Genomic DNA, 72,089 nt, shown 5'->3' on the forward strand with positions numbered 1-72,089 from the left:
ACAAAGAGAGCTGCTATAAATACTTTGGAGCATATAGGTTCTTTCTTTTTTTCCTGATGACCTTAGGATATAAAATAGGAAGCTTCACCCATAAGTCAAATGGAAAGGTCCCATAGTCCTTAGAATAGAGTGGGAAAACATGGAGTGAATCTTCTTTTTCTAGTCATTTCCATTGATTAAAAACATTATCCACTACTGAAGTTGAACTGTATGATTTTCCCAAAGGCTTTAGTGACAAGAACTTCCTCCACCCTCCCCATAGGTCTTCAGTAGCTATGGCTATTGAAAAGGGGCCAGGAGCAAGGGTGAAAGGAACAGGAGGAAGAGAAGGCTAAAGCACCTAGAGAAGAAGTTGTCAGATGCCATATCTCCATAGTGTTTGCTTCCTACAAAAGACTTGAAAGAGTAGGACTGGTAATAGGACCTTTGGCAGGGGGAAGTACTGCTATTTCTGGAGCTCTTAGGTTTAGTTGTCTACTAGTGGCAATTATTCCATAATTGTTATTGATGGTGTCCAGGATAGTTTCCCTCAATGATTGGCTCAATTAAGATGGAGATCCCTAATAATAGTTTCAAGGACCACAGTAAGATCAGTGATCTGGAAAATGCTCCTACTCTAGAAGTTCTAACATTCAGGGTCTTGGGCTATCTCCAGGGAAACCTGGGTATGGGTGACAATGCCATTCCCAAACCAAAGGGAACATAATTCTCTTTTGGTACATAACCTATGGAAATAGCAGATGGTATAAACTATTGGCAGGCATTTAAGATCTACTATTGCCTCAGAAATGAAAATCATTATGTGGAAAGGAAACTAGAATAAGTTCCGGACTTTTTGCCACAGTGTTGGAACAAGTAACAGTGGGAATATTAGAGAGAGAAGAAATGAACAAGACTGACAGTTGGTGGGGGAAGGTGCAACTGGGAATGGCAGTTGGTTTTGTGACTTGAGAACTTCCTTCCTGAATTTGGAAGGGGGAGAAGCATGTCCTTCCCAGTCTGGATAGGAGTGCCTCTATTTTCTTCAGCCCAAAGAGAAAGGCCCAACCAGTTCTGAAGGTCACAACTTTTCTTTTTGCTTGCTGTCTACTGCTATGATTTTGAAATTAAGAAAACTAGTACAGATATAGTATATACAGGAATAAGAGAAGCCTCCACCAGCCTGTGAGGCCTGGCCTCAGCTCCAAAGCTGAGAAAGACTCCAACCTTATTTAGGGACATCCCTCTTCCCTTTTCCTTGATACCTCTCCAATCCAAACTGGTTATTAAAATTTATCTTATCTGAATATCACAGTCAAATAAGTGGACTATCTTTTATGGGGCATAGAGGGAACTGAACCTCAGTTCAGTCATCCAATTACAAACATTCCTTATCGAACCCCTGCTGGGTGACAAAAGAATGACAAGTCTGAAAGGGGCAGATCTAGTATTATATAGAACTGATTGCATTGTGTTCCCTGTGTTTTCATTGAAGGGGAAGGCTGTGGGGATGGAGAGGAGTGAGAAGGGAGTAGTAATGTTGCTAAAGGCCAATTTCACCTTCATATTTCTGCCTAGGGCTGGAGACAAAACAATAAATGACTTGAACATAGCAATAGAATATAAAATAAACAGAGCAGCAAGAGAATGAAAAATCTGAAAGGGGCAGATCTAGTATTACATAGAACTGATTGCATTGTGTTCCCTGTGTTTCCATTGAAGGGGAAGGCTATGGGGATGGAGAGGAGTGTCAAGGGGGTAGTAATGTTCCTTAAGACCAACTTCACCTTCATATTTCTGCCTAGGGCTGGAGACAAAACAATAAATGACTTGAACATAGCAACAGAATATAAAATAAACCTGTATAAATCATCAGTCTTTCTATATACCATTATTAAAGGGAAGAGGAAAAGTTTGAAAGAGAAATCATATTCAAATTTTCTAAAGAATGTATAAAATATTTGGAAGTACATCTACCCAGACACCCAGAGACAATATGTGAGTACAAATATAAGACACTTTTTAAAGGAAAGATAGACTTAATAATGAGAGACATATGAATTGCTCATGAGTAGGTTGTATCAGTGTAATGAAAATGATAATACTAATTACTATAGAATTTTATAAGATTCAGAAAAACTTGAAAAGACTTTTATGAGCTAATGAAACTTGAGATGAGTTCATAAAACAAATGCAAATTTGTGCCAAAAAAAAAAAACCCTGAAGACCTAAGAATTATGATCAAGTGCACATACATAAGCTATAATATAAAATAGAATAAATAGAATAGATATAAAGCCTTAATAAAAAATGGACAAGAAATAGTGTAAGCTGTCTGGATGGAGAATTCATAGTATAGAGCGGAAAGAATCAGGGACTAATGTTAGAGATCTGTGATTTCATTTTTCTAGGAGATTCTTTTTAAAGAAACTCTGTTTTCCAATATAGACCAATTCAATTTCAATTTAATTCAGTAACCATTTATTAAGGACCAACTATGTGCCAGGCACTTTGATAAGTTCTGAGGATACAAATAAGAAAAAAAGAGATAGTTTCTGCCCTAAAGGAGCTTGCAATCTAATGATGGAAAACAGTGCACAGTAGGAAGCTGAAAGGGGGGAAGACATGGTCACTAGAGGATATGTTGTTCCTTAGTATGGAAATCAAGCAGAAATGCTAATGGGGAAAATCAATAACTATTTTGCAATGTGTAGGTTTAGAGAGTTGTCGAGAGCTCTGGGGTAAATTAATTGTTTGGTGTTATATTGCTAGTGTGTAACAGAAACAGTATTTGAACATGAATGTTGAGGATGACTTTCTATCCCTTATGCCATCCTTAATAGAGGAAATGAAAACTATGTAGTCTACTATTGTAAATCTTGAAATTTCTCAGACTTGTGAATGTTAAAAATTTCCACATTGAGGAATTCTCCATTGGAACAAATTCCCTACTGGAAACATTCCCCATTTAGATGTGAGAACTTGCCAGGTTCAGAAATGGGAGGACCTCTACTCCACCCATACTTAAGACTGCTTTAGGGGAGAAAACTCCTTGCTAAACAATGAAAGTACTTGGACCCATGCTTATGATGAGGCAGGGAGTTCTTTGAGCCATGCCTGTTTTTAGAATTGATACAATGGGATTGTAGGTACCTCTAAAGGTCGGGCAGGTTTTCTCTTGATGGGATTAGTCAACTCAACTGTGTTTTCTCTGGTTCAGACTTACTGAGGGGATTAGTTGACTTAGCTGGAATTCAGATGGGCTGTCTTTTAGAAAACATCTACAGTGATTGGTAGATGGAAGAACTTAGGGGAGGTGACATAGAAAAAAACACTATATAATAAAAGGAATCTCTTGAGCAAGAGAGGCTTGGAGATCCTTGGAGATAGATCATTGGAAATAGATCCTTTTGGAGGAGGCCCTTTGAAAATCTCTTGAGAAGAAGTCCCTTGGGAGGCTGACTCTGGCTGGAACTCCCTCTGGGGAGACTCTGTTCCCCAGACAGCCTTGCTTAAGACAAATCTTGTGGTGAGTGATAAAAAACTGACTGATTCTCTCTCTCTTAAGACTCAGGTCTAGGCCATGTTGACTTAAGGCCTTTCATACTTCTCTCTCTCTCTCTCTCTCTCTCTCTCTCTCTCTCTCTCTCTCTCTCTTTCTTTGATTCCTCATTGTATTATTAATTAAAATTCTCTATAAAACCCAGTTGACTTGGGCATATTCATAATTTGGGAATATATTCCCTGGCAACCAACTTATATTTGATTTAAAAACCAAGACACGGTAGTGAAACATATTTTCAGTGGTCAAATTTACTCATCCTCTCTTATATCTATTATAATTTATATCTTCCACCATTTTAACTCACTTCAGTTTACAACATCAACCATTTTAATTATTACAGTTTATGGCAAACAACTATTTTAAATCTTACACTATGCAGAGCAGGGAGAATAATATGAAGGAGAGTAATGTGAGATGAGTTCAGAAAGGTAGATTAGCATCAGATTTGGGAGGACCTTGTGTTCAGGGGTAAGGAACTTGTTCTTTACTTAGAAGTCAATGGTGAGCTTTTTAAAGATTTATAGGAGCAGTACAATAACAAACTTAGACCTCTAATTTGGAAAGATTACAATGACTTCCAATTCCAAAGATGCTCTGGAAAAAAGAAGAAACTAGAAGCAGAGAAAACAGTGAGAAATATGTTGTAGTGTTCTAGGAAAAAGGTTGTTAGGACCTGAACAAAATATAGTGGTACTGTTATAGAAGGGATGATCTAGTTGGGAAAGAGGTGACATATGTGTCCAGGCATGGGGCTGCTCCGTTCCCTCTCTCTGTGGTGCCTGAGGACATTTTTTGAATGCTCTGCCTCTCTGCCCAGCTGCTCAATTCAAGTACTTCCTCCCTCCGCTGTCTGCAGTAATGGAGGTGGGAAGGAGCTGGAGATTCACAGGCAGTTTGAAGGTTCAATTTAGGCACACAATCTCTAAAAGGTGTGCCAATGCTGGAACTCTGCTCATATTTATCAATTAACTTCTTGAATTTCAATCTTTGAATAAGAACCATGATCTAGCTGGCATAATGCCTACTCTTTTCATGAATGCAGGTCCAACCTCCCACCTCCTCATTAGATTCAGGAATTTTGCATTTGGAGAGACAATAAGGGTAATCTCATTTGTGGTGTGGTATGGGTTACAGGTCTTAAGGCAGCTCACCACTATTAATTCTCAATGAAATTAAATTCAATAAGCATTTATTAAGTACCTTAGTATAAGGAAAATACTGTAGTCAGTGAAGTGACTACAAAGATAAAATGAAAATCAACCCCTATCTTCAAGAATCTTAAACTCTCTTGAAAGAAGATAGTCAAATAGTTATGAATGAAGCATATACTCATCAGTTCTCTGGGTACCATTCATAGCCTTTTACCAAGTGTGGGTCTCTGAGATAGAATCGATATCTTACAGGCTTCTCTTCTTCCCCAACAACATAGATTAAGCTAAATGGTTCCTAAAAGCTGATGAAGCCAATACTTGATTGACCTGAAGCGGGTCAAGGCTCAAGCCCTGTTTCCTTGAAGTAGCTTCTTGATAACTGTTGGTTCTGTTAACAGCTTCCTTATCATCAATGGGAATAAAAAAGCCTCTCCACATAGAGCTGTACCCTTCAGACTTGGTGGACATGTCAAGACCCTGTTAAGGGTATTGATATATTGAAATATTATCCTGAAATTATATATATATATATATATATATATATATATATATAACTAAAATAATAGTTTATTTTAAGGTAAGAGAAGGAAGGGAAGGGAATTGGACTGATCTATCAAAAAACTATAAATAATCTTTCCCCTCCAAATCAAGTTGATAACCTACACTATTTAATATTGCTGTACCTACAAATCTAATTCCTACAGTCTCCCCACCTCTGTATCCTAGGGGTAGCCCAGAGGGACAGAGAAGTTCTAATGCTATTGACTAGAGTTGCTGCTCTATCATGTTCACTGGAATATATCATCACCAGTGTTTCAGTGTTAGTGTACTAATGAACACATCCTTGATAAACAACTGTGATCAATTAGTTTTTACAAAGGGATGTGTCCTAAAATGGAATACTATGAACAAAATGACAAATATATTCCCCCAAAGACATGAACTCCCTTATTCTGACTTGGTCCCCTCAAGAATGAACTTAAATTTAAACTGATTACTACTAAAGATTTGGCTCACCATTTTCCCTTGTGGGTACAGCATAATCATTGAATAAGTAGTTCCCTTGTTATAGGCCATGGTATCTCCGCAGCTATGTCATCTATTGCTGGACTAGATGTGGCATTTGTGAATTTCAAAACTACTCCACCCTATTCAGACCATTCTTTAGAAGATAGGATTTATCTGTTTCCTGATCAATAAGAATAGAAATACTTGGAATAACAAAATCAGGTCTTGGAAACTACAATCTCCACCCTACTCAGGGTAACAAGATTAGGAAGGGCTGCAGCAAAACTCAAGATTTAATTATTTGAGAATATGGCCTTCAACAGATATGTGCAAAAAAAGGACAGACCTCTGGGTGGTCCTAAGTCAAGCTAGAGCCACCATTAGCACATGTGAGATGCAGGAAGTGAGGTAGGGAACAGCCTCTGGAGTTCTCGGGGAATTCCTGTGAGGAGGGAAAGAGTTGGTTGGAGGCTGGTGCTTGGAGTTGGAGGAGCCCATGGACTATTTTTCTCCAGTTTGGTCACGTGAGTGATAGAGACCTATTTCTTTCCTTGCCTTGGCTATCCAGGGCCTTGGGCCAGCTTTGGCTCAGCCTGAGCAGAGTGGGTATTTAAGCCCTCTTTCCTTCTCTCCCCTTTTCCCTCTCTCTCTCTCTCTCTCTCTCTCTCTCTCTCTCTCTCTCTCTCTCTCTCTCTCTCTCTCTCTAATATTTTCTTCCTCCTATTTGTAATTAAAACACCATAAAAAAAAATTGGCAGCTGACTTGAGTATTTCATTTAGGAATTACATAGCTGAATTCCTTGGTGACCTTAAATTAATATATATCAGTCTTTTAAAGTGATTTCAATATCACACATTTCGATTGTAGGGGCTGCACCCTTCCTGAGATTAGCTTCCAGCAAACTCCAATATGGACTTCTGTTCCTGGACCACCAGTAACTCGTCTGACCTTTAGACCCTTTTTCTTTCTTTCTATTTTTTTTTAATAATCTTACTTTTGGTAGCCTTTTCCATTCATTACATTCACTTACCTTAGAGCAGAAAAGAATGAAACATATTAGAATGGAAAAATCCAACATCACTATGTGTACAAGGCCACATGTAGCATCCTGGAAAGGAAAATGAAGGAAGCTACACATAAAACAGAAAAGTGATTAAAATATATGCCTTCTTGATTTTGGACTAGCTAGTCTTTATCACTATCTGTGTCATCTGAGATATGAAAACATAAGGTTGGGATATATTTTTGAACATGGTTGGAAGCATGGTACAGAGGAAAATGTGCTGCATTTGGAATCAGAGAACCTGAGTTCAATTCCCATCTCTATCATTTGTTACCTATGTGACTATGGAAAAGTCATTTAATCTCCCTGAGCCTCAGCCTGCTCACCTATAAATGAGGCTTCTAAGGACTTATGATGAAAAATGCCATCTGATGGAGTCTGAGCATAGACTGAAATAAACCATATTTAATTTTCTTTTTCCATTTGTTTAGGGTTTTTGTTTTTAGATTTTTTATTCAAGTTCTCTTCCACAAAATTACTAATATGGATTGCACATGTTAAATTTATGTCACATTGCTCAAATTGCTCATCATCTCAGGGAGGGGAGGGAGAAAAGGAGACAATTGGAATTTAAAAAAATTTTAATGTTATTTGTTTTGATGTGTAATTATAGGAGGATATAATTTTTTAAATTTTAAATGAGGGGGTTGAAGGATATGTCTCAGAAGTTCCTTCCTATATTAGATCTATAATCTTCCCTTGACCTTACATTCTTCATCCATAGAGGTAAAATGTTAGTTTCTTAAAAACGGGGAATCATTCTTTTTTTTTTTTTTTTGCATTTGTGCCCCTCAAGCTTAGAAGAATTCCTGGTAAATCAGAGGAGCTTAATGATTGTTGGTTGATTGATTGATATGAAATTAAGGAGTTAGATTAGGTGACCCCTGAGGTGGTCACTTCCTGCTCTAAATCTCTGATCTAATATTTACTTGTGGAACTGGCCTCACTCCATATAATTTACAATCAAATCTTTGCATTTCTAAATTGTTTCTAATGTTTTGAGCAACAAAGTTAAATATGTATCTCTCCAATACTTCCTTTTAAATAATCTTTCATGACCTCTAAGATTGTTTTAACTATCAAATTTATCCCTGACAAAACTGGTTAAGTGCTCCAATTCATTATTTTGTGAAGTCTGTCTTCTCTCCCACACATTCATATAGATGGTGCATGGTACAGTCTTTTATTTTTGTTTTTGAATTTTTTTTCAAGAGAGGGGAAGATGAACAGAATGGAGAAACTGTAAAAAAATTTTTATATATTGTATTCCCTCCATTTGAGAGAGAGCTAAATAAAAGGTCATTTTTCAACTAATTTTTAAGAGCATCACTTTTCCTTTGGGGACATTTTCTTGGGGGGTATTTATAAATATGCAGAGCCATAACTTGAAGCTATTTATTTTCTGATAATAACCACTCTCCATGGGAAGCTTGGTAGCCTATTTGAGGAATTATTTTAATACCATAAAAGCCACAATCTAATAAACAAGCTTTATAAGGTCAAGTGGGTACCCCCCATCTTTCAGAGAAAGAAAGGCATCTGAATTATTCTGGGTGACCTACTGTGCCATTATTTTCTGGAACATTATCTTTTCTTTCAAGGAAGGAATAGTACTGTTTGGCATTAGTTTAGAGAGGATCCACATGGTGTCCAGAGATCAGCAAATGTAATTAATTACAATCTGCATTTCATTCTCAGCTGCAAACTTGGGATTTGAGGAATCTATGTATCATGCTAGTAATGTACCTTTTAAGAGAGTCTCTTTATCTCTCTCTCTGTCTCTAGTCTCTTTTTTCTTGACTGTTTTCAGAATTTAGACCAGAATAATCTTTTAAAGGAGGACAGAGAGACAATGCACTGGGCCCAAAGTTGGAAAGGGTCCAGTTCAAATGCAGCCTCAGACACTTAATAGCTGTGTAATCCTGGGCAAATCACTTAATCTCTATTTGCCTCAGTTTCTCACCTATAAACCAGGGACACACTGGAGAAGGAAATGGCAAACCAGTCCAGAAAAAGTCCCATGAAAATGTCCATGGTATCACATAAAATCAGACATCATTGAATAACTGAACAACAATAATCTTTCTAAGACATAAATACAAACATATCTAGAGCCCTTCAAAACTCTTCATTGACTCCCAGATAAAATCTAGATTCTTTAGGTCCAAACTGAAGGTCCTTTACGATATGACCCTAACCTACCTTTCTAGCCTTATCTCACAGTATTTCTCTTTAATATTATTCCTTTTTTTCAATAAAAATTGAATTATCTATTTTTCCATCCTCTGAACATACCTCCCCATTTTTTGCCTCCATCTTTGCATATGGATTTCCTTTATAAAAAAAAAAAACAGTGTGCAAGAGGGGAAAGGATGCTAAGACTCACCAAGTTAAGGTTGCCTTATGGAAACCTTATCCTGTAGTGATGCAGTTCTCTCCAAAAGGGAAATGATTCACCTTGCCCCAGTGTCACTGTACTTCTTCAGAGGTTCAATGAGATCTCCTGTCAGGATATTATAGAGGAGATTCTTCTTTAACTACAGATTAAACTCAATCAAAAGTTATTAACCTTTCCAATGTTATGGACCACTCAGGTAATCTCATAAAACCTATGAACCCCTTCTTAGAATCATGTTCTAAAATCCATAAAATAAAATGTACAAAATTTAAAAGAAAACAAATTAGACTGAAATTCAATTATCAGTAGATATATATAGATGTAGATATGTGTGTGTGTATATATATATATGAATGTGTGCATATTTGAATTTTTTTATTTAGAATATTTTTCCATGGTTACATGATTCATGGTCTCCCCTCACCCCGCACCACTCTTTCCTTCCCCCTCCCAGAGCTGACAAGCAGTTCCACTGGGCTCTACATATATCTTTGTTCAAAACCTATTTCCACATCATTCATATTTGCAGTAGAGTGATCTTTTAACATCAAAACCCTAATCATACCTCTATCAAACTACATGACTATGTTTTTCTTCTGGACTTCTGTTTCCACAGTTCTTTCTCTGGCTATGGATAGCATTCTTTCTCATAAGTCCCTCAGAATTGTCTGAATGTATGAATTTAAAGTTCATGGACTGTAGGTTAATTATCCTTCACACTTTCTGGACTCTGAGACCCTTTGACAACTCTGAGATATTTTAATTCTATATAACTCAGAATGAATGGAGTTTAGCGAGGAAAGTTAAGGTCAACAAAAAAAGGTCCATTTTTAAAAAAACTATATTGGGGAAAAAAGAAGAATCAAGGGATCACTTGCTCAGGGGAGATTATACCAGGCAATGAAGGAAAGCCAATTATCAACTCATATTTGCTTGTGTTTTCTCTGCTAAAGAGGATGGTTTTTGGTCTGTGAAGAAATTTCTCAAAAAAAAAAAAGTGAATTGGGAGCTGATCCAGGTACTGGTGAATGTTTACCAGTCAGATGTCCAGAGAGAGAAATGTACCAATGACACATTTTCAGGTTTACTCTACATTATTAATATTTTCTCCATCACTTTCTAAGTCAAGATAATAACCAAAACAGCAAATCAAGTCCTGAAATTTGTAGGATTTATCCACTTGCAAATATTCAAACTGCAACCATTAAGAGTCAGTTTAAGCCCCTACTCCTACCCAATATATGGAACAAGATAGTTACGAGAGCACTGGTCTACACTCTATGAATCACCTACCTCAGATGATCTGAGTACCAAAAGAACACAGAAAAAGGGCATCTGGGTGTTTCAGTGGATTGAGACGTGGGAGGTCCTGGGTTTAAATCTGGCCCCAGACACTTCATAGCTGCGTGACCTTGGGCAAGTCATTTAACCCCACCTGCTTAGCCCCTACCATTCTTCTGCCTTGGAATTAAGACTTAATGACAATTAACAAACATAAGGTAGGGGTTTAAAAAAAAGATTTACCTATATTTTAGTGAAACATTTGACAAAGTTTATTATGATATGGAAAAGGTGTAAACACATGGGCTAGATGATAGCAAATTTAGAGGAATAGTAATTGTTGAATAGCTGGCTATGCAAACTAGTCATTAATGGCTCAATTTCAACTTAAATGGAAGTCATCACTAGAGTTCTCCAGGAATATGATCCTACCCTGTACCATGTTGCTATTCAATCAGTTTTTTAAGTTGTGATTGAATGACTATGACTCCATTTGGGGTTTTCTTGGCAAAGATACTGGAGTGGTTTACCATTTCCTTCTCCAGCTTATTTTATAGTTGAGGAAATTGAAGCAAATAGGGTTAAGTGACTTTTGCTGGGTCACACAGCTAGTATGTATCTGTGGCTGGATTTGAAATCAGGTCTTCCTGAGTTCAGGACCAGAATTCTATCCACTCTGCCTCCTAGCTGCCCTGCCCTGTACCACAATATGAATGAAGGCAGAGATGGCAAACTTACCAAAATAGGTGACATAAAGCTGGAAGAACGGGTTTCCAAAACTTGGATGGGAGTCAGGATTCAGAACATTTGACAAACTGTATTAAGAATAATTGTAAAGTCTTACACTTGGCTTCAAAAATTGAACTTCTCAACTGCAAGGTAGGGAGACCAATCAGATAGCAGTTTATCTGACAAAGAACAGGGGCTTTAGTGGATTTCATGTTTAACATGTATCAACAGTGTGATAGGATAGCTAAAAATAAACCTAATGCAATCTCAGAATATATTAAGAAAAGTTTAGTTTGCAGCATATGGATGTGGTAGATCTTTTGTAATCAGCCCTGTTCATATAGTATCTAAAGTATTGTTTTCAGTTCCAGGAGCCCAAAGTGAGGATGTCTTTATAAAGCTGGGTACTTTCCTGAGAAGGAAAAAACAGGATAGTGAAGTACTTTGAATTCACTCCATATGAAAAATGGTTGCGAGAAATGGGGATGCTTTTCCTAGAGAAGAGAAGATTCAGGGAGAATTTCGGTCTTTTAAATATTTGAAGGACTATATCTGTAGGAGTTGCTAGATAAACCTTCTTGGCCAAGAGAGGAAACCTAAAGTTAATGAATGGAAGTTATAAAATAGGAAATTTTGGCCTGAGATAAAAGAAAGCTTCCTAAAAATTAGAGTCATCCAAAGGGGCTATTTGAAAACTAGCTAAAAGGAGGAGGAAGAGGAGAAGGAGGAGGAGGAGGAGATCCAATGTATGCCTCAGAAGAAACTCTTTCCACAACATATAAGGCAAGAATATAAAGACATTGAGGCCAAGATATGTTAAATAGTATGCCAAGGTTATATAGAGTAAGTAGCAGAGAAAATAATGAGTCATCTGACAGTCTGATACTCTTTTCACTAAGCCTCACCACCTTCAATTATTTACAGAGTACTTTGATCTGTCTTGGCTGAGTATGAGTCTGAAATTTTCAGTTCTTGGTTCATTGTGTTCCATACATACATACATGTGTGTGTGTATGTTCATTGTGTATCCAGTCATTTATGTTGGCATTTGATTAACCAAGAAGAACCCTCTTTGACTAATGACTATCAATATGTTTTCTGTCCTGGGGAAGAGGGGTAGTGATGGAATTGGAGATACAGGAATGATTGGCACATGGTCTCTGCCCTCATGGAACTTACACTGTATGACACATATGCAAGAACTACATAATTAATAACATGTAGAAAAGAATATAAAGCAAAAGCCTAAAGTGTCCTGCAAGTTTTAAGGAAGGAAATCTCCCCAGTGTTGCAATAACAGTCCTTTGTTCAGAACCTACCTTTACTCAGGAAATCCCAGTATTCATTTATAATAGTTGAACCATAGGATTATAGATTTAAAGCCATAATGATAATAATAACAGTAATATAATATTTACTAAGTACCAAGTTCTAGGTAGTTAGGTGGTACAGTGGGTAGAGTATTAGATCTAGATTCAGGAAGTCTCATCTTCCTGAATTCAAATCCAGCCTCAGACACTTATTAGCTGTATGATCCTGGGCAAATCACTTAATCCTTTTTGCCTCAGTTCCTCATCTGTAAAATGAACTGGAGAAGGAAATGGCAAACCACTCCAGTATCTTTGCCAAGAAACCCCAAATAGGATCACAAAAGGATGAACCTAACTGGAAAACAACTGAACAACCAGCACCAAGCACTGTGCTAAATGTTTTACATTCATTATGTCTTTAGATCTTCACAACAACCCTGGGGGTAGGTACTATTTTTATCCTCATTTTATATAAGGGACCTTAGAGGTCTAACCTTCTTCATTTAATAGATGAGGAGACTGAAATTCAGAGAGCTTAAAAGATGTGCCCATAGCCACAGAGGCTGAGAGTGTCTGAGTCTGGGTTTCAAACTCAGAACCTCTGACTCAAAATCTATGGTGCTATTTTCATAACACCATAGAAGATGGGAAAATTAATATTTTATATCTTAAAAACTTAATAAATACTAAAATGAAAAGCCCATCTGTGATATCACTTAAATCAGTTGCTTTGTAATTTCCCTCTGCCCAGGATTACTATGATTTCCAGCCAATTTTATATAGACTTTCAACTTTTAACATTTAATATTTCTCACCTCTCCCATGGCACAGTCAATATTTTTTTATTTTAGCAGTAAGAATAATAGCATTACAGATTCTTTCCCCTCTGATCCCTTTCCACAAGGCTGGACTAATTCCACCAGACAGACTGGGCAAATTCCCATGTTGTCAGCCCACCACTAGGCAGAGCTTCAAGGGCCCCAGGGCATAACAAAGGCAATTTACTACAGGCTGCTGGAGGGACTCTAAAAGAATAATCATTGGTTTGCCCTTCTACACAGGGGTAACTCAAATCCACCAAATTATCCAAAAGAATTTGGCATTTCTCCTTTCCCTAGCAATATCCTCTCCAGATTGCTATCCTGGCCAATACTTTCTACTTTAGTTCATGATATATCCCTAATCTCCATCTGTATTCAAACATGAAGATATCTGGATAAAGTACAGCAACCAGAAGCATGTATTGAGCGTCTATAATGGATGGAGCTCTATGCCAGGTGCTGAGGGAGAAACAGAATTGAGATGAGGTACCCGGTCTTAAGGAATTTATGATATAACAAGAGACTGGACATCAATATAGGCGTCTATGATATAGAATACTTGAAATTTTATTTTATTTATTAAGCATCTATTATCTCTCCCTCCCACTGCTCTACTATTGGACAATTAAAATGAAACAAAAATAAAATTCCCATAATGTATATATGTAACCAAGGAAAATAAATCCATATATTTGTTGATGTCCAAATGTAAATTTCATTCTTCATCTTAAGTCTTTCCCTTTTCAGGAAAGAGAAGGTGCCATTTTTCCTCTTCAGTCTTCCAGATTCATGTTTTATCATGACATTAACCAGTCTTTGAAATTGTTCTTCACAATGTTGTTATCATCGTATAAATTGTAATTCTCCAGGTTCTGCTCCTGTCATGCTGCATCTGTTCTGAACATTCTCGTGATTATGATGTATAATACTATATGTCTTTAAAAAGAGCATTAGAGAATCATAAAATAAATTTGTGGCCTGAGTAGAAAGTTATTGTGGCCAACCATGGAGAAGCAAGGAGCATTTAATTCTTGCCTTAAAGATATAATATAGATATAGTAGTTCAGCCAGGGAAGATGAAGAGGAATCACATTCCAGACATAGAAGACAGCCTAGGCAAAGGTATAAAGACATGAGAGCACAGTTCATATTCAGGGAATAGAGATTTGGCCAGTATAGCTATGTTGTTCAGTAATTTTCAGTCATATTGTGAATCCATTTGGGATTTTCTTGACAGAGATACTTAAGTGGTTTGCCATTTCTTCTCCCGCTCATTTTACAAATGAGGAACTGAGGCAAATAGAGGGTTAAGTGACATGCCCAGGGTCATATAGCTTATAAGTGTCTGAAGCCAGATTTAAACTGAGAGAGATGAGTCTTCCTGACTCCAGACCTGATACTCTATCCATTGTATGACAGAGGAAAATAACATGAAATAAAGGAGGTAAGGAAGGAAGGAGAGGAAGGAGGGAGGAAAAGAAGGAGGGAGCAAGGGGGAGAAGAAAGAAGAAAGAGGGAGAAGAGAGAAGAAGGGAGGGATTTGCAATTATTATCTCATTGGATCTTCACTATAACACTGGAAGGTAAATGCTATTATTATCTGCATTTTGAAATTTAGGAAACTTAGGCAGATAATGGTTTAGTGACTCACTCAGGGTCACACAGCCAGAAAGTATCAAAGGTGAGACTGAACTCAATTTTTAATGACTTTAGGCTTAGCACACTACCCATTAGAAAAATAGGGAAGTAACAGTGCAGTGGAAAGAATGCTTGGTGTAAGTCAGAGGACTTATGCTCAAATCCTAGCTTTGTGACCCTGAACAAGTCCTTTGAACTCTCTAAGCCTCAGAGTTGGACTAGAAGACCTCTAAATTCTTTTCTAGTCCTAGAATCACATAACAAGCTATAGAGAATCCTTCAAGCCAGGGCAGGAATGGAACTTTCTTTGAGCAGCACTAAAGCACCCTTGAGCAAAGAAAAATCATGATTAGAGCTACATTTAAGAGAAGTTGCTGTGGCCAGAGTACTGCAAAAAGCTTTGAGAAGGAAAGAGAATGGAGGCAGGAAAGGAAGACTTATTAAAAAGTTATACTAATTCAGTTGGTTAATAATTATTACATTTATTCCTTTTTCCCCAGAATCTTTGAGAAAATTGGGTCATCTCATGTAGTCTTGTATTGATTATATATACTCCATTTAACCAACGACTCTACAGAAACCTCCTAAATGAAGTCATCAAATGCCTTTTGGCAAGTACTAGACCAGCCAATTGCTTGGGCAAACATATATTCAAGTATAGCAATTCCTATACTCAAGAAGTTTACATTCTAATTGAGAATGACCCATCTAGGAAAGTGTGGCCAGGAAGGGTGGCCTAAATGAGAGTGAGTGGACAAATAAAAATGGAGACTAGGTGACATAATAGAGTTAGAGGTCAGAAAATGGCATTCTGTAGATGCTATACTCAATGGCAAATGTAACACCAACAGTTCAGACCCTCAGTTAAAAAATGTATTAAACATCCCCTATGTTGCATATATTATGGTAGAGATACAAATTAAAAAAAAAAAAAAGAAAGACAGTTTCTACCCTCAAAGAGTAAACAATCTAATGGGGAAGATAATACAAAAGGAAGCTGAAAAGGAGGGACGGGACATGATGAAGAAATCTAAAGGAGTATAGAAGGGTAAGAAATGAACAGATAGCTTCCCTGGCACCATTCTGAAATGAAGGTTTGGGAAGGAGTTTATCATTCCACCCTCCAGGTAGACAAGGGGGACTGATGAGGTGTGAGTATCAAAGCTGATTCAGTCTTTCGGGATAATGAGATTCCCAGTAATGATATTCTTGGTGGCATGATGGAGGATTCCAGAGAATTGTAGCCAGGTGAGAAAGAGTTATGTCTGACTTTGTGATAAATCCCAAAAAAGTGGGTATGGGAAGGTGGAAAGAGGGGAATAAAAGCTAGGAAGGTCATAGCACTGTTGTGAGTTATGCTCAAGAAAGATCATTTGAATTCAAATTATAAAGAAGTATGTTCTCTCTCTCTCTCTCTCTCTCTCTCTCTCTCTCTCTCTCTCTCTCTCTCTCTCTCTCTCTCTCTCTCTCTCTCTCCTGAGAACTATGTGCCTTGACATTTGTCATTATTTACCAAAAATATTGACAAATGAATAAGGATAGTAACAAGATGATCTTTCATTGCCTTCAGTCTGCTTGCAAATCAAGTTAAGAAGACATCTACCAAAAGTTAAGTGTGCAGTTTTCAAAATAAAATTTTATCTTTCAATTCCTTCCTCAGCCCACCCTCCTTCATTCTGTCTTACAAGTTATGGTCCTATAGAATTATCTAAAAGATTGTATATTTTTTTCATCATAGTAGATTAGAAGAAGCTAGTTATCTGTTCTCAAAAGCAAGCACTGAATATTCCTAAAGATCTTATACCAAAGGAAAACATTAGACTTCTAAAGCTTTACTCGTACTGCCTCCCTAGCCCCACAAAAGTAGGATGTGACTTGAAAGCATTGGTTATAAATTCAAAAGGTTTGGTTCTGTATGTTCTTTCTGTGTTGAGCTGTTTACATAATTGCATTTAAGTTACCCAACTAAACACCCATAATCATAAACATGTGTCCTGGATGGCATTCTAGGTTTCTTGTTAGCAGTGGTTCCCAATTATAAAAGTACACAACGAGCATGACTAACCTGTCTCTGTATATTTGCATGTGAAAAATACCAGTCTTCAGTGAATGCCAGATGCTTGAACAGTCTGAATTGGGAACTTCTTCCTCATTTCAGCCTGTCTGCCTGCCTGCGAATCAAATCAAGTCAAGAAATTAAATTGCAGATAGCTTAAATCATGCACAAGTATTTTTAAATACAAGCTTCATTTTGCATTTTCTTGTCAGTCCATACTCCTCACCCCCTCCTATCTTGCAAGTTAATGTGGGAGATCATATTCTTTAAAATGTTTTCTTCTACCCATTAGAAATTAAAACCCCCACAACTAGCAAAAATTCCATTTCCCTTGGTGGTTGTCCTCTGAACTTGAAAAGAACCAAAATGAGATTGATGGTGATGTCTTCTGAGTCTTACATAATTGAATTTTAGTGAGACAGAGATGCCTGAGTCTCTCTTCCAGAGTTATCAAAGTTCAGGTTCAAGCCAAAAGTCAAAATGACTCAGGACTCATTGGATGACCTTCACTTCTTCAATATCAAACCAAGCTTGAAGAGCTCCAGAGCACCCTTTTCCACTACCTTCATGGTTGTTGGAACAACTTGTTCTCATTCACCCATTCTCCCAAAAGAAGTCTTGATAAGTAACACATCAACACACCCCTAGTTCCCTGACAGGTTTGAAGTCTATCAATTTCCCTCAACCTGATTTTGCCTGCCTGCCAAGGCAATTTACTCGGGCATAGCCACTATGCATGCTACAGTTTCTTAGAGCCACAGGTGAAAGCTGGGTAGTGGGGGTGGGGGGCCACCAAATGAGGAAAGAAGACCTGGAAAGGACTTGGAAGCCTTTGTTACCAGAGTCACTAGTCTTCCCTGAAAATTTCCCCTTTCCCCCATTAATCCTCCTTTTCAGTAGTGTTTGTAGCAAGAAACACTTGGAAAAAAAACACACTAATATATAGAGAAAGATTATATTTATAGAATTCATTTGTCCAAGGAATAACACATGACAACATCTTCCAAATTGTATCATGCTCCCAGATCCCAGATAAGACTATCACAGGTCAAAGGTTCTCCATGGACTTGATTCAATTCAATACCCTAATCAATGTACCCCCACCAAATAATCATCCAAAAGCAGTTAGTGAAAAGGCATAATATCAAATGATAATATTTGGAAAGCACTTAGCCTAGTGCCTGACACATAATAATAGTAGGTGATATATAAATGGTAGTTATTATTAAATACTTGAGACATACTTGCCTATATATACAAGTACCATCACTTTGGAGAGTGGAAAAACAGGAAATATACATGGAGCAGGACACTCATGGAGGTTAAGTGTGACCAGAGTACTCACATGTCTGGCAACCTATTCCTCTAATGCTACATGATAATCAATGCCTCCTAATTATGTTATCTATCACACTACTCCTACTAGGCTTACTGCCCAAAGGTCTCATGGGGCATGCAGTCTCTGATGGCATGTAATTTCTGCCTAATGTCTAGGAATATTATATAATATCTGCTAGGCATTGCTGGCTGATTGCTTTGGGTGGCCATGATCAATGGCCACTAAGAAGAAGTGTGGGATCTAATATCCCTTTTAGCTAAAATCCAAGAGCTTAAAATTCTACTCTTTTAGAATGACAAAGTCCCAGCACATCCAGTCATTTGCACAGGAAAAAATTCTACTCTTGAGCACATAAAGATTCTTCACCCTATTCCAAGTTCTTTGGAAAACCAAACAACCCCAGCTGTCTCATGTCTACAAATTTACACATAAATAATACATGCATATAGAAACAAACCCAAAACTCAACAGGCAAAAGTATTTTCTTCTTCCTATGAACTGGATTCTTGGACTCATTCTTGCCTCTGCCATATATATGTCACTTTATAGGAGATTATGCCAAAAACTAAGAATTCTTCTTTGCACAGGAAGTCAAACATTAGTGAACTCTCTCACCAAACACTAAATCATTAAAGAGAAAAAAAGAGTAGTATCATAGTCACCAAATAATATTTTTGTTTCCCCCTTTTCACCTCTAAACTTAACTATATGCTGATAGTGATAACATTTTCCCCTTCTTAATACAAAATTTGTTTATTCAAACAAATGCATTCCTTCAGATATTATAGCAAAAGAAATATTATGAGACTTTTTTTTTGTCTTATAGAAAACTTGGATATTTTTATTTCCTGGGCCAAATTTTCTTAATCTGTAATCCCAATTAAATTAGCCATAATATCTCCAATATATTTAAACCAAGTATATCAGTTAGACTTACACCTGTTTTCAATGGCTTCATATTGTAAATGGCCTCATTGAGAACAAGTCTCCTAGATCTTCTCTTACCTTGGATTGCATCTTTTTTTTTTTCTGAAGACATACAGTTTATAATTCACTACAGGGTAATGATGTCATCAATGAGAAGGTTGTTTTGTTTTTTTTTTTTGTTGTTGTTTTTTGAAGTAGCATATCAGGGGCAGCTAGGTAGCTCAGTGGATTGAGAGCCAAGCTAGGAGATGGGAAGTCCTGATTTTATATCTAGTCTCAGACACTTCCTAACTGTGAGACCCTGGGCAAGTCACTTAACCCCTATTGTCTAGCTTGTACTACTCTTCCGCCTTCAAATGAATACATCGTATTGATTCTAAGATGGAAGGTAAGGGTTTAACAAAACAAGCATGATAATAAACATATATAACCTCTTAGATGGAGCCCACTTATTAAGAACATTATTATTAAGACTGAAGAACATCCAGTAAAAAAATACTGGGAGTAAAAGTTAAACAAATTTAGAAGCAAAAATCCTAAGTAAAATACTGAGAGGGTGACAACCAGTTTCCAAATATATAAAGAATAGAGGAGGACCACAAGTCACCAAACACAAAGGAAGAAAAGGAATAAAAATAAAAGTTCAATCAACAGTCCAACTAATGAGTGTCAGTACTATTTAATTTTGATATTTAAAACCACATTGGGCAAAGTGTTTTCCAAAGGAAACCCCTAAATTTGCAAATTCCCACATCTAAGGATTGGCTAAAAGGAAGATTTTTTTTTGTACTTTCAGAGAACATCATGAGCCCAATCTCGGATTTTGAAGTTGACTTTTTCTGGGAAAGGAGCAAGAAGGAAACTTTTAGCTATTTTACTTTTCTTCCAGACTTTCAAAAAAATCAGTGTTTTATTCATACTACTCAACAGGTATGGAGCTTTAGAGTTAGAGGCAATTATCTTGATTGTCTAGACCAATTACTCTATAAATTAGGAATCTTGAACCAAGTCTGGTCCTTCTACTTCTTTTTGTACAGCTTCTGAGCTACGAATGGTTTTTACACAGTGATTCGTTGACCCATATTCTAGATCCTATACCCAAAGTCAGCTTTAACTAACTCAAGCCAATTTTTAAATTTTCAACATGTGATTTTATATCTCAGAAATTGAAACTGGTACTGATTTCTTGGCTTGTTGAATGTATAGAATTTTAAAAGTACTAATTATGCAAATTAAACTTTAAAAGTATATACATTCATTCCCTCCCTCCCCAGTTAGGTTGTTTAAACATTTACCAGCACATAGGTGGACCACTCAATAATAAACATTGCTTGAGCTCAGCAGAAATATAGTAGAAGGCTCATGGAGTGAAGTGTTGGATAATAATGATGACGATAATGATATTGATAATGGTAATTGGCATGAATATATTTTAAGTTTTGCAATGTGCTTTATAACCATTATCTATTTGAGCCTGATAACATCCCTGCCAGAATGTTACAAAAGAAAAAATAAGCTTAGCGGAGTTAAGTGACATGCCAGAGGTCACACAGATTATTATTCTTTGAACACCGAGTTAATGTATTTTAACTAATGTTATCCTGTTATCAATATAAAAATAACACTAGGAACAAAGAAAACTGCAGGAAGAAAGATATAACTTAGATAAAAGTTCCTCGATATGGTGAATAGTTTTGCTTTTAATTTTGGCTTGCAATTTCAATTCAATTTCTTCTTATTTACTGAAAGTAATGTTCCTTTACTTTTCGTTCCCAGCACATAGCAACCATTTAATAAATAATTTTAATTTATTGATTGATTGAAGTCCAGAAATGATACTTCCACTGGAAAAAAATTTGGGTAAGGATAGGAAAGAGCAGTTGTCAATTTAAAGCAAGGACAAATAACAATTTAAAATACTGTTACTTTAACAATACTCAAAAATGTAATACCAAGTCAGACAGGAAATATTTTCAATAAACAACAGGTAACATACTCCAAGATCAAAAGCCCTGAGTAGCAATTATTTCTCCATAAAAGTCATATAAAATATTTAAAAAACAATTTGGGTCACATTGGAATATAGACATGTAACATATCAAAAATAAATTGATTGTTGAAACTAATTGAGATAATTGATCATTTTAGCATAGTTTCAGGCTCCAAAAAATTTCCCACAAAAGCCTATATATCTGTATATAAGACCAAAAGTCACTCAAAATATCTATAAAGCATATAAAATATTTTAGACTCTCTACCAAAGCACACTTAATACTTGTAGAGATTTAATTACAAAGTAGACTTTGAATAGAAAACAAAGAGCTGGAGGAATATTCAGTGTTCATGTCTGGGCCATGCCAAATAATAAAAATAATGCTACAATCAAAGTTAATTTATGAGTTCAGTGCTATAGCAATTAAAATGCCAAAGGAGTACTTTACAGAACTCAATAAAAATACCAATAAAGTTTATTTGAAGGGAAAAATAGAATATCAAGAGAAATAACAAGAAAAGCATTAAACAAAAGGGAATATTATTTATAAACCTCAAACTACATTATGAAGCAGGAATGAACAAAACCATTTGTTATTGTTTTAAAAGGAAAAAAGTAGATCAGTGGAACAGACTAAACAAAAGAGAACATGAAGTAATGAAACTCAATTACTGTGTTCAATTAACCTGAAAACACTAATTATTTAGGAAAAAATAAAAATTATTTTCCTAATTACTTAGGTAAAACAAAGATTTCTGGAAAGAATCAAAAGAAATCTGGTAGAAATTAGATTTATATCAATAATTTTAACATAGTCTCCAAAAAATTCAAGAAGAACAAGTGACCTGAAAAACACTTATCACAATCAGTACCTGGTAACTTGTTAACTTGAATACTATGGTCCATACTATTTTTTTAATAGAGGAGAAGCAGATTATATATCTTGCACAGTTATATGTAGGAGATGAATACATATGCAAAAGGTAGAAACAATTCCAAAAATTAAGAAATTTAATTTTGATTACACAATATTGAAAAACTTTTCCACAAACAAAAGTACTAAAATTAGCTTGAGAAGAAAAGTAGGTTGACTACAAAGAAAAATCTTTGTATCAAATATTTAGGACAAGGGTTTGGTGTCCAAGATATATAGATAATTAACAGAAATATATGTCTAGAATCCATTCCCTAATAGATCAAAACCACTTCAGAGCAGATAGGTCAAAACATAGGAACAAACAGTTCTCAAAAGGAGAACTGTAAATCTTTGATTTATAAAAGAATGCTTGAAATCACTAATAATAAGAGAAAAGCAAATCAAAACAAGATGGGAATAATCATTTCAAGAGGTCTTGTGGAAGGACAGGAATACTAATAATTGTTATTGAAGCCCTAAATTAGTATAAGCAATGCAGAAAGTAATTTGAAATTATGCACATAAAGTGATGAAAATTCCCAAATCCTTTGAACCACAGATTTCATTACAGAGCTTACATCCCAAAGAAAGCCATTGGTAAAAAGAAAATGCACATGTAGATCAAAAATTTCATAAAAACATTTTTTGTGAGAATAAAGAATTGGAAGTAGATGGCCACCAATTTGGGAATGGCTAATTTGAAATATGCCTTTCTATGATTTTTCACCCATTTGTCTTTGTTTTGTGTCGAAACCAAGTCCATTTATATTGTGATACAAGTCAAGTTATGTTGAGATATTGTGATAGATGCTGGCACTAGGGGAAAAGTGCCAGACTGAAGAATATGTGAAATTGATCACCTCGACCAGGGAAGGGTCCCAGGAGTGAATTACAGAGGAGAGAAAACTGTCAGAAGAGCAGTGAGGGTCTCTCAGGCTTGAGACTTCAAAGGAAGAAGGTGGGAAAAAGACTTTCTCCTGAGGGTTATCCACTTTTCCTGCTGGTGACTGGAAATCTCTCCTCCCAACACTTTGCAATTGAAGGGACTTTCTGAAGAGAAACCTGAACAGACTTTACCTCAGCTCCTGTTGCCCAGGGGTGAGTCAGCTTGACTTTCTCTCAGGGGGCTCAGGCTGCCAAGGCCTGAGTTCCCCCTAAACTGGAGGAGGATGGGGAAAGGGTTTAGATAGAGACAGGGACCCCTTCTCCCCACTTTCCTTTTCCCATTCTTCCCTGCTCATTATTCCTTTTGTATTATCTGATTGAGTTAACATTAAAAGTTATCTGTTTCCCAAGCTGAGTGTGAGTGAACAGATCAAGGGGAGACCTTTTGGTCTTGAGTAGTGGAGGGGGGACAAGAGGGACAAGAGTGAATTGGGGAGAGCAGCTTTAGCTAAGGAGGGAAGGCAGAAGGGGGGAAATCTTCAAACCCCCTCTCCTCTCTCTGAGCCAACCCGTTACATGTGCTGTCTCCCCTGAAACCCACTTTGAGAAGGGGGTTCTCCTCTCTTTCCCGCTCTCCATATCAAAAGTACAAGCTTCCCTTGGGGTACAAAAACTTCCCCTCTTTTTTATTTTTTAAGACAATATATGAGTAATATATTGTGATAGATGAGTGAAATGATGAATGTAATAAAGAAAATAATTTTGCATTTTTCTCATTCCCACATTTGCAGTAGATGAACTGGGGGCATGCAGCATAATAAAAATGGAAAACAAAGGGTGTGTAGCTATTTTAGGCATAAATCTACTGGAGTCACTGTATAAGGACATGTGTTAGAATTTTAACTTTGTAAACTAAATGAAAAATGAATGAAAAAACATCTGTTAAGTGCTTACTATTTGCCAGGCACTGTGTGAAGTTCTGAGTGTGGGAGGTAGGGACAAGGGAGAAGTATGTGAAGCATTGTTGGTTGTTCAGTAATTTTTCAGTCATATCTGACTCTTCATGAAATTGGAATTTTCTTGATAAATACTGAAGTGGTTTGCCATTTCCTTCTCCCGCTCATTTTAAAAATGAGGAAACTGAGGCAAGCAGAGTTAAGTGACTTGTCCATGGTTACACAGCTAATAAATGTCTGAGGCCAGATTTGAACTCAGGAAGATGAGTCTTCCTAACTCCAGGTCCAGCATTGCACCATCTGGCTCTCTTATTTGGGAAGTACTTAACAAAATAAATAAAAATAAAACAAAGCCTAGTTAATATATTTCAAAAATAAGTCAAGATGTTAACTTGCAGGGATCCTTATGTACAAATTAGTGACTCCTGATCTCAATTTATACTTATTTAAGTATTTAAATGTATCTCTCCTATAGAATATAAATTCCTAAATGGTGAGGATTACTTTTCATTTTATCTTTCAGTCTTTAGATCCCTATGCAGTAGAAAATAGAAAGTACTTTGTTTGAATTGAATTAATGGAGAACTCATTATTTCCCTTTATTACTTTTGGATAGTTCTAATTGTTCAGAAGTAGTTTGAGAATTGGGTGATAATGTTAAGTTGAAATCCATTTGTCCTTGTTTTGCCTTCTAATGTCAAGAACACGTCCAACCCCTCTGGTATGAATAACCTTTAAATATTTGAAGATTGTTATTCTATCCTACCGCCCCTTGCCCCTTCCCCATGAACCTTCTCTTCTGGGCCAAATATTTCCATTTACCTCAGTTGATACTTTTAAGAAAGAGTTCCAAGCTGCCTCATTATACTTGTCACCCTCCCACGAGTATAGTATGACTTGTCAATCTTTCCTAAAATGTGGTGCCCAGAACTGGCCTCAGAGCTCCAAACGCAATATGATGAGGGGAGAGAACATAGGACTCTGGTGTCTTTCAATCTGGCAACAAGCTCACTATTAGTGTAGCCTAAGAGAGAGTTAGCTTTTTTAATTATTTGCCATATCATGCTTTTTCCACTAGAAACCTCTAGTTTCCTGGCATAGCTTTTTTTTTTTTAATTTAAGTGAAGACTTTACATTTATCCCTATTATATGCTATTTTTTGAGATTCATCCCAATGTTCTACCCTGTGAAATTGTGGAACCCCAGTCTTCCAGATGACATACTAACTATCCTATTAAGTTTGTGTCATCTACACACTGTTGGACAATGGAAAGAATACTGCTCTGGAGTCAGAGGACCAAACTTCAGATGCTCATATTGATAACCTATGTGACTTTGGGTAAATTATTTAACCTCCTTGAGCCTCAGTTTCATTATGTGTAAAATAAAAGGGCTAGACCTCTCAGGTCCCTTCTAGCTCTGAATTGTGTTTCTGTAATGTACATACATTTTATTTCTTCATCCAAAATGTTGAATAAAGATTTTAGGCAGAGGCATTGGAGACTTCTCTTGAGAATGATATCTACTAGACAATACTCTCTAGGTCCAGTCAGTCAACAGTTTCTAGGTGCACTTAAAGGTACTATGATTCAGCTTACATTTCCATACCTTGTGTACTAGGATATCAAAAAAGACAAAGTACCTTTAGGATATCCAGGCATATGTTCATGCTCTTTCACAATCTGATAACCCAATAAAAAAATAAAATAAAATGAAGTTCGTCTATTATAGCTTATTCTTAATTAGTCCACGTTGGATCGTAATGAAAGGCTTCTGTTTAAATACTCAATAAATGACTCCAAATCACACATTTTAGGAAAATAATTGTCTCTAAATTTAGAGAATATGAGTTTAAATACTCCCTCTGATATAATCTTTGTTTGATAAAGTCAGTTCCCTCATCTGGTTAAATTAGAGCTCTGGCTCTACGATTATACGATCTATAAAGGGGTGTAAAAATATTACCGTCTTCCATGCTCTGAAAATTAGAACACAATTTGTCTCTCTTCAATGCTACAGAACCTCTCCCATTCTCCAGGAGTAGTCAAAGAAGAATTCAGCTATGGAATTTCAGATGCCATCAGATCTGCTTCCAGTTAATCCCTGACTTGATCAATTAAATTCTGTTCAAAACATGCTGGAGATTTCTTAATCTCAAATTTTTGTGGGCTTCTTTGAGGTCTTCATGAAGTCCATCCATCATCAGTTTTGCTTTTTCTTCTTGATAATGAGGATATGTGGGAGGAGCACAATCTACAAAAGTTAGGATGGAGGTTTTGTTCTTCTGTACAGAGAGATGCATTGAGCCAAATTTCCATCTGCTAACAATTATCAGAGGATTTTCCACCACAATGCAATAAAACATGACAGTTGTCACATGCCCACGGCTATGACACACAAACTTATCCTGGTATTAGAGAACTTAATGGACTTCAAAATTTGAAGCTCTCAAAGTTGACATATTTGCATGGTTTTCAAGTGTGATAAGTCCCTGAGAAGCACAAAAGGAGGAGGAAAAAAACACCACGTAAACACAGACAGTGCCAGATTTCACAGTATGGGCCTACCTTACAGCATTGCTCAGAGGAAAAGATTTTGTCAGTTTTTAAGTGTTATGTAAATCTGAGTTAACATTGCAATTATTGTTCTTGTCACCTTCATCTTATCCTGAAGATCAGTCAGTCAAGAAAGCATTTATTAAGCACTTACTATGTATGTGCCAGGAACAAGGCTATCAGTTAGTCAGAAATTAGTTGGTAGCTAATTATTTAAATTAGGCTAATTCAGAAAAAAATAAAAAGACAAAAAGCAGACTCTGCCTTCAAGGAGCATATATTCTACTAAGAAAGACAGCATGAAAATGATGAGGCACAAACTGGACATAAACAGAATAGAATCGGGGTACCCTCAGGGGGAGAAGCACTCGTAACTGGAGGAGGAGAATCTGGAAGGTTTTCCTGCAGAAACTGAGACTAGAATTGAATTTTGAAGGAAGCTAGGGAACTAAGAGCCTGGGTATGCAGTCATATAGAGCAGCCATTACAAAGACACAGAGATTTCAGATGGATTGCAAGTCACTATAAGGGGATCTCAGAGTTCATGACAAAACATGAGGTGTAAGAATAATGAGAAACTAAGAAAGGGATGAGTTCTGGAGAGCATTAAATGTTAGAAGGCTCTACATTTCATTTTGAAGGCAATTAAAAGGCACTGAAGCAGGGAAAGATAATGGGGTCACATCTACACTTTTAAAATATTTCCTTGGCAGCCAGGTAAAAGAAAGATTGGATTGAAAAGAGACCTGAATCAGGGAGACCAGTTACAAGACAATTGCAACAGTTAGAGAGAGAGAACTGATTCTGGAAGAGGTTGTTGCCCTACTATTGTTCTTTTCCATTCAAATATTGGGGAGGTTATTGCACAAGTGGCTGAAATAATTGCTTTTCAGACAATTATTGTTTGATGACAGAGACACTGATAATGATGGTGCTGGTATCTGAGAAGCATCAGGGTCTAGTAGAAAAGAATTTGAAGCTTGGGGTCAAGAAATATGGGTCCAAATTCCTGTTCTGCCACATACCAGATTTTAGTGTTTCAGAAGCCATTCTTTTATGAAGTATCTCACAGATTTGTGAGGGAAGTAACATGTATATATCTGAGTATTATATATATATATATTTACATATATAAAAATGATATGTTTACTTAGTACATAGTGAATATCTCCATGATCATATTTCAGGGGCATGTGTCAAGGGCTTGATAAATATTTATTGAACTGAGTTGAAATAGCTTTCCTACTTATCTTGCTGGCGGATTAAAGAAGGGGAAATGTTTATCTGACTATCAAAATGAGAACAAGGCAAAGGATAAAAAATTTTGGCAAGAGACAATGATTTTAATTTCTAGTAATATTCTCAAATGTAATAAAAATAATTTGGGAATTCCTAGAATAGGAGACAGTTCCTCTCCAAGCTATATTGCAGACTTAATCTACAATGCCCCAGAAACATCTTTTCCTGGAAGCTGAACCCAGCTCTGAAATTCATACAATGGAACTACCCCCTTTCTCTGTACATAGCCTCTTCTCATTAGAAAACTTCTCTTGGAGCCTTCATTCTTCTGTAGGCTCCATCTACAAGTTCTTCTGCCTTCTTTCCCCCTAACTCTCAGCTTTTCAGCTTTCTTGTATATGATGTCTTAGTCTCATTAGAAGACAAGCTCTCTGAGGGCAGAGACCCTCTTTCTACTTGTTGTCAACATAGTGCTTGGTATGTGGTAAGTGTTATATAAATGCTAGGTGACTAGCTGGCTAACAGTGATCATTAAGAATCAGTATGGTTTTCTTTAGAATAGATTATATGAGATAAATTTCTTTTCCTTTTTTGATATAATAACTACATTAATAGATCAGAGTGATGCCAAGGAGACCTACAGCTTTCATGTTGTCCTTTTGGACAAGGCAGAAAGATATGGGCATGATGAAAGTACAACTAGCTATATCCAAATATTAGCCATTAGCAGCTTGATAAGATGGAGGGATATTACTAATGGCATTTCCTCAGGGGTCAATTCTTTATTCTGAGTTTTCCAACACTATTTTTACTCTTTTTATTTTAATTTTGAATAAATGTTATTTTTGTTTCAGTTCCAAATTATCTCTTTCCTCCCCTCTCCTAATCCATTGAGAAAGCAAAGACCCCCAAAACAAAGACTATGTAAAGTCATGAAAAAGCAAAGGAAAGAAGGAAGGAAGAAAGGAAGGAAGGAAGGAAGGAAGGAAGGAACGAACGAAGGAACGAAGGATGGAAGAAAGGAAGGAAGGAAGGAAGGAAGGAAGGAAGGAAGGAAAGAAGGAAGGAAGGAAGGAAGGAAGGAAGGAAGGAAGGAAGGAGGGAGGGAGGGAGGAAGAGAGGATGAGAAAGTCTGCTTGATAATTTTAAAAGAAGTATATTTTACAAGTTAGACCCTGATAGGTTTTTTATTTTTTTTCCATTTGAATAAGTTTATTTAGTCAATTTAGAACATTATTCCTTGGTTACAATAATCACATTATTTCCCTCCCTCCCCTCCACCCACTCTTCCCTCAGCCAATGCCCAATTTCATTGGGTATTACTTGTGTCCTTGATCAGAACCTATTTCCATGTTGTTGTTTACACTAGGATGTTAATTTAGAGTCTACACCCCCAACCATATCCCCTCGACCCATGTATTCAAGCAGTTGTTTTTCTTCTGTTTTTACTCCCACTGTGTTTCCTCTAGATGTGGATAGTGGTTTTTCTCGTAGGTTCCTCCAAGTTGTTCAGGGTCATTGCATTGCCACTAATGGAGAAGTCCATTACATTCAATTGTACCACAGTGTATCAGTCTCTGTGTACAATGTTTTCCTGGTTCTGCTCCTTTCTCTCTGCATCACTTCCTGGAGGTTGTTCCAGTCCCCATGGAATTCCTCCACTTTGTTATTCCTTTGAGCACAATAGTATTCCATCACCAACATATACCACAATATGTTCAGCAATTCCCCAATTGAAGGACATCCCCTCATTTTCCAATTTTTTGCCACCACAAAAAGCACTGCTATGAATATTTTTGTACATGTCTGTTTTCTTATTATCTCTTTGGGATACAAACCCAGCAGTGCTATGGCTGGATCAAAGGGCAGAGAGTCTTTTATTGCCCTTTGGGCATAGTTCCAAATTGCCCTCCAGAATGGTTGGATCAATTTACAACTCCACCAGCAATGAATTAATGTCCCTACTTTGCCACATCCCCTCCAACATTCATCACTTTCCTTTGCTGTCATGTTAGCCAATCTGCTAGGTGTGAGGTGATACCTCAGAGTTATTTTGATTTGCATTTCTCGGATTATAAGAGATTTAGAACACTTTTTTCATGTGCTTATTAATGTTTTGATTTCTTTAACTGAAAATTGCCTATTCATGACCCTTGCCCATTTATCAATTGGAGAATGGATTGATTTTTTGTACAACTGGTTTAGCTCTTCATAAATTTGAGTAATTAGACCTTTGTCAGAGGTTTTGGTAATGAAGATTGTTTCCCAATTTGTTTCTTCCCTTCTAATTTTGGTTGCATTGGTTTTGTTTGTACAAAAACTTTAATTTGATGTCATCAAAATTATTGATTTTACATTTTGTGATTTTTTTCCTGCTCTTGCTTGGTTTTTAAGTCTTTCCTTTCCCAAAAATCTGACAAGTATACTATTCTGTGTTCACCTAATTTGCTTATAGTTTCCTTCTTTGTATTCAGGTCATTCACCCATTCTTAGTTTATCTTGGTATAGGGTGTAAGGTATTGATCCAAACCTAATCTCTCCCATACTGTCTTCCAATTTTCCCAGCAGTTTTTATCAAATAGTGGATTTTGGTCTCAAAATCTGGAATCGTTGGGTTTGTCATAGACTGTTGTGCTGAGTTCACTTACCCCAAGTCTATTACACTGATCCTCCTTTCTGTCTCTTAGACAGTACCAAATTGTTTTGATAACCACTGCTTTATAGTATAGTTTGAGATCTGGGACTGCAAGACCACCTTCCTTTGCATTTTTTTCCCATTATTTCCCTGGATATCCTTGATCTTTTGTTATTCCAAATGAATTTTGTTATGTTTTTTTTCTAATTAAGTAAAAAAGTTTTTTGGTAGTTCCATGGGTATGGCACTAAATAAGTAAATAAGTTTGGGTAGGATTGTCATTTTTATTATGTTAGTTCGTCCCACTCATGAGCAATCAATGTTTTTCCAATTGTTTGGATCTAGTTTTAATTGTGTGGAGAGTTTTTTGTAGTTGTGTTCATCTAGTTCCTGTGTTTGTCTCTGCAGATAGATTCCTAAGTATTTTATATTGTCTCGGGTGATTTTAAATGGGATTTCTCTTTCTAATTCTTGCTGCTGAAATGGGTTGGAGATATATAGAAATGGTGATGACTTATGCGGGTTTATTTTGAATCCTTCAACTTTTCTAAAATTGTTGATTGTTTCAACTAGCTTTTTGGTTGATTCTCTAGGATTCTTTACCTGATGGGTTTTTTAAAGATTCCTATATCAGAGTCAGAGTTTAAGTAAAGATAGAAACAGCAGGTAGTATATTTAAAAAACTGAAATTCCTTTAAGTTGAAGTTTTGGAAAAACAAGTTAAAGAGATTGCATTAAAGTATATTAAGTCTTCTTACTAACAGAATTATCTAGGAACCTCTACAAGTGATTTGGAAGCAGAGAAGTAGAGACTCCTTCAGACTTGCCCTAAGAAAAAGGCCTAATCCAGAATGTGTAGTAGAAGATATCTAGAAACCAGATGACTCCAAAAGACATCTTGATACTCAAAATATGTTAATTAAATGGGTTTTTGGAATGGGTTACTAGAATATAAGGAGATTTGATGTTAGGTATTGATTATCATTATTGTATTGCTTCGCCTTTTTTGTTTCAGAATGTTTTAACATTTTATTTTCTCAATGATGTTGGTGACATGTAAATTTCCTTTATCGGAATTAGATCATTGTGAATCTTTAAGCAGTTTGATCTATAGCTTGACTTGTGCAATTTGGAATATGAATATATGAAAAACTTTATGTATTGGCTTATAGATAACTTATCCATGGGAAGAATAGCTGCTGACTCCCCCATTAATCAAAAGAGGGAAATTGAGGGAATTGAGGAGATTAGGGCAACAGAAGTTAATTGTGGGAAACAAGTGAACCACACTGACTCCATCTTGTGACTCAATTTTGGAGCTAGTTCCTTTCTATTCAACTATGAGTCTAGTCCAACTTCTATCTTGTGAGAAAACCTTATTCAATTGTGGCAATTAGGAGAAAAATTTATTGTATTGATTGGACTTAGCCCTGTATGACTGAGAAGTTGGCGGACCTAGGTCATGCTAACCAGATACTTGGTCAGATTCTAAGACTGAGGTGAGAAGTTTTTTCACAATTATACATCTCAAGCAACTCATATGTCTTATCTAAAAATTGGCCCCATAATGGTCAGTAAGTTCATGTTGCCAGGTTCCTTTGAGTGTTTAAAAATACTTTGGGGGAGTGGGATACCTCTTTTTATGATTTCAGGGTATTGCACCTATTCATTCTCTCCCTCCCAACTTGGAAAGTCCCTAGTCTTTACTTCAATTAGAAATCAGATTACTTATTTCCTTTTCATTAATTGGTCTTATTTGATTGTTTCTAATGTATAAAAGTCTATCTCTTCCTACATTTGGGGTCCAACCCTAAGGCTAGTCATGATTGTTAAGTAATTGGCAGGCATTGCTTAATAAACTGAAATGCTCAGAAGTTCAAACCTTTGTTTCCTCAGTCATTTAATCTTTCATCCATCAAAAATTATAAAGATAAAGAGGAGAAAATATGCTTTCATTTGCACTCTCATTTCACTATCTCTATATTTGGAAGTCAGGAGAACATTTCATCATCATTTCTATGGAATTATGATTGATAATTATGTTGATTAGAGTTCTTAAGTCTTTCATAGTTAATCATCTTTACAGCATCGCCTTGTTGCAACATTCTTCAGAAACAAAACTCCAGGCCTTTGCACCCATAGTCTCTCAATCCAAGAGTATACTCCTCACTTCTTGGCTTCCCTGGTTTCCTTTTAGACTCAGCTGAGATACCACTTTCTTCATAAGACTACTCCTCCTGCTACTACATCAGCCCCACACCACTCCAGGATTACTTTGTATTTGTTTTGCACATGTTTTGAATTTAACTACATTTATTCTCTGATGTTTCTCTCTAGAATGTAAGCTCTTCAAGGGCAAGGATTGTTTCATTTTTGTCATTTTATCCCTAGCATCCAGCATGGTGGCAGGAACATAGAAACACTAGAAAATACTGTAAGGGTTAAAAACTAAGGTTGGACTATATATATGAGAATGTGGTCATTGAAATTAATATATCTCAAATCAGATGACTTTTTTAGTAGCTTTTTTTTTATGAAATAGAGGGAAAGAGTGAAAGTAGAGATGCTAGATAATTACTCTGACCAAGTTTGAACCAGGCAGGGGTCATTAACTCCCCACCAGAGGACCATGAGTCAGAGGGACTGGTGGTGAATAAAGCAAAGGTTCTAGCCACGAGGCCTCCTCCAAGATAGGGAGCCTCTCTGGGAGCTAGTCCCTTCAAGAAGCAGGAAAGGAGTCAGCCTTTTCACTCACCCACATGATAGTCCAAAGAGAAGATTCAAAAGCAATCTTACAAGAAGCAGTCCAAGGTCCCAAGTCAGAGCTCCTCCAAGGCCAAGTTTGAAGGAGAAAAGAGCTCATCAAAGGAAGTTACAACTACTTTAAAAAACCCTTTTTTGCATCACTTCCTGTGCCTTCCTTCCGCTTTACATGGACCAATCACAGTTTTAGAATTTTCTTAGCACTGCCCAGTTAGTTATTTCTGAATTGTCACCCAGTTTAGCATGTGGATTGTGGACCTCTCCTTACTTAAGGAAATATGGAGATGCATATGCTTCTAGTGATTAAATCTAAAAGTGGGCGAGAGGAGAGTTAATCCCATCTTCAAAATACATAGAAAAAGGCACTTGAAAACATTTGATTGATTGTGTTGGGTGGAAATTCTATTTATTATTCTATTTATTCTTTTTCAGGTGATCTCTTTAGTACAGACTTAGAAGCCCCATTGTCCAATATACAGTAGTACAAACTATTTCTTACTTTAAGAGTAACATGAAGCTCAGTGTTGTTCCTTGGAAAGTGGACTGGAATAACAGGTGTTGGATCAGGAAAACTATTCTCTTCTTCCAGTCCTTTACTCTCTACATTACTTATTTTAATTTCTCAGTATTCCAAATTTTCTTCTCCTATATTCCCATTTGCAATAAATTCAGTTCCACTCCCCTTAGAAAATCTTCATAACTGACTACTGGCCCCCTGTGCTCCCTTCTGAGAATGATATTTTTGGGTGCTGCCACTAGCCACTTGAGAGTACTTGGGTCTGGCACCATTATTTATATGGATTTGCATTGTTTCCATATCTGGAGCCTGGGAAGTCCCTTGATAATATCTGTCATTGTATGCATTGGGGTACCTATGTCTCCTGTCTTGATACTCATAGCCATAACCATTGCCAAAGCCATAACCTCTAAAACTATTATCTCTGAACCCATTATAATTCCTGTCTCAGTTCCCCTGAAATTTCCTGAATTGCTTCTGAAATTATTTGGGAAAAATCTGCCATGCTGCCTAAATATTTGTCCCCATGACTCTCAATCACACATCAAATGGCACTGTCTCCCATACATGTAGCATCTTGGGGCTTGGTTGTTAAAGTCTCTCTGTTCGTTATAGACATGTCTTGGTGGTCTATACTCCATTACTAGTGCTACAGTCTGGTCTTGGTTTGTAGTTTTGCTTAATTATAACTTAAAGTGTTTTATTTCCCTTCTCAAATACACAATTATTTAATTTGTCTCTTCTTCTTGCTTATCTTTGTCACTTTGGTATATATAAGTAACTCTCCTCAATTCATCTAGTTCCATCTGATCCCATTCTGGACACTGGCCCCTAAAATAATTGTGTACTACAGCACAGGCACCCAATCCAACATTCTCCTGGGTCAATTAATCTATCCATGAAAGTAGAGAGTGTCTCTCCACTTCTCTGCCTGATACTCTCAAATTTTGTCCATGGACCTGGTCTTTGGGAGCAGTCTTTCATTGTCTGGAGCACCACTTTCCTGGTATTAACTAACTGATGGTACCCAAGAGGAAAATTCATCTCCTAATCAAGATTTACTTGAGACCAATCAGGGATTTGATCATTTTCACTGGTTTCATTGATAATCTTTTGTTTTTCCTGTTTTGTGAGTAATTCATCCAAAAGGATGTTAAAATCATTATAGTCTGAATTAAACTGTTTCATAATTTTTTCGAAGGATGGAGTTTCTTTCTTAAAACTATCAATTACACTCTGTGTAAAACTCTTATGCTGTCTGATGTTAACTAATTCATGGTCAGGGGTCATTATAGGTACCTCACATAAAGGGAATAAAGTGGCCACATTGTTCTCTAATGCAGCAATTTCTCTCTCTAATTTATTTGTGCTCACTTGTTCTCCCATATCCGTTCTCTCTGCCTCATATTTCTGTATTATAGACTCCAGGTAATTCACTTTTAAGACCAATTAATTAAATCTTATTTGTTTCAATATCATTCCTTTGTATTGGTTGAAGATGAATAAGAGTATCATCTTCACCAGATACACTAGCAGTATTGCACCTGCTCCTAAGGTTATATAGCTCAAAAAATCTAGTAATGTAATGGTAAGCATTCTCATTATGCAGTTAGGGAATACTATTCCCCTGATATAAGAAGAGACAGTATAGTAAAATAGTTTGGGTATGGCTTCTAGGTTCATATATTGAAGAATCGCATTGTTCAATATAGCCACTGCCTGTAAACGCAGAATTTTTCTTTCACAGGCTTCTTTGTTTTGGCTGGCTGGCTGGCTGACTGGCTTCAGCATCCCTGACAAAGATGTCTGACAGTTGAAGGAAAAAAAAACTGCTTGTTTTAAACTTTCCCTGGTAAGATAATAGTATATACTTTCAGGTTCTTCTTTCCTTTTGGCTTGGTAGAAATGATGGATAAAATTGGAATACAGTATCTTTTCTTAACTTTAGTTGCTGTTGTCTGGAAGCCAGCTGGATACCAGCTGGTGTAAAAGCATCATGCAATGGTAAGGATGGAACATTGGAAGAAGACATGATTGATGGGAAAAGACCATTGGAAGCAGAGGAGCATGGAGAAGAATGGTGACCTGGGAGAATTCCCAAAGGAAGACTACTGGACTTTTGGAGATTGGATCTCAAGGCAAAAGGAGGTTTCTTGCCTTGCTGGAGATCAGCCAAGAGCCAATTGATAAATACCCAGAAGAAACAGCCTTGAGGATTCTCAAGAAGAGTTTTACAATATCTTAATATCTCTAACAACATCTGAAGAGAAATTCAGGTCCCGTCAGACCTGTAAGAGCCTCAGACTCAATGGCCATGGAGATGAACCCTCCCACCCCCAAGCCTAATAGGACCTTCCTCACTCTTGCCTTAATCCTAAAATATTCTAGTTTAGCTTAGGAGATACTGGGGAAGGGAGGTGAATTTCTGGTTTGCTCTAAAGCATTCAGAAAGAAGAACCTCATTGGGTTTAGATATAGGGACTCTGCTAACCTCAAACCTACCCCTCCACTTCTAGATATCTTGTGTTCATTAAACCAATTCAAACCGTAGTCAGATTGAAAGGAAGGGATTTATTCAAGGAGCTTTGAGGAAGCTGTGAGATTTAAAATGGTTGAGGTCTTAAACTGTAGTGATTAAAATAGTGGAAGATATAAATTGTGATAGATATAAGAGAGGGTGAGTAAATTTGACCGCAGAAATATGTTCACTACAGTGTCTTGGGTTTAAAATCAAATATAAGGTGGTCGCCAGGGAAACATTCCCAATTATTCAAATACCCAAGTCAAATTGGGTTTTATAGAGATTTTAATTAACAATACAATGAGTAATCAAATAAAGAGAGAGAGAGTAAGAAAGGAATAAGTATGAAGGGCCTCAAAGCCAATATGGCCTAGACCTGAGTCTTAAAAGAGAAATCAGTCAGTTTTTTATAACTCACCATAAGATCTGTCTAAGCAAGGATTTCTAATGACACAAGGCCAGAAGCATCTCATATGCTTTCACCAGCTCCCTCCTCCATCAGAATGTTTCAGAATCAGTCTCCTCAGAATGAGTCTCTCCAATCTGAATGTTTCAGAATGACTTCCCAGCTCTTCCCTGAGCTCTTATTTTTAAGGGCAAAATCTTCTCTGTCACCTCCCCTAAGTCCTTACATCTACCAATCACTGTAGATGTTTCTAAAGGACCGCCCATTTTGAATTCACAACTGAGTAGTTTTAATCTCTTTAGTAAGTCAGGAAAAAAATGCTGCTATGTTGACAAATTTCATTAGAAAAAACCTCTGAATAAGTTATCACCCTTTTAGGTTTAAGTAGTTTACAAGTTGCCCCACCTTTATAGGTACTTAGTATCCCATTGTATCAATTCTAAAACAGTCATGACTCAAAGAACTTCCTGTCCCTTCCATAAGCATGGATCAAAGTACTTTTCATTGTTCTCAAGGAGCTCTCTGTCCTAAAGCAGTCCTAAGTAGGGTGGAGTAGGGATATTCCCAAGGCAAGGAGCCCCCACACTCAAGTAGAGTTCTCACCATCTGCTAGGGAATTTTTTTTAAGTAGAAGATTCCCCAATGGAGGAAACCCCTAACATTCATAAGTCTGAGAAATTTTGAGGTTTACAAAGCCAAACTCTCTGAGGTTACTGATTAGCCATAATAAAGTGCTAGTGAGGATTCCCTGTTGAGTCAGTGGACTGGGGGGAGGCTTGTCTTCCTAGACTGTGATAACAGATCATTCTTCTCCCATGCTCTGCTGCTTCCAACAATCTTTGCCCATCAATCATATCTTCTTCCAATATTTCATCCTTACCTTTGCATGCTGCTCTTACACTAGTTTGAGCTAAGGCTTCTGGTAACAGTTTGGGCCTACTCAGAGATGGCTAAGTGAAAACTATAATGGAAACAGCTTATACAAACTTATTTAATATTTCTTGAAAGGGTTTAAAGAAGGGAAGGAGAGGTAAACAAAGGATTGAGGAAATAGTCCCTAATTCTAAAAGGAAATGAAACTTTTCCCACACTGCTGGTTTGTAAGAACCATTTTCCTGCTTGAGAAACTCGAGCCTCCTTAAAACTCCCTAATCTATCAATAATCCCTAGTATCTATTCTAAATAACCTCTACTAATTAATGATTTCTGCATATATAGTTTACAGTTATTGCCTCCTTATATCCTTTCTAGTTCACTCTTTCAATTGTCATCTCTTTTGGGTCTAGTTAGGCTTCAGTTGGCCTTGTTAGGCCTCAGTTGGCCTGCTCCCTCCTGTAGTCACACAGAGGAAAATAGTCTTTCTTTTCTCTTTTCAGTTGGTCTTCTTTCACAAACTTACTCCCCAAACTCCAACCTGTTCTCTTTCAACTTCAACTTGGTTTTTCACAGTTTTCCAGAAAGCAAGATGGAACCAGCCTCTCAGAGTACACCTTCACTTCAAGAGTGCCTGGCAGTGGTATACCAACAGTCTCTAAGGTTCCTCAGAATCCTCTTCAGGATTTCTCCCCAAGATTCCAGCTGGGTTTAAGGTAAAACTACACTATTCTTAGTCTATTCCTATTTACCAAGATCTTAATTAGCCCCAATATTTAAGTAATTCCAATAATTGAATGGTGAGTGATAACAGCTAACATATTTTTCTTCAGGGAAAACATTTACATTTTAATAGGAGATGATATTTTAAACCAAAGAAATAGATTTCTAGTGGTTACATTGCAGGCTCCAAGAAGGCTAGAAGGGGTGGCTATGTAATCACCCTTCAAAGCACACTAACAAGACAGACTATTTGGAAAGGACTTTGGAGATGAACTCATGGCTAAACCAAAAAGAATCTCATTATTTCAAAGACTGTAGTTCTGTTTGAATGTTATTTTGTACCCTGACATAGAAGAGTGCAAAGGTTGTTTTTCCCCCTCAAGTTCATTTCCTACTGTTCAATCTTCAGAGGAGACACAAAACAGCTGAGCATCATTTGGCTAGTAACTCTTCATTTGATCCAAGATAGCTGTCCAATACCCCCTTAGATGTCTCTCCTCCAACCCAACTATTGCCAGGTCCTTTGACCTAGACTCATAAATCCCATTTCCAACCCATAATCATGTTCATTCCTGTTCTCTAGATCATTTGCTATCTTTTTAGCACTCTTTTTTATGTTTATTTGTATATTAGAGAATCTCAGAGATTCAAGAGAAAAATAGTTATTCAGAACTATGTATAGCTTCAATAAAGAAATATAATGAAACTAAATCTACAATCCATCAAACTTACCATATATTGCTAATAAACAGAATAAAAGAAAATAGGAAGGGTAATATAATTTAAAATAATTACAAAAGTATAAGATATTTATGATTTAGATTGTTCCATATACTAAATGTTTATATATGTGCATGCATATATATGTATATATTTGAATATATACCATTCTAAACTTTACAGAAATTAGGGAATATTTAAATAATTGAAAAAAGATTCATTATTCTTTTTTTTTTCTTGTCCAGGGATTTTTAATCTGGGATCTGAACTTTTGGTAAAAAATATATTTTTTAAAACATTATTTTATTTGGTCATTTCCGAGCATTATTCATTGGAGACAAAGATCATTTTCTCCACACACACCCCCCCCCACCACCTATCCCATAGCCAACGTGCAATTCCACTGGGTATCACAAGTGTTCTTGATTCAAACCCATTTCCATGTTGTTGGTGTATGCACCAGAGTGTTCATTTACTTTTTAGCACTCTTAAAATGAAAATGCACATACATGAGTATCTAGCCTTAGCCTTAGCCTTAGCCAGGCTAAGAAGTGAGATGACCATTTTACAACCTTTATAGGTTATTCTCTGTCATGTGAATGCTGTAATGTATATTAGTCAAGACACAGACACTCACTTTCCCATTGGGTCAGTAGCAAATAGAGTTGTGGTGAACTCCCTTGATTTGTGCAAGGTCTCATTGCACTTTTACTGCCACAATAAGTCTTTTAATGTTCTGAGATTTCCAAAAGGATAGTTACCACCCACAAGTCATCCTCCCTCCTCTCCTTTGGCCCTGAATTGTACATCAGGTTCTTTCTCAATTAGCAATCAGAGCTTTGTGCAGAATTCCTTATGTACATGGCTGCTGTGTTCCTACCCAGATGTTGGATGAAGCAAGTACTAAATATAGCTTTCAAAGCGTGCTGAGAATCCTTCAGGAGTAAATATACTACACAGCCATATATATAAACCTTTTATAGACAATAAGAATCCATATCTATCATTGAACATTGCATTTTTTCTCTTTTGGCGAGCATGCATGGGGGGTTGGGGGAGGAATATAATATATAATGGTACGTTTATCCACACAGTTTGACAACATTTTCTAAGTTATAGCCCTTGAAAGACTGCAAACTGAGACATTATAATTTTTCAACAGTCACAAAGCTAGCAGGTGCTAAAGTGGTGAAAAGCACAAATTCTTAGAGAGACAGACCTAGATTCACATTCTCCACTTGTATCTTACTATTTGTGTAAATTTGAGCAAGTTATTTAATCTCCCTGGACATCTATGTCCTATTGATAATCAGTAAAGGTGTTGGACTAAATGGCTAATGAGACCTTTGATGTTATGTGTCCCAGGCAGGACCTGAACTCAAGTTTCTCAGACTCCTAGACCTTCATACTATGTCCCACAGCTTTTCTCCTTCCATTCACCCCATACAAAGAAATTAATTTCTCTACCATAGGCAGAACTTATCTCCACATAGTCTGTTATCAGACTTTCCAACTGACCAAAGCAAGAAGTAGCCCATGAATACTAAATCCTTACAAGTTTCCTTTTCCAGCTGGATAAAATTCTATAGAGCAAATCAATTTAGCATACTCCCACAAGTAAGATAAAGCATGTCCCCCAAAACAGCTTCTGTTTTCAATTTCATTTTTTTTTTGCTCTTAAATGGAAACAAAGAAGGCAGCAGTATTCTGAAGTCAAAACAGAAATGGAATTTCCATTTCCCATCCACATCATAAATGAGATCATTCCACACTGATGACTTCTTGCAAATGACTTTGAAATGAGTACTTTCAGACAGATTCAGCAGCCAGGGTCCAACTGGAAGAAGACAGACTGTTTTCTGCTGTATTCATTACATACATTCTGTGGATTTACAAGTCTATCAGAAACAGCATGTAGGCTAACAAAACATATGGCCAAGTCTTTGTGAAAGCTATGAATAAATACACCAAAACCATTGGCCAGCCATCTTCCCAATAAATTGGCAGAAAGAAAACAAAAATGATTCTTTGTTCCAACAACTGGGAATACACCCCATTCATTGGAAAAGGCAATAACATTTTATGATTTTTGACGACATTAGAAGTAAAACTTCAGAGTTTGGAAATCCTCTGGCAAGAGCCTCTAGTCTTCCAATAGGACATCCTTCAAAAAATGATTCTGAATAAATTCAAATTCCCCAAGACTTTTCAACCCCAATATGACTTCACTAAAGCAGGATTCCCATTTGTTTGGCTTTCTTTGACCTCTTATCACTGTTACCAACCTGTTGCCGCAGTTTCTCATCAACCTTTCAAGGGAAAAGAGATTTTTATCAAAGCCTGTGAAAGAACATTGTGTAACACTCCACAACAGCCAGGATGGCATGAGGCACTGGGAGAGAGGTTGGTCAGAGACTCAGAGCTGCGGGGCAGTTGTGGGGCTGAAACCCAAGTGCAGAGCTCAAACTGGGACTCATCATTTCAATGAAGTTAATGAAACCACACAGCCCAGAAGGCTGGTTCTCTTTATGACCCTATACCTTGAGATGGGTAAAGGTGCCAAGCCATCTCTTGTTTGCTTTAGTGACACCTCCAGTAGCTGGAAACTATGCTTATATTATAGAACTTTTTGTCTAAAGCCATCTGTGGCAATAAGTGGGAATAAGGAGGAGGCATTACTTGAGTTGCATCACTCAAAATTTTTTAAAAATTGATATATGTATATCAAATTTTTGATAACTATATGTATTTTGTCCACAGATATCCCAGGGTTACTTGCATTCTGTCTTTCTCTTTTTCAGCATGTGTGTGTCTCTCTCTCTCTCTCTGAATGTCTCTCTGTGTCTATCTCTTTGTTTCTCTGTCTCTGTCTCTCTCCCTCTGCCTTTCTCTTTCTGTTTCCCCTGAACCCCACCATCATATATTATAAGCCTGAACCTGGAACTTTGTACCTATATAATATAGTAATATATGTGACTTTATACTTATAAAATATACTAATATTAGAACTTTAATTAAGTATTCCCTAACTTAAGACAAAAACAGTGGCAAGGTGGGAGGATGGGGAGAGGAGAAAGTAGAGAGGGAAGGAATTCAGCTGGGGCACTGAGGACATTTGAATTTTAGGTGTATTTGCACTTAATTTGTATCCCCCCTAATAATTCAGAACTCGTTCCTAGGAATATGGACAGGAAAAATAGACCCCAGAATCCAGAGTAAATGAGGCAGCCTAGGCTATGTACCAGTGTGGGCTGGTTATCACCTCAGAGAGGAAGCATATATCTACAGCATGGTAGCACCCTGGAACAATGCTCTCTTTGTTCACTCTTACTTATACCTCTCCATATATAATCTTTTCTCAACCCCAATGCCACCAATAGAGATAGCGAAGAAAAATAGTGGATAAAATGTTGAGCTTGGAGCTAGGTAGACCTAAATCTACATCCTGTTTATGACCCTTAATAGCTCTGTGACCCTAGGAAACTCTCTAGGAATAATCATAAGATGTATTGCATCAGTGATGATCTAGGGAATTCCTACACCAAGCATTTCTCACAATGATGGGCTTGGGCTCTCAGGTTAGAGCCATTGGCTATCAGGGCTTTATCCTTAGACTGGAGGGGAGCATACATCCTCCAGAAAAGGTTGCACTTTTCCACCCATCACTTGCTTTGATTTGGTAGAGAGTGATGTGACCCACCCTCCCTCTCCCAGCCCTTCAAGTCAGGGTCCTTGCTGCCACTGTCCCAGGGTCCTGCCTTCCTCCTCCACTCCAACTCCCATGGAGTATGTCAAGCTCTAAATGGATGGTAGGAAGAGAGAGGGAGAAATCTGAGCTTTCTCTTAGTGCAACTGCCACCCAGCCCCTTGGCATTTTTGTGAGCCACTATTCTACCCCCACACTAGGCAAAATGATTAAGAGGTAAAGCTTAACACACACTGGCAAGAGTCCACTTCTTAAATTTAATGCTGTCCTCCGGTAGCCTGGAGTAACTGTGGTGTCACAACATGACATTGTACGATGTTGCTTTCTTTCAAGCAAGGTAGAAATGAGATAAACAGGAGAATAAAAAATTAATTGAAATTAAGATAAAAGGATCAGGTGAAATCATTCAGGAAGTATTTATCAGAGAACATAAGGTCCTAGATCTCATGTGGAAAGGACCTCAGAGATCATTCAGTCTAACCATCTTGCTCTCTACTCATTTCCCAGATGGGGAATCTGAGCCTAGAGTGGCAAATAACTTGTCTCACAAGTAGTAGTAAGTGGTGGCCCCAGGATCTGAGCTCTTGTTTGTGTGAGTTGGGGAGCACACCTCATTAGGGGGGAGTTTATAATGAAATAGAAAAATAAAACAAACAATATAAGAGAGAATATTCCAGGAAAATGTGGTGAGATCAACACAAAAAACAGGTCTCTCTCTTGTCTCTTCACAGGCTTAGTTTTTCTCCCACAATCTCTTGTCAGTCACCCTACTCACCACTTTTTAAAAATGTGACTCTTCTGGGGATTTTCGTTGTAAGTCTTCTGGTTAAGACGTGGAGAGCCTGTACAATTTATGGTGAGATTTCCAAATAACTAGAGTGAGAGAACTCAGAATACTGTAAAATGGTGGTTCTTTGTATGTTCCCAGGGGTGTCTTCCTCACACAAGTTGTTAGCCCAGTCTCAGACTTAGACTAGAAACCCAGAGCAAGAACTCCACAGAAATAGAACTAATGTCCCCATGATAAGATTGAAAATGATATCTTTTTAAAATCTCCCTCCCACCTCCACTCCCAACCCCATTTAAGATGGAACAGTGACTAGAACACTGGACATGCAGTCAGCAAGAATTGAATAAAAATTCATCTACTAACTGTGTGACCATGGACAAGTCAATTGACCTCTCTTCCTTAGTTTCACCAACTGTAAAATGGGGATAATCATGGCACCTATTTCCCAGGATTGTTGTCAGGACCAGATGATTTAATATTTATAAAGAACTTAGCATGACTACTAGAACATAGCTGTTGTTGCTCCATATTTTAGACATGTCTGGCTCTTTAGCATTTCATCTGGAGTTTTCTCAGCAAAGATACTAGAGTGGTTTGCCATTTCCTTCAACTCATTTTACAGATGAGGAAACTGAGGCAAGCAGGGTTAAATGATTTGTCCATGGTCACACAGCCAGTAAGTGTCTAAGGCCAGATTTGAATTCAGGAAGAGGAGTCTTCCTGACTCCAGGCCCAACACTACATCTACTATGTCACCTAGCTATCCACATAATTGCTTATTCCCTTCAAATGGTTGTTTTTCACATTTGAGGGCTGAGGATGTTGGCCAGAAGGGATATTCTTATATCATTTTATGTTATATATTAAAAAAAAGGAAACCTGAAAATAATGATTATGTATTAATCTGTAGCTCTCATGTTTTCTAGAGAATGTGTTTTATTATTATTGTAATCATCAGATAGAATTCTGACCCCAGAAGACTTGCTTTCTTTGTGTTGTCAGCTAATAGGTACAGACACAACTAAGTGGAAAAGGTTCAGAGTTTTTTGAGGAGCCTCAGTGAGCAAGATTCAGAATGTTAGGGATTTCATGAAAGAACCCTGCTTCTAGCTAGCCATTAAAAAAGAAAACAAAAGATATAAAAAAAATAGATTCTCTCCTTGATATGTTCTTCCATATCCAACAAAGCTTTTTTCATAAACAAATGTCTTCAGTCTTTTCTATACACTCATTGTTGACATTTCTTTCCAAGCCATCTTGGTGCATGTTTTTGTTTTTGTTTTTCACAAGACAAGCACTAAAATATTAATTCTTCCATTGGACAAGTGATTAAATTATTTAATTTTTTTTGTACTTCCTTGGAACTAATCTTCTAAATCAAAGACTTCAGTAACATATGGTAAATCACATACTCTCTTTCCTGACTCAATTTTCTTATTGGTAGAATAAAGGGAGTGAACTGGATGGCCTAAATGATTATTAGATACCTACCTGGTAGATAACTACCAGCCCCAAATCTATAACCTTTGAAGATTAAGAACTGTGAGCTGGATATTAGTGATTTTTAGCATTTGAATTCATGTTTCAGTAGCCATGACTTTCCTCTATTGTATTCTAAAATGGATTTGAATTCCAGGATAACTTAAAAACTGAGTACCTCTAGGATCTTGGAGCAGTTATTTCCCTTCCCTAGTCCTCAGTTTCTTCATCTCTAAAGTGAGGGAGATAGACTCTAATGGCCCCTTCAGCACTGAAGTTGTACTGCTGTCTTTTTTCTCTTCCACCCCAATATTTCAACCTGCTTTTCAAAAATTAGATCAGGAGTGTACAGGTCCTTAAACCCTAGATAAGAAAGCATTATTTATCCTTCATCCCCTCAAACCAATCTTTGCTTTGTTTCTTTTATCTAAATCTTTTGACTGACTAGGTGCCTTTCCCTACATTATTCTGTGCCCCAGTAGCTCCACCTCTGTTCTCCACTACATAACTGAAATCTATGCTAATTGAAATAATAATAGTAATAATAACAACTTTCTTTACATATGCCATTGCATTTCATCTCCACAAAAACTCTTGAAGGCAGGTTGCTCTTGGTTATTGTCCTTTGTACTCAAAGAGGACCAAAATGACATCACTATGTTGGGATTGATGTAGAGTGTATCTGATGTACAGCTGTTCAGACTAATACAAACTTGTGAAGGCTCTACCACAGCTTGGGCACAAAGAACCCAAATTTGAGATTGACAAGGTCTCTAAATTTGTGGATCTTATGTTTCTTTTGAACTGCTCCAAATCTGTTTTTCTCCCAGAGCAAAGTACCTATCTTGAGGTTAGGACACCATTCAGGATGGCCCTGTGCCAGTGTCTCCCATGTCTCACAGTCACTTATCCCTAAGATAAGGTTAAAAAAAAGTTAAGTGCTTTGTCTAGGGTGTTATAGACATGCTTTCCCAACTATCTTTATTATAAACCATTTAGTCACCATAGCTAGAAAAGGAGACTGGGGAAGTCGATGGATTTTCATAGACTAAGAATCCCTTTGCCAGAGACCATGACTTAGTACAACTCCTAATAAATGTGGGGTTTCCTATAAATACTAACTTAAACAATGGGTATATTCAATATTTCTTGTTTTCATCATCAGGATTCTCTTCCTCCCTGTCCCTATGTCACTTAATATAGTCTCCTCCAGCTCTTCCAGTTCTTAGTCCTCTTCATATTTCTGCTTCATTCCTATTTTAATACTTTCTTCCAGACTGCATCCTGGGCCAAGAATTCCCTCAGTCTACCCTTTCTCTCAGCTAATGATGCCTCCTCCCTTCTCGCCTTGCCCATTAGTCAGTAAAGCTTTTTGGATACTGGATCATTCTCAGATGCATTTCTCTTTCTGAGAGAAAGGGAAAAAAAGAAAAGAAAAATGATTCATAGAACTTGACTCTGGGCACTGGAAAGTCATACCTCACCAAGAGAGACGGCGGCAAAGGATCCAGCAGAACTGCCAATGACATTTCAGCTTTTACCTGTTGGTTTTCCAACAGTTAGTGGAAATTATTGTGAAGGAACTCAGGAAAGAATTTGGCCCATTCAGTTCAGAAACAACAGCAAAAATGATTCACTATATTGCAGAAAAAAATTAAAGGAAGCAATGTTACTAGTTCAGCTACTAGTAGGACTCTCATTCACTTATTTGCTCATTTATTCATTCAAGATCTAATGGTCTCTTTGGGAAAAGTCCATTCCAAAAACATTACTCCAAATGGTTCTTCTGTCATCTGATTTATGTGAAATAGACTTAGCAACTAACTTGCAAAGACAAATTCTTAAAGAAACTTTATTAAGCCCAAGAAAGGAAAAAGAGTAATGTCTAATCACTTTACCATTTTGACTACCAAAAGTTGGAAGAGTGGAAAAGAAATAGAGAGTCAAGGGAACAGAGGTGTGTAGGTGTACACTTTGAAAGTTACTATTTTCACATTTCTATGGATTTGTTACAGTCAAGGAGCTAATTGATATGATGTATTCTTTTCAAAGGCCAAAAAAAAACCCAAATGGACTGATCATTATAAGTGCATTTCAGAACACTCATTTTCCTTTATGTGTTTGTAATATAATGGGTATTGCTAAATTTCAACCCATAAAAATTAACATTTATGTATCAGCAAAGAGGTACAGATACATTTTGTAGGTAAGTATTTCTAATAGCACAGTGAAAGGATCATTTGGAACAGACCAAGGAAGACCTGAGTTTGAATCTCTTCTCAGGCTATTAGCTATGTGAATTGGCCAAGTTTCTGCAAAACAGAAGTCTGCTTTCAACATAGGTTACAGGGATACTCTGCCATTGGATCAACAAGTATCAATAGATAAGTTTGCAAATGTCAGTCTAAAGAATTAAAGAAGACCTTAAAAGATATCAAATGGAGCCTGACAAAACCCACAACCTATTCATTGTCATGAATGGCCCTTTCTATTCATCCTGGACCATGCTGTACCTCCCTTGAAAGACCAGAGTGGCAGGGTGTGCCTGTTCAGCCCTCTGTTCAGCTCCAGATGGAATTATCTCTTTGAAAGCAAATCCTTTGAACAGAAAATGTCATATCATTTGGCATTCCCTTTGCCAATACATACACAGTATTTTTTTTTAATTCTGTAACTCAACTTGTTTTCCTATTGGTGATCTGAAGGGTGTGTGAAATATGATGGAGGGGTACAGATAAGCTTTTGTTTTCATTCAAGTTCCTTAATAGCATGCATTATTGCTTATCTAGGCAACAAGAAATCAAACTGTGATCTTGCCGAAATAATCCCTGCAGATCTCACTCAGTTACCCCCTCCTATCTATAAAACTTAAGGCTTTGGCACAGGATACTGCATTTCAATTCCCAGAAGTCAATAGGAAACTAATTCATTTCCAATATGTTTATTTGATCTGAAACAAAACATTTACCACTCCCACTTACTTCACTAGAGATGAATCGTTTCTCTTCATGTTTTGTCCTTAGCTTCTTTCCCACCACATATCTATTCTAACAAAGGTCTATTCGATTTTTAAAATTTCTTTTGTATGTCTGTTATTACATAATAAGGTTGAATCCTATGAAGTATTAAATATGTATAAGATATAGTCCCTATCCCTACAGACTCTAATAGAGAAGAGAAATAAGCCTAGATTGACATGGGGAACCTAAACTTACCCCTTCTTTGAATTTAAGTTTGGTAAGAGCAGAAACTGATCTGATTTTAATCTTTGTATTCCCATCAGCTCTTGAAAGCTATAAATTGTAGCACAGCTGTTGATTGGGAGTTTCCCCACCAGCTCTTTGGGGATTGTTTTTTTTTTACTTTTTCACAGTATTTTGCACAGTACCTGGCACATAGTAGGCACTTAAGAAATGTTTGTTGATTTGACTAGGCACAGAGCAATTGCTTATTTAATTGAAATGGAATTGGATTGAGAAATTATATGTCCAGTCCTTTTTTATTCTTTCTGAAAGAATAAAAAAGAACTAAAGATAAAAAACAAAAACAAAAATCCTTTTAGCCAGATCAAGGGAATCTCTAAGGTCTTTTTTAAGCTCTAATATTCAATGGTTCTATGATTCTAAGCCATACATTTAGAGGTATTTATAAAAATGTGGGGAGACAACTAAGTGCCTCAGTAGAGAGAGCACTGGAATTGAAATGATGAAGACCTAATTTCAAATCTCACTAGATCAGACAATCACTAGATACATGACCCTGGGAAAATCACTTTACCTATGGTTGTCTTAATTGTAAACCTTAAAATTTCTTAGACTTGTGAATGTTGGAAATTTCACCATTGGAAGGTTTCATGCTTTTAGGGAATTTCCTACTGATAGTGGGAACTCTATTGGAATGTGAACCCCATTGGCATAGGAGGTTCCTCCTCCTCCCTTCTTAAGATTACTTTAGGACAGAAGAAACCTTTTGCTGAACAATGGAAAGGGCTTTGACCTATGCTTAAGCATAGAACAGGAAGTTCTTTGAGTCATGATTGATTTTAGAATTGATACAATAGAGATACTTGGAATGACAGAACCAGGTCTTGGAACTTCCAATCTCCACCCTGCTCAGGGTAACAGGATTTAGGAAGGGCTGCAGCAAGGGATCAAGATTTAATTATTTGAGAATATGACCTTCAAAAGACATGTGCAAAGCCACAGACCTCTGGGCGGTCCTGAGTTAAGCTAGAGCCACCATTGACACAGGGAAGACATGGACAGTGATTGGTAGATGTGAGAACTGAGGGGAGGGAACTTGGATGGTTTCCTTAAAGATAGCAGGGTCTGAGGACTGAGGGGTGGTTGGAGAGGTTTTGCTCTGAGAGGTTGTGCTCTGAGAAGCTTGCTATGAAGGAAGCTGGAAGTGGAGGCCCCTGAGACTGTTTCTCCATTTTGGTCACGTGAGTGATAGGAACTGATCTCTTTTCTTTGCCTCAGCTATCTAAGGGCTTGGGCCTTTTGGCCCAGCCTAATTAGAGGGGGTATTTAAGCCCTATTCCCTTCTCTCCCCTTTCTCTCTCTCTCTCTCTCTCTCTCTCTCTCTCTCTCTCTCTCTCTCTCTCTCTCTCTCTCACCTTTCTTCCTCCTGTTTGTAATTAAACTCCATAAAAGGTTGACTGCTGACTTGAGTTTTCATTAAGGAATTACATAGCTGAATTCCTTGGTGACCTTAAATTAAAATATATCAGTCTTTTAAAGTGATTTCCTTGTCACATAATCCACTGGAGAAGGAAATGGTATCATTGCCAAGAAAATTCTATATGCTGTCATTAAGAGTCAGACACAAATGAATGACTAAACAAAAATAAAAATGTGAAATAATGCTTAGCTGAAAGAGGGAGGGGGGAAGGGAATTTGATAGAGTCTTAAGAAGCAGAGCAATACTGTGGAAGAGAGTTGGATTTGGCATTAGAAAGAACCAGATTTAAATCTTATCTCAGATGCTGTGTGACCTTGAGCAAGTCGCTTCTATAGTCTAAAGTTCCCTACTCAATATTTCCTAAAATACTGACTTCAGAGAACTGTTGTGAGTCTTCTCTATTACAATCATCTTTGCAAAGTACTTTGAAATTTTAAAGCATGTCAATTATTCCATTTGCATCAAGTTAAGACAATGATTTTTTTAAATCATCTAGCTATTTAATTTCTTCAACTTAGCAACTGAAATTGAAGCAAAGTAAGTTCCTTGGGAAGGAAATATGGTACAGTGGAAGGAGGGCTGAGTTGAAAGTAAGAGGACCAGGTTTGAATTCTGGCCCTGACACTTATGAACCCTGGACAAATCCCTGAATTACTCAGGGCTTCAGTTTCATCATCTGAAAATGAGAAAGTTGGACTCGGTGATCTTGAAGGTATTGAGATATTGGATTTAGAGTTGGAAGAGAACTTAGAGGCCATCAGGTCTAATATTCTAATTTTATAGATAACAAGAATAAGCCACATAGATATTATGCATCAAGGTCACACAGGAATTGAGACTAATTTTGAACTCTGGTCTTTCTGACTCCAAGACTAGGACTCTATGTTTTAATGCTACCTATTCTCCCCCAGCTCAAAATCTCTGGTCCCATGATAAAGGAAAAGAAGGATCTGTATTACATGCCAGTGGAATAGAATCATATTACCTTCAAGGTAGAAAATTTCTTAGAGGTTATCTCCTACAGATCCTAGCTAATAAGGACATCTTCAGCATACTCAGATGGACTTTGTCTGCTATAAATCTATACTTATGATTTATGTCTATGTCTCTTCTGTACTTGAGTCCTCCAGGGCTATGATCATGTCTTGTTCATTTTAAATACTTCATAAGGCTTAACATTCTATGTAATAAACACAATAATTTCTTGTTATTGAAGTGGAAAACATAATTTGCATAAGGTAACTCAAGGACATAGTACCAAAATACTTTTTTTTTTCATTCATCCAATTATAGATTTGTAGATCTTTAGATAATTGGAGTTGTAAGGGGCATTAATTATTATCTAATCCCAACATCTCACTTATAGATGAATAAATTGAGACTTAAAAAGACATGAAATCACTTGGCTAAAATCACTTGCCTAATAGAAATCTTACCTCAAAGTGACATACCTGGGGCTTGAACCCATCTGATTCCTAGTCCAATCTCCTCATTACACCATGATATCTCCTGGGAAATAAATCAAGGTCCCTGTTAGTAATGAAAATAGATTTAGCAAGCCTATTTTCTAGTTGTTGGTTACATTAAGATTCATTTAGCTTTGAATATGTTGAAACTACCCTCCTGACATAAGAATTTGGACACATTTTTTTCATGGTGTATCAGAAAATCTCCCTGGTTCATTACTCGACCCAAGTATACCCCCAATTTTAATAACTCAGTTATTTTGCTTCCCAAATAATATTCCTCCCCCTGCAAGCACTCAGACTAACAATTATGTGAACGTACAAAATGTTCTATTTTTATGAAACTTTTTAAAAGAATTCATATGCAACCCTATCCTATTAATCAAGTGCTCTTACCTTTTTTCCTATATCATGAACCCCTTTGAAGCCTGGTGACAATCCCCAATTGAAAAATGGTAATAGGATATGAACAGGCAATGCTCAGATGAAGAAAGTAAAACTATCTTTAGTCATATAAAAAATGGTTCAAATCACTCTTAATTAAATAAATGCAGCTTAAACCACTTCACATCTATCACACTGGCTAGATAAAAAGGGGAAATGACAAATGTTGGAGGGGATGTGGAAAAATTGGGACACTAACACACTGTTGGTGGAGTTGTAAACTGATACAATCATTCTGGAGAATAATTTGGAATCATGCCCCAAGTGCCATAAAACCATGCATGTCCTTTCACCTAGCAATACTACTACTAGGTCTGTATCCTAAAGAGCTCAAAGATAGATAAAAAGGACCTTCTTGTACAAAAATATTTATAACAGCTCTTTTTGTTGTGGCAAAGAACTGGAAACCAAATAGATGATAATCAATTGGGAAATGACTGGACAAGTTAAGGCATACATTTATAATGGATTACTATTGTGCCATAAAAAAATGGCAGGCAAGATGATCACAAAAAACCTGGAAAGACTTATCTAAAATGACATAAAATGAAGTGATCAGATCCGGGGAAAATGTTGTACACAGTAACAATAGTGTATGACTATCAACTTTGAATGACTTAACTATTATCAATGATTCAAGGATCCAGGATAACTCCCAAGAACTCATGATAAAAAAGGCTCTCGACTACCATAAAAGGAACAGATGGAGTCTGAATGCAGATTGAAGCATACCATTCTTCACTTTATTTCCTCTATAAATATTTCTCTAATGTATTTGATATACGTCTTGTTTCACAACATGATGAACATGGAAATATATATTGTATGATAATATATGTACAACCTATATCATATTCTCTGCCTTCTTAGGGAATGGGGAAAAGTAGGAGAGAAAGAAAGAACATGAATTGTAAAATGTCAGAAAAAGAGTATTAAAAATGCATTGACAAGTAATCTGGAGAAAATTAAAAATTAAAAAAAGAATAATGAAGTCAACAGACCCCTTCTCAGAATAATGTTTTTAAATTATTTCAGGAAGTACTAAATTTGTTAGACATTAGTAAAAGTAGATGCATTTTTTCCTCATTCAAGTTCATGTGCACCTTGAAATCTATCCATGTGCCATTTAAGAACCTCTGTTTATAGACAGACCTCTTCCCTAAAAATAGCCCTAATTTCCCTTTTCTAGAAGGTATCAAATAACTCCCACTTTGGAAAGGTCCCTCATTCCTATGACTTACGGAAGTGAAGTTCAAGCTACTTGGAAAGTCCCTTCTTTCCTTAGTCTATAAGATTCCCTGATGTTCCAATCTCTTGGCCTTTGTTCTAGATATCTACCATGTTGCTGTCATTGAAGCTATATCTCTTTTATCTCTTTCATTCAAGGTTCCATCTCCATTGCCTTTTTCTCTCTAATTGAGGTCCCATATCTACAAAAGATTGGTGCTTATAATGTATTTCAGTTCAGGCCCCTCTCCAGGTCCTCATCTTTCTCACTACTCCCATTTCCATCTAGTGTTGACTACTATCTTTGGTTCATTGCCCTGCTACCTCTAGGTCATAGATTTCTAAATCCCAATTTATATCTTCCATCAGAAGCCCATGATCCCCTTTATGTAGAAGCAGTTTCTCTCTTGTACACATACTCTGGGAGCTTCTGATGCATAATAAATAAGTTATCTTATTCCTCTTGGCACATACCAAACTACATCAAGTTTAAGGTTATAACTTTACACTTCTTGGAATCATAACACCACAGAAACTTAGAATATATCTTGAAGATCAACAAAAACAGAAATTCTCAAACTTTTTGCAGGCCATAGGTCCCTTTGGCAATCCATGAAACCTATTGGTTCCTCGGAATAATATTTTGTGAATGCATAAAGTAAAATACATAGGATTATAAAGTAATTTCTGTTAAAATATAGTTAAAACTAGATTACAAAACAGTCATAAAATATTTTTAAAATATATTTATGGATTTCAGGTTAAGAATACTTGAGTTTGATCTCTTTTACCTTTTTCTCTCTGAGTTAGTTTGTCTGAAGCATATTCACTAACCAGTTGTTACATCTAGCTCTATCCTATTGCTAAACTCTTTGTTATTCTAAGCTACTGTATCGAATGTCCTTCTAGGAGTCACCTCACTTCAAAATGATACAAAAGATTTCCTAGAGACCATCTGCAATACAAGAGAGCTATCACATTCCAATTAATGTCCTCAAGGAGCATTCTATTTTACTTCTTGCTAGCATATTAATTGCCTTTTAATTTAATTAAATTTTTAAAGGCAAACATAGAGTATTGGGACTTTAACATAGGGATAAGGCTTCTCAAGAGAGGAAAAGAACTTTCATCAAGTTCAAACAAGGATACTCAAAACAAATTCTCCTGAAAGGAGATTAGTATAAATCTAATAGTCTAGAATGCCCTTAAAAGACTTGTATACTAGTACCAGGATTTCTAGTCATTTGTTGCTATTTTAATTCATAACAATTCTGGGGAATCTCTTTATAATTCATAACAGTGTTGGAAACTATCTTCAGAAATGACCTAAGGACTGTTCTTCTTGAAACTGATGGGATCGACCAGTTGCCTTCTTGTGGTACAGCTGACCTAGCATTGATTTCATAACTTAAAATAATAAGATGGGATCTTAGTTCAATTTGGAAATTCACTCATAAGCTCAGTTGCCAACTCTGGTCATATAGCTTACTGGGAAAAGAGAAGCAAGTGTAACAAACAAAGCTATTTTATGAGATGCTGTTTCCCTTATCTTCTTTATAGAACTTATAAGGAAAGATGCAGGCCATTTTAAACAGTCTGTGGCAGCTAGTTAAACTCTCTGAAGATAGTCCAAAAAGATCATAAGAAGCTAATTTTTGTGCCTATTTCTTTTTTGAAAGCTAAGAATAAAATGTAGCTTTCCACCTTCAAGATTTCCTCTGAAAATAGAACCATGTAGATGATAGACTGTCAGCTTAGAAAACAAATGCCTTAGCATTAAATTTCTTCTTACATATTATTTCATCCAAAGACAATTAACAACTAAAATATCAAAGAACTATCTAAAAAATCAGAAAAAAATGGTCACATCTTTCTTCTCCCAGAGCTCTATAGCTGCTTTAAAACTTAAAGACTGAATGTAATAAAATATTCTTATATTGGACATTTAACTTAACCTGAAATTTATAATGATTATTCTGATTAGTTGCCATATGACATAAACATTAAATTTGTGCATATGTGTGTATATTTTTAGGTTTTGAATACCCAATAAAAGAGGAAGGGAAAGGGAAAAAAAAGGTAGAAAAGGAACCAGACAGAACAAAGGGGTGAGGTGAAATGAGGCAGTAAAAGGAAAAGGAAGGAAGGAAGGAAGGAAAGGAGGAAAGAAGAAAGAAAGGAAGGAAGGAAGGAAGGAAATTGGGAGGGAGAGGGACAGAGAGAGATTTCAGATTCATATAATTTAATATAATTAACAATAAATATAAGAAATAATAACACAATATAATTTCATATAATTTTCTTCAAAGACACTGTGTGCATTGGTGGGGAGGTATGGCCCAAACTTGGGGTTGGACTATTATATTTTTATTATTCCTATTCTTGCCATTTTTCTATTGCTGATGCAATTTCCCTTCTAAGAACATAGAGACATACTTTTTTCAATATTCTATCCTACCTCATAAGGCAGGAACCTGAATTGGAAAGAGTTAATTTGATGATGCCCATGATGATGCTGTCTTAAAAAATCTACTTGTAAAAAAGGACAACTTTCCCATTATAATGGTTAAATTGGTGTTTTGACTAAATAAGAGAGTTATAAAAATGTGGTCCCTGATTATTATCCCTTAAGTCAGGAAAACTGTTAGCAGTTTTTAACAATTTTGTTTAATTGGAATATTAGTAAAAAGAGGGAAATGTAGAAAGAGGTAAGGACACTGCTTAGCCTACCCTAAATGCTGTTCTGGTAAAATGAAGCTCTCCCCCCAACAGAATTCCAATCTCTACATGGGAATCCTAGCCACTCACCAACAAACTGAGCAGGATCCAGGCAGAAAAATCCTCCATGAGCTAAGGTCACTGAGGCAGCAGTGAACCCAACAAGAAAGTCCCCAACTCCAAGAAGCTCCAAACCTGACAGTCAAAGTCCCAAAGCCAAAAACTCTAATTGAAAGGCCCAAAGCTCCAAGTCATAGTCGAAGTCCAAAAGCCCCAAGAAGCTGTCCTCCAAAGAAGAACTCCAAAGGAGAAGATCCAAGAAGTAGAGGCTCCAAAGAAGAACTCCAGAGGAGAAGTTTCAAGGAGAAATCCCTTAGACAGGAAGTCCAGGACTTTTTATAGTCCTTTTTCTACATCATTTCCTGTCCCTTCTCCACTTTACAGGAACCAATTGCAGTCTTTCAATTTGCCTAGCACTGCCCAGGGGCTGGGCAATGGCTTCTATAGTCACCCATTCTAGCAAGTGATTTGTGAACTCTCATACTTAGTGACTGGTGAGGTACTAAGTAGGGGTACTTAAGTTGTTGATTGATTAACTTTAAAGTTTCTGATTGGTAGACAAAGAGAGTTTGATTCACTCTTCACACCATCTGATGACAAATTTCTGTTGAAGGGAAAGGAAAAATTGGAAAAAAAGAGGAGAGAGGAGGGAAGGAGAGAAGAACCAATACTGCCTCAATATCTGGAAGTGTTCAACAACAGATAGTATCAGAAAATGGGCAAAGAAGTGGGTTAGCAAAGAAAGTGGGCCCCTTCCACACAGTGACTGCTCCCCTCAGTGATGGCTCTGGGTCCCTGGCTGGAAGCAGAAGCAGTGCTCTGGGGCTCAAGAATGTTCCTGTGAATATTGGGTTCAGAGTTCTGGCATCTGAAGGATGTTGGTGGTGGTTTTTTGACTTGCGTAGACATACTCCCTCCCATGTTTCTCTCAGGATACCTTGTTGCTTCAGTTACAATGGTTTTCCTGCCCCTTAAATGGCACCTATCATTTCTCTTCATACTTGCTACAATAAAGCTAAAATGACTTTTTCCAATGCCCTCAGCTTCCAGGTTCTTCTCCTTCCCTCATGACAACACTATATAAATTTATGTGTATATACATATATATAGTAAATATTTTTATACCCTTTTTTAGGATGTGAACACAGTGAAAGAAAGCACTTTAAAAGCTTCCTCCAAAGCTCAACTCAAACTTCTTATAGACCTGTACTACCAATTCTTGACCCTATCTCCAACTGCTAGTGTTCTCCCTCTCTAACAACTTTAATTTTAACTATTTTGTATGTATAACTATCCATTCCACATCAGATATCCACATATCCACATCCACTTTCACCATAGTAGTTTCCTTATATTGTGGGTTGGCATAAGAAATTAAATGGGATTGGGGGTGGGGGGAAGTTTTGCAGGAGCCATAAGCAACACACAAAGGCCAGCAGATAGCACAGAAAAAGTTTAGAAACTCAGAAATGTATAAAATATATTTATCATATTATATGATATTAACATATTTTAACTTTTAACATATATACAATTTTTAAAAATTAAAATAATTAAAATTAAAATTTGAGAAAAGAATGTAAAAGCCAGCAGATGACACAAAAGAATAGAAATGTAGAGGTATATAAAAAAATTTAGTAGTTCACAAATGCATACATGTATATACTGTTGTTTTCTTAGTATCTTTTGTGATACATGCATTATGCTCAGTATTATTCTCAAATTTGTTTCATTTTTAAAATTTTCATATTTATTTCATTTTTTCTTTTTCCTACAGTATTTTTATTTAACATTAACCTATATATTGCCTACAATCAAATACTTAACCCAAATTTTACAACAAAATACTTTAAACAACCCAGAAAAGAACAAGAAAAAATTCAGACTTCTTCTGTGGTACAAAGGGAGAGTCAAAAAAATTTCCATGGATTTTCCAGATTCTAGGGGTACCTGTGCCACTAATTCCCAGGATGTGGAAGAGATACTTATGTTAGTATTTTCAATGTAATTTGTAATGTAGATATATATTTGCTATATACTAACATATGTATATATTAACTCAGGGAGGAGGAGTATCTCTGGTATGGAGGGTTTGTTATACCCTTCTAGGGCAGCTCTCCAGCCTCTGACCCTCACCTGACACCCAGCTCTCACTTGTGGCTCTTAGTAGCTGCTAACATGCGGCAGTGGCCACACCCCGGGCAACAGCTTCAACAGGCCGGCTAAACCTTGTGAGGGTAGCCATCAGGTTGTCGATCCCTGGTGAACCAGGGCTTTGCTCACCCATCATGTGAAGACTGCTTCAGCTGAACAGAGGGAAGAAACCAATAAGAAGGTTCAATGGCTGAGATGGTGACGCAGCAAGGCACTGTGGAGTGCTTAGGGCTTGTTGGAGCACAAAAGACAACAGGGCCATCCAATGCAGCTGAGGAAGTCTCCAGATGTGATGACTTTTTGTGCCACTGGACCCAGACTTCCAACACCGAGAGAGTGGGAATGTCTCTGTGCATCAACTTTTCTACTTAATTCTCCTTCACGAACAAGTGTCTTTGTGCACATTCATCTATGAAAACACACAAAGACATGTCATTCTCTGTTACCAAGAGACTACTACCATATAAACTCCTGACTGTTGTTTTTGTCTTTGAATCCTTAGTACTTAGCAAAGTACTTGGAACATAATAGGTGCTTAATAAAATATTTGTTGATTGATTGATTTATTGATTGAGCCCTAGATTCTTTATTCAGGAGCTTTTCTACTGTTTGATAACAGTTTCAGTTTTCTCTTACTACTTTCTTCTAAAATAGTTCATTAAAATATTCTTTATCTTGAAAAAAGAAAAGAAAATACATTTCTTTCCTTGCATCCCTCTCACCCCTAAATATACCATGTGGGAAATGGGATGTAAAGAAATGATCCAACTAACAGTTTGAAAGCATATTATTATAATGCATTTTATTGACTCTATCTGCTGAGAAACTGCTTTGAGGTAAATAATATTCTGCATAGAACTTCTTTCCCTACCATACACCTTCCTAGAATCCATCATTCTGCTTATAAGGCATTATATATTTTTTTCCTAAATGCAAAATTGCAGTACTATGGTCTTCATTAAACAAACTTGTGTGTTTTACCACCAATAAACCTATTTGAAGTGCATGCAAACATTTCTAACCAAGTTTCAGTTCTCTTTCCTACCTATACCCTTCCTGCTTCAACCTAAAGAGAAAACAAATCCTTCTATTGCTTCTTAAGTTACTGAGTTCTAAAAGCAGCTAGCTGACATAGTTGATAGAGTGGGGGCCTCAAGTCAGGAACCCTCATCTCTCTGACTTCAAATATGATCTCAGACATTTCCTAGCTGTTTGACCCTAGGCATGTCACTTAACCCTATTTGCCTCCATTTCCTCTTCTATAAAATGATCTGGAGAAGGAAATGGGAATACACTCTAGTATCTTAGCCAGGAAAACCTCAAATGGGATCATGAAAAGTCTAACACAACAAGATGACTGAACAGCAACATTATATTTCAAGTAGTGCAAATCAAAGCCCATCATACTTTCTGTCTCAGTCCCTGATCCCTGGTTCAGATATGGTGACTGTAGATTCTTTAAAAATATCTTTTATTCAGATATTGTGTTTCCATGCCAGAAGAGCCCTTCTCCTCCTCTAAGGATTAAGAGCTGGCAAAGCACTGAAATTTCATTCTAATTGGTTCTAAAATCTTGGGAAATTGGCCTGAGGCAAATAGAATAGATTGGGATTATTTCTATTATCTGAGGTTTTTTCAAGTTGGAGGTGGATCATAGAAATCAAGTATTTTTCCCACTTACCCAAGACAGTGACTCCTAGAAAGGCCAGAGGAGAGGTTGTAAACAAGTTTTACAGTTGTTGCATTCATTAATATGCATACAAGAATATGTGTGTATATACATCTATATACACATATATGTCCTCATTAATATTCATACACACATACAAACTATAAGAATGATATAAAGTAAATCTTGATATATTAGTTTAGAGATAAGAAGTGGAGAAGCTGGCTTGAGAAAGAATTGGAATTTGAAACAAATCTGAGACAGAGTGTCAGTTTCAAATGTTGACGGTGTGTGAGAGAGGTATAACAGTTTTTCTGTGGCAGTTGCTCTTGGGGAGTGGGCAGTTGCTCTCTCTCTGAGTTCTGGGAGCAGGTGACATCATCTTTTCTCTCTCTCTCCTCATTGTCTGAAGGTAGAAGGAAAGGAAGGAAAAGCCTAAAGGAGCTAAGTGATTTATTTTTCCAACTTGGGAAACACTAGTGACTGTCTATTGCTATTTCATAGATTGTTTTATCTCTGAAAAGGCCAAAGAAAAACCTGGTCTTTGATTTGGACTCTGGTTCTTGTTGAGGCTTAGCCAGCTAGCCTTTGTTATTTTTATTACTTGGAGACAAAGTTAAGAACTATATACTTCTTATAAGGATAATAGTGTTAGTTTATTGTAGAATAGGGAACTTTTGGGTTAGATCAGGAAGGATCAGTATAGCCTGTGGAAGTAGGAGAAGCCATTCCTTGTAGAACCAGAGAATTGTATTTTGGATGGAGTTAGAATCCCTTAGAGTTAGAAATCCTTTTATATCTTTGTATTCTCAATAAATAGTTTATTTTTGTATAACAAGTGTCTCCTTAGCATCCTTGCACCTGGCCCTGAAGAGAATCTCATTTATGAGCTTCACTTCACTTATGTAAACTGAAGGTATTTTGTAAGCACAGCAAGCAGAGTATCTAATCAGTTTATATCCATAATCAATTAATTGAGTCATTATTTTTTCAAAACACAACATATTTATTAAAAGGTCATGAATAATATAATAAATGAAGTATAATTTCCTTGCTCCCCTTGCAATTTGTAATCTAATTAAGAAAATAAAAAAGTTGTTGGGCAAATCACTTTGGGGGCAGTATTTGTGTACTTATGACTTTGTCGCCCAAGTGAATGTGTGACAAGCTAACTCCTCTAGCAATGGAAGTCAGGACCTGTTCTGCAATTTATAATCTTAGAGGAGGAATTCTCAACTTTTTTGTACCATCGGCTCTTTGGCAGTCTGATGGAACTGTTGAATCCTTTCTCAGAAAAATATTTTTAAATGCATGATTTGGGGAAGAAAAAGTATTATAGAAACCAAATCTTAGTGAAAATGAAGATAAAATATTCTTCCTTTCCAAATGAACCTATGGGCCCCAGATTAAGAATGCCTTATGGAATTTTCAAGGACACAGGGAGATTTGGTGACTTTCCTAAGGTCACAGAGTCATTAAGTATCAAAGGAAAGGTATGATTCTTATCTCTGAATTCAGAAGACTGATCTCTACCTGGAAGTTAGGAGATGTTTGATAAATTCTGGTTGATCAATTATTAGCATAGGGACACACTTGTTAAGATATTCTCTCTCTCAATTCAGATTAGCAATTTTTCTATAATGTATAGTCTAGGATAGCATTGGAAAAGTATTGGCATGCCTGTGGAGCTGGTACTTGGCGAGCTGCTCCATTCCCCGTCCTCTCAAAATCTAAGAATTTTTTTTTGCATGCCCCATCATCTCTGTCCAGTCACCTAAAGGGGGCACTTCCTCCCTCTGTTCTCTGGGGTAATGTGGGGAGTTCATGGACAGCTTAAAGTTGCAATTTGAGTACATGAATTTGAAAACTTTAACCAATGCTGGTCTAGGAGATCACTTGAAGCTCTAAGATATCAAGTAAAATACCCAGGATCACTAAAGTCAGTAGGTGTCAGAGGGTGAAACTTGAGCCAATCTTTCTGACTCCTGATAGGAACAACTATCTAGCCATTATACTACATTGTCCCAGGTATAAATATGTGTGTGTGTGTGTGTGTGTGTGTGTGTGTGTGTGTGTATGAGTATACAGTGGCATAGTTAAATGAGAACAAGACTTTAAACCTGAAAAGACAGGGGCAGTAATTCCAATTCCAGTTCTGATTGGTACTAGCTATATGATCATAGGCTAGTCATTTAGCCTCTTTGAGACTTAATTTCCTCCTCAATAAAATGGGGATAATAAAACATACTGCATACTTTACAAGGGTGTTATGAAAAATTGTCTAGAATGTATTCTCTGACCTAAAATTAATTTTATTCATCAGTTCAAATAATTCTAATGTTAGTTTACTTTTATCTGCATAGGTTATACCATACAAGTTTATTATAATACTCTTGTTTGAAAAAATATCTTGGTTATATGTTTAATGTCTAGAAATGCTCATTTCTGCAACTGATACCAAAGTCCATCATTATTTTAAGGCTGGGAAATGAAGGGGAACAGGGATTTTTCATGTTTTGATAGGGTGGGGTCTGAGCTGTGGGACTAAGGCAGAAGGTAGAGAGCTGAGGAAACTTTGGAGCTGGGAATATAAGGGCATAGTTAAATAAGAACTGGTCTTAAAATCTAGAGAGAGGGGAGAGAGGGAAAGGAAAAGAGTTGGGGGGGGGAGAGAGAGAGAGAGAGAGAGAGAGAGAGAGAGAGAGAGAGAGAGAGAGAGAGAGAGAGAGAGAGGTTCAAACCCCAGCTCTGATTGGTACTACCTGTGACTATAGGCAAGAAATTTTACCTCTTTGAGGATCAATTTCCTCTTGAGTAAAATAAGAATAATGAAACTTATGCAATATAATTTACAGGGTTGCTGTGAGAAAACAATTTTCTATTTGTTCTCTGATTGGAAATATAATTTAGCATACATGTTGAACCTATTCATCTGGAAAAGTACAAGATGGAGAATGGTTACATGGCAAAGAAAGAGAAGTATTCATCAATTAGACTCCTGAAATCCCATAGTCAAATACTCCAGGCACAAAATCTGTAGTTAGCATCAGAAGTGTTAGAAATACCCCAAGCGATAATATTTAAACCATAACAAAAATAATTTATTTTAAAATCCTCTTTCCATTTCACTTACCAGCTTCATCTCTCTAATAAATGGGTAACCTTTTAACCTTAATTTTCTGTTCAGACTGTCTTAAGATACTTTTTGGGGGAGAGTGGGGGGAGTGGGTATACCTTCTTACCTTCTGTCTTAGAATCAATATTGTGTATCAATTCCAAGGTGGAAGAGTGGTAAGAACCAGGCAATTGGAGTTAGGTAACATGCCCAGGGTCACACAGTTAGGAAGTGTCTGAGGTCATATTTGAACCCATTTCAGCTGTCACTTCTAAAGAAACCCAGTTAGAAATATAGATATCTTGAGATGGCTAAACATTCTAGGTACTACGATGCGTTAAAACTACACAAAATCCCCACCTGATATCTCTTACTTCTGGAAAATGCCCAACTTTAGATCTTCATTCAAAAGCTTTTTGGTTTGGCTACATGTCATATCCATGGATATTTTCAGCCCAATGTCCTATAACCAGTGGTGGCATCTGATAGAAAGCATCTGAATGACTACCCGGATTCCAACTTCAGGAGCCCAGGGCTATGCCCTACGGTAGCAAATTTTTCTTAACAAACTTCTTTACATAGCTTGTGTCTATGAATCTCTAATCAAATCCAAATGTGATCTTTTTTGATGTCAGTGTTTGCACTGAAGGTCTTTCCAGTGATCTTAGCCTCTTTGTAAAGAATAATTATAATTCTCATATATGGCACTTTAAGGTTAACAAAGTGTTTTCCTCATGGCACACCTACCTGGTATGTGGTACAAATTTTATTATCTTCATTTTGCAAATGAGGAAATTGAAGCCCATGGAGTTTAAGTGGCTTGCCTGTGATTACATTACAGGTAACAAACAGAGCTAGTCTTGGGACTTCTGTCTTTTCAGGTAGCTAGCTAACCCAGTGGATAAGCCACTGGTCCTAAAGTCAGGAAGACCTGAGTTCAAATGTGACCTCAAATATTTACTGTTTGACCCTGAGCAATTCCTTAAACTCTGTCTGCCTCAGATTCTTCGAATATAAAATGGGAATCATAATAGCACCTACCTCACAGGATTATGAAGATCATATGAGATAATAATTATAAAGCACTTAGCACAATGACTGGTATATAGTAACATATCTTATTAATAATACTATATTAATTAAGATAGCAATTAATAATATATAGTAATATAATTCCAGCTTAATAAATATTAAATCTCTGCCTGTTTTTTGGATTTTAAGTACACTATTATGACTTCCATTTCTGCTCTACCTAAATAAGTCACATAATAGATTTCACTTTATATAAAACTGTTCTCCTTTTAAAACACTACATTTAGATTCTCCTTTATAGACCACAATTCTCTACGATTGCAAGCTCTCATCCTTCCACATCTTCCATTGTCTCTTCAATCTACTCTTTGTCACTGCAAGCTCACATCTTTTGATCTCTGTTTTTTCCTTCATCACCCCTATTTTTACTTTACTTCCCTCCCTTCAGAGTTTCCACATTATGGTCAGTTATTTCAACAATAGCTCCACTGTTGCTTTGCTTTATCTAGTTTAGTTTCCAAATCTTAAAGAACTTCTGGAGGAAAGAGAAATTTAGTTGCCAAAACAAAATAAGCCTACAATTGAGCAACAAATCCTCAAAATTAAATAGTTGGTGTGTGTATAACTTTGAATAAGCTCCAGAAGAGATTACATAAAGGACATTTTGCTACTACCTTTGGATCAACTAAGAAATCCAATTTTAAAATAAATATCTATTTTTCATAACTACACAAACATGGTCATCCTTATATATACATACTTAAAACACACCTGATGATGGAGAAAGTCACAAAATCATGCCAAATGAGTCCACAATAAACTTACATCCTTTAACTTTAAGTAATACCATCTTCCTCTTAACATCTCTATTTTAGATGAAAGTATTACTATCTTTCTAGGTACTCAGAATCTAAACCTAAACCAGAATCTAAATCAATAAATTCTACTACCTTAAAATCTCCTAGTCTACTGCTTGATCACCTTGCCTAAAGTCTTTCCCACTCCAGTTCATTCTCAATTCAGGTGTCAAATTAACATTTCTAAAGCATAAATCTGGCTGTATCATACCCTTCTCCTATTGAATGAGTTCCAGTGGCTTCCATTCACCTCTAGGATCAAATATAAAATCATCTTTTGGGGATTCAAATTCTTCATAACCAGGTTCCATCCAAAATTTCTAGTCTTCTGATATTTTACTCTTGCTACTCCCCTTGTCATGCTCTCCAACCCAATGATACCATCCTCTTTGCTGTTACTCACACTAGACTCCCAACAGGTTCATTGACTGTTCCCTCTGCCTGGAATACTGTCCCTTCTCAGTTCTTCTTCCTGGCCTCCCTGACTTTCTTCATGTCTGCCATATTTGTTGTTGTTGAGTCATTTTTTAGTTGTATCCTACTCTCTGTGACCCCCTTGGGGATTTTCTTGTCAAAATTACTGGAGTGGTTTAACATTCCCTTCTTCAAATCATTTTTACAGATGAGGAAGCTGAGGCAAACAGGGTTAAAGGACTTACCCAGGATCACATAGCTAATAAGTGTCTGAGGCCAGATATTGAACTCCTGGAGATGTCTTGCTGACTTGAGACCCAGCACTCTATCCACTGTGCCACCTAGCTTCCCTCCTGGCATAAAGTAGGTGTTTAATAAAATAATAAATAAATTAAAATAAAATAAATAAATAAAATAATAAAAAACAAAAATAAAATAAATAAAATAAAATAAATAGTTTTTTGACGAATTCCTCTGTCTTTTCCATTCCACTCACACCGCTCTGTTGGAATATTCAACCTGTCAAATATTCTCTAAAGGAGATAAACCTGTACATATAATAGCATACACAAAAAGAGAGATCATTTGGAAATGGGGAAAGGGGATTATACTGCCAGAAAGCAGTTATCAGGAAAGATCTCCTGAAGAAGGTAGTCTTTAGGGTACTGAAAGTATGGGAAACACTAAAAGAGCTCCACTAATGCCTCATTTAACTTCCTCATTTTCTTTTACAAAAGGGGGAAAAAAGTGATATACACAGTGAATATTGGGCTATGTCAAACAAATGATTCCCAGGGCCCTGTTATCAGTAGAGTCAACAGATGGGAATCACTCATTCACCCCTGTGAAATAACAAAGCTTTTATTGAAGGTCTCAAAATTCCCATCACAATACTGCACTTATATACCCCAAGGACACATGGCAGGAGTTTAGTTTCATGTAACCAGATGATTAAGGCACAGCAACAATTGAAGCTGAAATGTCTGTTGGTTTTTATGCCCCAGTGATAACATCAGGCCAATATTTGGAACTCTTGATGGCATGTACTTATCCAGGAGAGAGAAGATTAAGCTCTGATATCTGTGATAGGAAATATCAGAGACAAAAAACTTATGAATGTCCCATTAGGTTCCAGGCTTCTGGCACCAGCAAAAACAGACCCCACAGGCCAACATCCTGAACACTTCAGATGCCCTCAGTGGATAGTAATGAGATTACTCTCTGACTAGAGGTGTCATTTTGCATATCTCTTCTTTTGGCATCAAAATCCAGTCAAGATATCTTGCATTATTCCTATTCTGCAATCACTAGACTTTATTTAGAGTGTCTCACACTGCTTCTATGGGAAAAATTGGGTGTCAAACACCCAAGGGGAAAAAATGGACAGTGTTTTGTAAATTGAGAACTGGTTAAAAAGTACACTGAATTTAATAAAGCATATTTATATAATTCTCTAAAGTTTAGAAAACAGTTTTTTCACCACAAAGTTATAAGGTAAGTCAAGAATTATATCATCCCCATTGTACAAAAAGAAAAAAATTATTATTATTATTATTTCACAAAAGAGAAAATGTGATTTGTCCATGGTTAAACAGCTATTATATGGCTTGACTTAAATCTAGGTTCCAACGCTGGCCTTTTTTCCTCTATGCCACACTGTGCCTCAGGGTCATTGCTTTTTAATAAAAATCCTTCTAATACAGTAGATTTGCAGAATTACTAGTTAACAAAGCTTTCCGGGGGGGGAGGGGGGAGGGTAAAAACTATAGGAAAGAACTTTGAATTCTGCTGGGTCAGTTACATAACTTGGCTAACAAACCCCTCTCTTCTCAATCATTTTAAGCCAAGAGTTCTTTACTTAGAGACTTAGAGAAGAAGTAGTTAGATTTCAAGATTTCCTGGCAGATCACCATCTGCTCAGCGAGTTATTTCTAACCTACCTGAATATCTAGGTCTTGTGCCGAAAGACAATGTGGTATAGTGATTGGTTCATAATAATCCAAAGGCAAATAGCTCTATGACTAGTGCACTAAGTTCTAGAGAGAGTAACAAACCTGAGCTCAAATCTAGTCTTAGTCACTTACCAACTGGGTAACCTGGGTAAGTCATTTAATTTCATTTTGCTTCTACTTCTTCCAATATAAAATGGGGATCATGATAGCATTTACCTCTGAGAGTGGTTGTAAGGATTAAAATGAGACAATATTTGTGAAGTGACTAGCAAAGGACCTGGCACATTAATGAATATTTTCCCTTCTCCCTTTCCCTAATCATGGAGTCACCATGGTGTTGTAGAATGAGTGGGAGATTCAGTCACAGAATACTGGTTCAAATCCCAACTTTTCTGACTATCTGTGTAGCCTTGGGAAAATCCCTTCATTTGTTAGCCCCAGTTTCCTCATTTGAAAATGAAAAGAGTGTATTATACAACCTTTAAGGTGTTTTCAGGTCCTATGTATGGTCCTATGACCTGGGCTTGAGCTCTATCTAGCCTATACTATCTGTACAAATTTGGACAAATTCCTGAAATTCACTGAATCTCAGTTCCTCAACTATAAAATGTGGATGGAAAGACTTGCACAATTAACCTCCTAGGATTCCTATGAGGAAGATACTATGAAAACTTTAAAGCACTATAGAAGGATAATTTTTTTCTTGTTCAGACACTGAGAAACAATTATTTCTCTGTGTGCAAAGCTCTAATTTAGGCTTTTGATATCTCAGAAATAATTTCGAGTATCAAGAGCCTTAAGAAGAAAACACACACACATACACACACACACACACACACACACACACACACACACGCTAAGCAAATTAATGAATGAAAAAGCATTCTCAAGCAATTACTATGTGTTAAGTACTTATACAAAGGACTGGGAATCAAAATACAAAAAATTAGATAGTTATTGTTTCCAAGAAGATTATATCCAATGGAGAAAAATTGTGTTTAGGGGACTAGTGGTCATAGAGGAGTATTTAAGCAATCATGGGAATGCAAAGAGGAGTCAAAGAGCAGTTGATTTCAAACTATTCTAATGCCATATTTGTTATGTATCTTAATTTATACAATATTTTATTACTTCAATTAGTTTAGGCAACATCCTACAAGTTATTTTGTAAACCAAGTCATTAAAAAATGAGAAGTCAAATATTCTACTGTAAAATCTCTCTATTTAAAAGTAGTGAAAAATAATATAACTTGTACTGAACAAAATCAAATCTCTGAATTAGGGAAGAAAACAAACATGGTTCTTCATTTACTAATATGATAGCAATTTTTTTCAAAAAGAATAAAAGAAATTAAATTGAGAAATCATCTTCCTGCACCAAACTAAACCAGGAAGATTAATTTCTCTGGTGAGTACCTGTATCAAAATGAACACAAATATTTACCTAGATGCATTTGAAAAGGAATAAGAGACTCCTTCCGTGTGTGTGTTGCCAATGTTTTCCAAAGAGATGAGTCTCTATGATCTTGTGTTGATGGTTACTATTAAGGCTGTAAATTGAATTGGAACTTGTTCGCTTTAACACATTAACACCAATATATGGCTTAGTATAAATTTTGCAACCATACATAAAACATATGTATAAAAGAAATGGAGAAATCAGACAATAAGAATTTCTTATTTTTTCATTTGTTTTCTCTCTGAACTTGACAAATAACAAATAAAATAAACATTTCCATATACAAACGAAAGTAATTAGGATTACACATGAATCTCTATTACATAAGGCTCATTTTCTTAAGTATAACATAAATTCAATATGTTACTTTCAAAGTTGCCTTGCTCATCTGTATTTCCTTCTAAACTTCTTTTGCTTGTTTTTAGGTATCTAAAAATGTATGCATATATATGACATATTTACATATTAATACATAGATTTTAATGACCTTTTTATATTCTTTTTCTTTTGACAATGACATTGCTAATTTCTACTCCAATTCCTTTTATCAATTAAAAATTAAAAGCTTTACCAAAAAAAAGTATACTTTAGTCATGACTAAAACTCTTGTTTTGTATTTGGAAATCTTTGTTTTGGAATTATAACCAGATAGAATTTAGCTAAAGCAAAATATTTTTCCCCAAACCTTGTTTTATATGAATCTTTGTGTTTCAAATATGTTTCTTGTAAACCACATATTGTTAGGTTGTTTTCTTCTTCTTCTGCTTATTTATTCTTCTATCTTCTGTTTTTTGAATGATTTCAATCCATTAACATTCACAGTTATAATAGTTAATTGTGTATTTTCCTTTATCTTGTTCTCTTATGCTTCTTTGCCTCTTTACAAAAAAGAGGGTGATGAGAGAGAAGGCATATATACAACAATGGTGCTCTATAATGGACTTAATTTGTTTTAACTTTATTATCTTTCTTCTCACCTATATGCAGATTCTTATACATTATTTCTTTCCTTTTAAACTACTTTTCACAATTCACCCTCTGAGTTTAGAGTTTATTTTGCTTGTAATTAATCCCTTCTGCAACCTACCCTCCCACTTATTAACCTCACAGTCTGATCTCTCCTTTTTCAATGTCTAATTTAATGTATGTGTTCTCTTCTCCTTTGACCACTTTGATGAAATTGGGGTTTAAGCAATACCCACTTTCCTATCTCTTCCTTCTTTTTTATATATTCTTCTATTGATAATCTCTAATTATATGAGATAACATTACTACCCATTCTCTCCTCTTTCTCCTCTTCCTTGGTGTAGTCCTTCATCCTACCCTTTCATTTCTTTTAAGATAAAAAAAAAAGAATGAAAAAAATACATGACAACCCATTTTCTTACTTAATTCCCTCTATGACCCCTGATGACCTTAAAGTTTTGAGCAGAGACTTGTAAATGTAAACATTTTTTCTTTGAATAATTTCTAGTGAATGCTAACTCATGTGAATTTTTTCTGTTTCTCTTGACTCCTATGTTTATAAAGTTTATAAAGTTTCCATTTAGTTATGGTCTTTTTCATCAAGAATGCTGGGAAGTTCTCTGTTTTATTTAAAATTAATTTTTCCTCTTCAGAATAATGCTAAGTTTTGCTGAACAAGTTATTTTTGGTTGAAATATTAAATCTTTCTGCCTTTTGGTGTATTTTGCTTTTTAATTTATTGTTTTCCAAGTTTTCTGCTTCTTTTAAATACTATTTGATAATTTTGGGGATCCTAACTGGTTCCTTGGTACTTCAATTTTCCTACTTTCCAGCTGCTACGGGTATTTTTTTTTTTCCTGTGGTATAAAAGCTCTGGATTTTGACTATGATGTTTCCAGGAATTTTCATTTTGCAATTTCTTCTACCATGTAACATGGATTTTTCTTATATTTTCATTTTGCTTCTCACCTCTAACAGTTCTTCATATTTTATTTTATGATGAATCTCTCTCTCTCTCTCACACACACACACACACACACACACACACAAACAACAACAACAACAACTTTCCAGGAACAGAATGATTCTTAAATGATCTCTTCTTGATCTGTTCTCCAGATTAGTTTTTATTTAATGGGATCTTATACGTTCTTCTACTTTTTCAGTATTTTAGCTTTGTGTTAGTAGTTTTTGCTTCCTCACTGAGTCATTAACCTCTGCTTGATCCCTCTTGTACTAAAATGCTAATTCTCTTTATTCCAAATTCTTACTTTAGTATTTTCATTTAAAATATCATTTTAGATTCTATTTTGAAAAATTTGTTTCATTTATTCCAGGAATTCTAGTTGACCACATGACTAATCTATATCCTTTTTTGAAGCTTTGCTTATAGAAGTTATTTTTTTCTTTTTGATTTATGTTTTGGACATTCTAGAAACAACAGTAACTCTTTGTCATAGAAATATTTTTTTTTTGTTTACTCATTTTTCTAGCCTTAATTCCTGAAATGAAACATTGTACTGGGCCAGTCTATGTTCACTTCTAGAAGGCTTTGTTTAGTCCTGATTTGTATTTCCTGCATCCCTTTTGTTGTTGCTCTGGATATTGAGCACCACATTCTTCTAGTTTCTTAGAGATGACTCAAGATATGAAATTACAAAATTTTCAATATGCCTTAAGTCATCTGATTTGGTTGAACTCTGATTTCTGCCCCCTTGGTTTTATCTTGGCCATCTTTTCTGTTGGTAGAGCTGTGAATTGGTTCAAGTATTGTACAAAGCACTTTGTAACTATTACCCCAAATCACCAAACTATACTTACCCTTTTATTCAGTAGTACCACTTTTAGGGTTATACCTCAAAACATTAAAGAAAGTGAATAAAAGCACTTCTATGTACTACTTTATTTCTAGCTATTGCTTTTGTAGTGGCAAAGAAAGGGAAATCAAGAAGGTGCCAATCAAATGTAGAATGGCTGAGTAAATTATGGCCTATCTATGTATTGTGCTATAAGAAATAGAGAAAAAAAAAGATTCATAGAAACCTGGGAAGCCATTTATAGCTGATTTTGAGTAAAAGGAGAAAACCCAGGAGAACAAGTTACATAATTAACAACCACCCTGTGAAGGAAAATTTTTCAAAAAATAATCAGTCATCTATCACAATTCCAGAGCATTATGGATGAGTCATACCCTGCATCTCCTAATAGAGAGATTATGTATTAAAGATGTAGACTTGAGACATTCATTTTTGAACATCGTCAATAAAGGAATTTTTTGTGTTTGACTATAAATATTTGTTACAAGAGTTTTATTTATTTCTCTATTCCCATCTGAGAAAATAATTGTTGTTAATTGACAAACATTTTAATGATTAGAGACTTCATTCTCAGACTTTCCCTTTTTCAGAAAATATTTTTTAATTATCAAATATGTCATAAGACCACTCCTGGATTTGTACATATCTCAATTAATGCCTTTGAGTTTGAAAGAGGTACCTATTTGCTTAAGAATCAACATATAAAAAGGATGGTTTGCACTAAGAAAATGCAAAAGGTATTGGTAAAGAAGATATAGACCTTGTAATAAATATTGTCTTTTCTAGCTACATCCTTTGTCTCTAACATGAGCATAAATACTGACCAAATATCCTTTACATTTCACAGGATCTGGCCTATCTATTTTATAGTTATAGAGAAGAAAAGAGGTTTCTGTTTAACATTTTTTTTGCCTAAGAATACAAAATCTCTAGCCATATCACTGAGCATTATATTTAATGAACTAGAGCAAAAGAAGTTATTTAGAAGGTCCTAAGTAGAGTAAGCCATTATATTTGGCTCCAGAAATGAGACAGACCTAAGGGAAAATCTTAATGTGGCTCATTCAACTGTGACAAACTTCAGAAGGAAGGGAAAAGCCCTATCAGTTAGAA

The 72,089-nt window shown here is 36.4% G+C and overlaps 1 long non-coding RNA gene across 1 annotated transcript; it reads right to left on the minus strand.

The window, feature by feature from the left end:
* Positions 1 to 6,432: 6,432 nt before the first annotated feature.
* Positions 6,433 to 58,099, minus strand: LOC103099785 (uncharacterized). The gene is made up of 4 exons (XR_008916607.1): positions 57,825 to 58,099; positions 51,063 to 51,135; positions 17,010 to 17,115; positions 6,433 to 9,270 (listed from the first exon to the last, which is right to left on the minus strand). It is a non-coding gene; the product is annotated as an uncharacterized LOC103099785 (long non-coding RNA).
* Positions 58,100 to 72,089: the final 13,990 nt, after the last annotated feature.

This window comes from Monodelphis domestica, chromosome 2, assembly GCF_027887165.1.
Source record: "Monodelphis domestica isolate mMonDom1 chromosome 2, mMonDom1.pri, whole genome shotgun sequence".
NCBI classification, from domain to species: domain Eukaryota; kingdom Metazoa; phylum Chordata; class Mammalia; order Didelphimorphia; family Didelphidae; genus Monodelphis; species Monodelphis domestica.